This window comes from Lucilia sericata, unplaced genomic scaffold (assembly GCF_015586225.1).
Source record: "Lucilia sericata isolate MDLA Ls3-8-SP2 unplaced genomic scaffold, ASM1558622v1 Contig001153F_arrow, whole genome shotgun sequence".
NCBI classification, from domain to species: Eukaryota; Metazoa; Arthropoda; class Insecta; order Diptera; family Calliphoridae; genus Lucilia; species Lucilia sericata.
In genome coordinates, this window is record NW_023995124.1 from 1 (window position 1) to 72,089 (window position 72,089).

At 30.9% G+C, this 72,089-nt stretch overlaps 1 pseudogene; it reads right to left on the minus strand.

Annotated features, from left to right (window-relative positions):
• Positions 1–12,720: 12,720 nt before the first annotated feature.
• LOC119610323 lies at positions 12,721–38,316 on the minus strand (annotated as a pseudogene).
• Between the last annotated feature and the right edge of the window lie 33,773 nt (positions 38,317–72,089).

Here is a 72,089-nt window from a genome sequence, read left to right on the forward strand (position 1 = left end):
AACATTGTAAAATTTTGTACATAAAAATAAAATTAGTCAATTTTTTAGAGAAAATTTTAAATATCGTAAATTTCTATAGATAACTAGATAATAAAGATAATAATAACTAAATAACTACTAACTAACTAACTAACTAACTAACTACTAACTAACTAACTAACTAACTAACTACTAACTAACTAACTAACTAACTAACTAACTAACTAACTAACTAACTAACTACTAACTAACTACTAACTAACTAACTAACTAACTAACTACTAACTAACTAACTAACTAACTAACTAACTAACTAACTAACTAACTAACTAACTAACTAACTAACTAACTAACTAACACTACTAACTAACTAACTAACTAACTAACACTAACTAACTAACTAACTACTAACTAACTAACTAACTAACTAACTAACTAACTAACTAACTAACTACTACTACTAACTAACTAACTAACTAACTAACTAACTACTAACTAACTAACTAACTAACTAACTAACTAACTAACTACTACTAACTAACTAACTAACTAACTAAACTAACTAACTAACTAACGAACTAACTAACTAACTAACTAACTAACTAACTAACTACTAACTAACTACTAACTAACTAACTACTAACTAACTAACTACTAACTAACTAACTAACTAACTAACTAACTAACTAACTAACTAACTACTAACTACTAACTAACTACTAACTAACTAACTAACTAACTAATAACTACTAACTAACTACTAACTAACTAACTAACTACTAACTACTAACTACTACTAACTAACTAAGTAACTAACTAACTAACTACTAACTAACTAACTAAATAACTAACTAACTACTAACTAACTACTACTAACTAACTAACTACTAACTAACTAACTCTAAACTAACACTAACTAACTACTAACTAATACTAACTAACTAACTACTAACTAACTAACTAACTAACTACTACTAACTAACTACTAACTAACTAACTACTAACTAAACTAACTAACTAACTAACTACTAACTAACTAACTACTAACTAACTAACTAACTAACTAACTACTACTAACTAACTACTAACTAACTAACTAACTAACTAACTAACTAAATAACTAACTAACTAACTAACTAACTAACTAACTAAATAACTAACTCACTTACTGATTAACTAACGATAATCTGAATTTTAGTTATTAAGGTCTCCTTTATGTGGAATTTCGAACATAAATTTTATGGTTATTTTGAAATTTATATTGGACATCTTAGAATATTTAGAATAGATATTGAAATAAAACTTTTTGACGCAGCGAGTTTTAAAGATTCCTATTTAAATACAAAATCAAAAGAGAAATACCTTTTGATAGCAAACATTACTCCGACGCTTCTTATTTTCCAGACTTCGTTAGCGTAAACGAAACACGCGACGTAAAACGAACGACACTTAATTTATGACACTTTTTTGGGGAATTTTTTTTTTATAAAAATAAATTTTTTCTTAAATATGATAACATAATTTAGAAACTAACTTTAATAAAAACTATTTTTTTTTATTATTATAACCTCACTTTTCATAACAACCTTTAGGTTGGAATTTTCTAAAAATATTACTTTTTTACTTCACAATTTCAGCAAACAATAAACAACTTTTTAACCTTTAATTTAACAAACTTTTTAACAAATTATAATTATTATTAAAACACACACACTTTTTTAAATAACATTTTTAATTATTTCTTTAATATTTAAAACATAAAAACACTTTAAATTACTTCAAAAAACTTCCACAATTTCTTTTACCGAACCGTTTTCAACAAAAACTCCCGTCATACTATTGATAAATGCAAAAGAAAATTGAATAAAACAAAAAAAAAATGCGATGAGCTTTTGCTAATTGAGTGTAATTACAATAACAAAACAATGCATATTTAATGTAAACAACGACGCGACAAACACATGTACTTGAACGAAACTGTGCATGTAAGAAAGGAATGTGGAAGAAACGGGATTTTTATTAATGCGAGTAAATTGTTTTTGTAAAATGCATAAAAGGAGAATGAAGTGGAAGAGTGACTAAAATAAGTGAGAAAGGAACAAGAGTTTTTTTCTCAAAGATGTTGTTGGTGTAATTGTTTTTAATTAAAAAGTGTGGTAAATAAAGCGTTTTTTTCGCATAAGAATTTAAATGTTAATGGAATGCCGTTGCTTTACTGCAAAAGTAGATTATTTTTCAATTTTTTCGAAATAATTATTTGAATGCGATTAATAGTGTAAATACTTACACACATACATATGTATGTAATTTATATAAAAATTTAATAAAATATATTTATTTACTTACATTTCAATTACTGGTTTATAATTATGCATTTTAGAAAATTTATAATTAAACTATTGTAAGCGAAAACTGTCGAGTGTGTGCTTTTTGTATAAATACACATGTATGTAATATTTGTGTAAAATTAAAATTATCCTAAACCTCCCATAATTACAAGTTGAACATTAATAAAAGTGCTACTTCAATGATTTTAAACAAATTTTAAATGGTTTTGTAATGTTATTTATTCCATTTAATATAGTATTTATCTAGTCTAGTCTATATTCGAGACTATAGTCAAGTCTATATTCGAGACTATAGTCTAGTCAATAGTCTAGTCTATAGTCTAGTCTATAGTCTAGTCTATAGTCTAGTCTATAGTCTAGTCTATAGTCTAGTCTATAGTCTAGTCTATAGTCTAGTCTATAGTCTAGTCTATAGTCTAGTCTATAGTCTAGTCTATATTCTAGTCTATAGTCTAGTCTATAGTCTAGTCTATGGTCTAGTCTATAGTCTAGTCTATAGTCTGGACTAGTCTATAGTCTAGACTAGTCTATAGTCTAGACTAGTCTATAGTCTAGACTAGTCTATAGTCTAGACTAGTCTATAGTCTAGACTAGTCTATAGTCTAGTCTAGTCTATAGTCTAGTCTAGTCTATAGTCTGTCTATAGTCTAGTCTATAGTCTAGTCTATAGTCTAGTCTATAGTTAGTCTATAGTCTAGTCTATAGTTAGTCTCTATAGTCTAGTCTATAGTCTAGGTCTATAGTCTAGTCTATATAGTCTATAGTTAGTCTATAGTCTAGTCTATAGTCTAGTCTATAGTCTAGTCTATAGTCTAGTCTATAGTCTAGTCTATAGTCCTAGTCTATAGTCTATTCTATAGTCTAGTCTATAGTCTAGTCTATAGTCTAGTCTATAGTCTAGTCTATAGTCAGTCTATCGTCTAGTCATAGTCTAGTCTATAGTCTAGTCTATAGTCTAGTCTATAGTCCTAGTCTAAGTTAGTCTATCTATAGTCTAGTCTATAGTCTAGTCCTATAGTCTAGTCTATAGTCTAGTCTATAGTCTAGTCTATAGTCTAGTCTATAGTCTAGTCTATAGTCTAGTCTATAGTCTAGTCTATAGTCTAGTCTATAGTCTAGTCTATAGTCTAGTCTCTAGTCTAGTCTATAGTCTAGTCTCTAGTCTAGTCTATAGTTTAGTCTATAGTTAGCCTATAGTCTAGTCTCTAGTCTAGTCTATAGTTTAGTCTATAGTTAGCCTATAGTCTAGTCTATAGTCTAGTCTTAACACGAAATTAAATAAAATGTGCAAACAAAATTACAAGGCTGAAAATAAAGAACATACTTCTATATCATATTATAAGAAAGTCAATACAAGAGTAGTTCTAAGTAATGCAGACGGTAAGTAATAGTTATTGAAAAGTAAGTGGTTATGGAAGTACAACCCATTACTGAGTTTTTGCTGGGTATATAGAAAAATTTTTAAGCAAAATTTATAATTTCGTAAAAATTTATATCAAAAATTCAAAACATCGTAAAAAATTCTAAAAAAAAAAATTATTTTCGTAAAATTTTCGAAGGAAAATTTAAAATATCGTAAATAATTTTACGAAAAAACAAAAACTCAAAATATCGTAAAATTTTCTATAGAAAATTCTACTAGTCTATAGTCTAGTCTCTAGTCTAGTCTATAGTCTAGTCTCTAGTCTAGTCTATAGTTTAGTCTATAGTTAGCCTATAGTCTAGTCTCTAGTCTAGTCTATAGTTTAGTCTATAGTTAGCCTATAGTCTAGTCTATAGTCTAGTCTTAACACGAAATTAAATAAAATGTGCAAACAAAATTACAAGGCTGAAAATAAAGAACATACTTCTATATCATATTATAAGAAAGTCAATACAAGAGTAGTTCTAAGTAATGCAGACGGTAAGTAATAGTTATTGAAAAGTAAGTGGTTATGGAAGTACAACCCATTACTGAGTTTTTGCTGGGTATATAGAAAAATTTTTAAGCAAAATTTATAATTTCGTAAAAATTTATATCAAAAATTCAAAACATCGTAAAAAATTCTAAAAAAAAAAATTATTTTCGTAAAATTTTCGAAGGAAAATTTAAAATATCGTAAATAATTTTACGAAAAAACAAAAACTCAAAATATCGTAAAATTTTCTATAGAAAATTCAAAATATCGTAAAATTTTCTATAGAAAATTCAAAATATCGTAAAATTTTCTATAGAAAATTCAAAATATCGTAAAATTTTCTATAGAAAATCCAAAATATCGTAAAATTTTGTATAGAAAATTCAAATATTGAAAAATTTTGTACAGAAAATTAAAAATCTCATAAAATTTTCTGTAGAAAATTTAAAATATCGTAAAAAATCCAAAATATAGTAAATTTTTCTAAAGAAAATAAAAAATATCGTAAAAGTTTTTATAGAAATTTCATCAAAATTTTATAGAAATTCAAAACATTGTAAAATTTTGTATATAAAATAAAATTAGTCAAATTTTTAGAGAAAATCTTAAATATCGTAAAATTTCTATAGATAATAACTAGATTAATAAATAACTAACTAAGTAACGAACTAACTGAATAACTGACTAACTAACTAACTAGAGTCTAGTGTAGTCTATAGTCTAGTCTATAGTCTAGTCTATAGTCTAGTCTATAGTCTAGTCTATAGTCTAGTCTATGGTCTAGTCTAGTCTAGTCTATTAGTCTAGTCTAGTCTAGTCTATAGTCTAGTCTATAGTCTAGTCTATAGTCTAGTCTATAGTCTAGTCTATAGTCTAGTCTAGTCTATAGTCTAGTCTATAGTCTAGTCTATAGTCTAGTCTATAGTCTAGTCTATAGTCTAGTCTATAGTCTAGTCTATAGTCTAGTCTATAGTCTAGTCTATAGTCTAGTCTATAGTCTAGTCTATAGTCTAGTCTATAGTCTAGTCTATAGTCTAGTCTATAGTCTAGTCTATAGTCTAGTCTATAGTCTAGTCTATAGTCTAGTCTATAGTCTAGTCTATAGTCTAGTCTATAGTCTAGTCTATAGTCTAGTCTATGGTCTAGTCTAGTCTATAGTCTAGTCTATAGTCTAGTCTATAGTCTAGTCTATAGTCTAGTCTATAGTCTAGTCTATAGTCTAGTCTATAGTCTAGTCTATAGTCTAGTCTATAGTCTAGTCTATAGTCTAGTCTATAGTCTAGTCTATAGTCTAGTCTATAGTCTAGTTTATACTGTAGTCTACATTGTAGTCTATAGTCTATATAGCTATTGTGAGTTTATATATATATATATAGACTAGTCTATAGTCTAGTCTATATTCTAGTCTATAGTCTAGTCTATAGTCTAGTCCATAGTCCAGTCCATGGTCTAGTCCATAGTCTAGTCCACAGTCTAGTCTATATTCTAGGCTATAGTCTAGTCTGTAGCCTAGTCTAGTCTATAGTCTAGTCTATGGTCTAGTCTATAGTCTAGTCTATAGTCTAGTCTATAGTCTAGTCTATAGTCTAGTCTATAGTCTAGTCTATAGTCTAGTCTATAGTCTAGTCTATAGTCTAGTCTATAGTCTAGTCTATAGTCTAGTCTATAGTCTAGTCTATAGTCTAGTCTATAGTCTAGTCTATAGTCTAGTCTATAGTCTAGTCTATAGTCTAGTCTATAGTCTAGTCTATAGTTAGTCTATAGTCTAGTCTATAGTCTAGTCTATAGTCAAGTCTATAGTCTAGTCTATAGTCTAGTCTATAGTCTAGTCTATAGTCTAGTCTATAGTCTAGTCTATAGTCTAGTCTATAGTCTAGTCTATAGTCTAGTCTATAGTCTAGTCTATAGTCTAGTCTATAGTCTAGTCTATAGTCCTAGTCTATAGTCTAGTCTATAGTCTAGTCTATAGTCTAGTCTATAGTCTAGTCTATAGTCTGATCAGTAGTCTACTCTATAGTCTAGGCTATAGTCTAGTCTATAGTCTAGTCTAAGGTCTAGTCTATAGTCTATTCTATAGTCTAGTCTATAGTCCTAGTTTATAGTTTAGACTATAGTCTAGTCTATTCTATAGTATAGTCTACAGTCTTACATTACTAGTTGTCTCGTTCAATACAAAATGCTCTTTTAGAAGTGCTAATCGGAATTTAGCATGATTTATTATTGACCTTAAGTAAGGATCAATTATTTTAGCACAGACTTCCTACGCTGCTAAGTAGATGGGTCATATGTTGGGTTTAAAATTCAATATTTATCAAAATTTGAACATTGACCGATTTTAAATTTTGCAACAAACATACATTATTAAAAACACTTTCATTTGCTTACACATTAATTGGACAATATTTATGTATGAGATAAACTCACAATAGCTATATATGTATGTACATATGTACATATTTGTTAAAATTTTAACATATAGAAGTATATATGCTTACTTAATAATCAGATATTTATACACATTCAAATACATACATATAAAAATATAATTTTTAAAGGAACGCTTCCTAAAATTATGACCAACTCAAAACTATCTGATAAATTATATGAATATTACATTATCCAACGTATAATTATCCAACTATATTTTAAATTGCCTAAATTCTCTGATAAGTTACTGTTTCCATTAAGAATTCCAACACTTTTACACTGGAAAAAAAAAACTTTTTATTTGCTATTTTATCTTGGCATTGATATTTTGGTATCATATACTATTAAGGCTAATGAGAAATTGTTTAATTGAAAATGTGGTTTCTTTACTGATAGATCTACTCTATATGTGTTTAAATATTTGAGTGCTTGTACATCGGGGTTGATTTCTGATGTTGGCCAATACTTAGTTTTTGGTCTAAATACACATATATTAATAAATGATTGAATTGTACGAAATGTACAGTTTAGTTTTCATGCAATATTAGCTTTTTCTATTTGTTTAATACTTTCACACATTTAGTTTGTAAATTGAACAAGTGTATGAATACATACATAAGTACATACATATTTATAATTGGACATTAGAAGAGCACTTAATTGGGAATTTTTAATTATAAGAGGTCGACCACACAATACACAAAAATAGGTTGCACAAGAAAAGCATACTTAAGCATGATTTTAAAATGTTTGGTTTCGAAGTTTTTTTTTAGCAAAAATAATTTAGTTATATTTAAATTTAATGTAGAAGATGAAGCAAAACTAATTCTCAAAGAACTTGAACTAGTTTCGTTTGTTTAAAAAAAATTATATAATATAGATATGAAAACAGGAGGACAGCAATTGAAATATTAAGAAAGTTAGTCAGGACTATATGTATATCAGAGTATAGACTAGACTATAGACCAGACTATAGAATAGACTAGACTATAGAACAGACTAGACCGTGGACTGGACTGTAGACTGGAATATATACTGAACTGTAGACTGTACTACCCTATAGACTAGACTAAAGACTCGACTACAGACCAAACTAGATTAGACAATAGACTAGACAATAGCCCAGACTATAGACTAGACTATAGACTAGACTATAAACTGGACTATACACTAGACTATAGACTAAACTATATACTAGACTATAAACTCGAATTTAAACTAGACACATGAGGGATTTACACCTGCCTAATAAAAAAAAGACTAGACTACAGACTAGACTATAGACTAGACTACAAACCAGACTAGAAACTGGACTATATACTCGACTATAGACTAAACTATAGACTAGACTATAGACTAGACTATAGACTAGACTATAGACTAGACTATAGACTAGAGTATAGACTAGACTATAGACTACCTAGACTAGACTATAGACTACCTAGACTAGACTATAGACTAGACTAGACTAGACTATAGACTAGACTATGGACTAGACTATAGACTAGACTATAGACTAGACTATAGACTAGACTATAGACTAGACTATAGACTAGACTATAGACTAGACTATAGACTAGACTATAGACTAGACTATAGACTAGACTATAGACTAGACTATAGACTAGACTACAGACTAGACTATAGACTAGACTATAGACTAGACTATAGACTAGACTATAGACTAGACTATAGACTAGACTATAGACTAGACTATAGACTAGACTATAGACTAGACTATAGACTAGACTATAGACTAGACTATAGACTAGACTATAGACTAGACTATAGACTAGACTATAGACTAGACTATAGACTAGACTATAGACTAGACTAAACACTAGACTATAGACAAGACTATAGACTAGACTATAGACTAGACTATAGACTAGACTATAGACTAGACTAAACACTAGACTATAGACAAGACTATAGACTATACTATAGACTAGACTATAACTAGACTATAGACTAGACTAAACACTAGACTATAGACAAGACTATAGACTATACTATAGACTAGACTATAGACTAGACTATAGACTAGACTAAACACTAGACTATAGACAAGACTATAGAATAGACTATAAACTAGACTATGACTAAACTATAGACTAGACTATAGACTAGACTAGAGACTAGACTATAGACTAGACTATAGACTAGACTATAGACTAGACTATAGACTAGACTATAGACTAGACTATAGACTAGACTATAGACTAGACTATAGACTAGACTATATACTAGACTATAGACTAGACTATAGACCTAGACATAGATTAGACTATAGACTAGACTATAGACTAGACTATAGACTAGACTATAGACTAGACTATAGACTAGACTTAGACTAGACTATAGACTAGACTATAGACTAGACTATAGACTAGACCTATAGACTAGACTATAGACTAGACTATAGACTAGACTATAGACTAGACTACTAGACTATAGACTAGACTATAGACTAGACTATAGACTAGACTATAGACTAGACTATAGACTAGACTATAGACTAGACTATAGACTAGACTATAGACAGACTATAGACTAGAACTATAGACTTAGACTATAGACTAGACTATAGACTAGACTATAGACTAGACTATAGACTAGACTATAGACTAGACTATAGACTAGACTATAGACTAACTATAGACTAGACTATAGACTAGACTATAGACTAGACTATAGACTAGACTATAGACTAGACTATAGACTAGACTATAGACTAGACTATAGACTAGACTATAGACTAGACTATAGACTAGACTATAGACTAGACTATAGACTACTATAGACTAGACTATAGACTAGACTATAGAGACTAGACTATGACTAGACTATAGACTAGACTATAGACTAGACTATAGATCTAGACTATAGACTAGACTATAGACTAGACTATAGACTAGACTATAGACTAGACTATAGACTAGACTATAGACTAGACTAGACTATAGACTAGACTATAGACTAGACTATAGACTAGACTATAGACTAGACTATAGACTAGATTATAGACTAGACTATAGACTAGAATAAAGACTAGACTAGACTATAGACTAGACTACAGACTAGACTGTAGACTAGACTATAGACTAGACTATAGACTAGACTATAGACTAGACTATAGACTAGACTATAGACTAGACTATAGACTAGACTATAGACTAGACTATAGACTAGACTATAGACTAGACTATAGACTCGACTATAGACTCGACTATAGACTCGACTATAGACTAGGCTAGACTATACACTAGACTAGACTATAGACTACAGACTAGACTAGACTATAGACTAGACTATAGACTAGACTATAGACACAGGGGTCGGTGTTAGGTCCCCTCCTATGGAATATAATGTATAACGGTGTGCTAGAACTGAACATTCCCGAAGAAGCTAGTATCATCGGTTTTGCTGACGATATCGCTATAGTAGTTAGGGCACGTTTCCTAGACGAAGGCAACAACAGTAAATAATGCATTAAGCAGGATCATGCCAAACGTGGGAGGCCCAAGGCAAAGCCGAAGGATACTACTATCCAGAGTAACGATGTCGGTCCTATTATATGGCGCATCTATATGGGCGAAATCAATAAGAAGCACATCTCGGAAAGACCAAATGTCTTTATTTCGACAATGCTGTCTTAGAGTATGTAGCGGTTACAGGACTACATCCCTCGAGGCAATAAGCGTAATTGCTGGAATCATACCAATTGATATGGCAGCCGAAGAGCTACACAGATTGTATGCGGCGAAAGAACATAACGACACGGAGAATACTCGCATGCGAAAAATATTGGAGCGTAACGAAACAATGCGAAATTGGCAAGAGAGGTGGGAAAATAGTCAAAAGGGGAGATGGACATACAGGCTCATACCTGTAATCAAGAAATGGGTAGAGCGTAAGCATGGAGAGGTAAACTACCACCTTACTCAGTTTTTGACAGGCCATGGAGGCTATAGGTGTTATCTATATAAATTTGGGCACGATGATTCACCATATTGTCCAACTTGTGAAGAGCCGGAGGACGCAGAACATGTAGTCTTTAAATGTCGTAGATTCGATGGTCATAGACGCGAAGTAGAGGTTGGTGTAGGACATGATATTAACCCTGGAAATATAATTGATATCATGATTACTTCACCGGAAAAGTGGGAACTAATATCGAACTATATAACCGATATAAACCTGCTGTTACAACTGGAGGAAAAAAGTCGAAAAGAGCAAAGGAGAAATGCGTTAAATGTGGAGATAGCATAGATGCTTACCATCCCCGCGACGTAATACCTAAAGGCAGTTCCGCGGGGTTTTGCGGTTGACGATGGGAAGGCGGTTTAGTGAGTACGTGGCGCAAAACATAGCTGAATCTCACATAATGGATTATAATTCATATCTATGAAGATTCCGCACCCCATTATAAAAAAAAAAAAAAGACTATAGACTAGACTATAGACTAGACTATAGACTAGACTATAGACTAGACTATAGACTAGACTATAGACTAGACTATAGACTAGACTATAGACTAGACTATAGACTAGACTATAGACTAGACTATAGACTAGACTATAGACTAGACTATAGACTAGACTATAGACTAACTATAGACTAGACTATAGACTAGACTATAGACTAGACTATAGACTAGACTATAGACTAGACTATAGACTAGACTATAGACTACTAGACTATAGACTAGACTATAGACTAGACTATAGACTAGACTATAGACTAGACTATAGACTAGACTATAGACGAGACTATAGACTAGACTATAGACTAACTATAGACTAGACTATAGACTAGACTATAGACTAGACTATAGACTAGACTATAGACTAGACTATAGACTAGACTATAGACTAGACTATAGACTAGACTATAGACTAGACTATAGACTAGACTATAGACTAGACTAGACTATAGAATAGACTAGACTATAGACTAGACTAGATCTAGACTAGACTAGACTATAGACTAGACTAGATAGACTAGACTAGATAGACTAGACTATAGACTAGACTATAGACTAGACTAGACTAGAGACTAGACTAGACTATAGACTAGACTAGACTATAGACTAGACTAGACTAGACTAGACTATAGACTAGACTATAGACTAGACTATACTATAGACTAGACTAGACTATAGACTAGACTAGACTATAGACTAGACTATAGCTAGACTATAGACTAGACTATAGACTAGACTATAGACTAGACTATAGACTAGACTATAGACTAGACTATAGACTAGACTATAGACTAGACTATAGACTAGACTATAGACTAGACTAAAGACTAGACTATAGACTAGACTATAGACTAGACTATAGACTAGACTATAGACTGACTATAGACAGACTATAGACTAGACTATAGACTAGACTATAGACTAGACTATAGACTAGACTATAGACTAGACATAGACTAGACTATAGACTAGACTATAGACTAGACTATAGACTAGACTATAGACTAGACTATAGACTAGACTATAGACTAGACTATAGACTAGACTATAGACTAGACTATAGACTAGACTATAGACTAGACTATAGACTAGACTATAGACTAGACTATAGACTAGACTATAGACTAGACTATAGACTAGACTATAGACTAGACTATAGACTAGACTATAGACTAGACTATAGACTAGACTATAGACTAGACTATAGACTAGACTATAGACTAGACTATAGACTAGACTATAGACTAGACTATAGACTAGACTATAGACTAGACTATAGACTAGACTATAGACTAGACTATAGACTAGACTATAGACTAGACTATAGACTAGACTATGACTAGACTATAGACTAGACTATAGACTAGACTATAGACTAGACTATAGACTAGACTATAGACTAGACTATAGACTAGACTATAGACTAGACTATAGACTAGATTATAGACTAATCTTCTTAGATTGATTTAATAAATTGAAAACAAAAAATCATGAAATTGTTTTGTTCCCATTTTGTTTTCGTCATTTCATTTTACAATTGAACTCAAAACATGTGCAAATAGTTAAAAATCATTAATAAAAAGTCATAAACCTTAATGATTATTGCAAAAAATCATTAAAAAAGTACTAAGAGAAACGAGATAAATGATGGTTAGTTGATGATATCGGAACTAATGGGGCAAAAAAGAAAAATAAATAAATATTAAATGGGTTAATGAGCTCAAGGCGCAGCAGCACAATAGAGAAAAACAGAAAAATTCATAGAGTTGAAAAATAAATTAAAATTTACAAAAAAAAAAAAAAATGTTTAATGTAATAACAATAAAAGCCATTTGAATAGTAATGTTTTAAAGAAAATAAGTATGACAAACAATTAAGAAGAAAATTTGTAACTTAAAGTCTAGACGTCAAGCTAATGTACTCATGTCCGCGGCAGGAATGAGATGATAAGTGCCCGAAATTAATTGTTAAATGAGAGACTAGCACCGTTTGAATAATATACAGCTATCCAAAAAGCTTTACCGCTTGTTAAGAATTAATCCAATGTTCACTTTTATAATTCTCGAAGTATTCTTCTAAAACCAATATTAAATTCCTATTTACTCTTTTGTTGTTGTTGTCGTTACAACAATGCTTTTAAGAAGTTAGAATTTGACTGATACTCCTTACAAGTTTAACATCATTTGAGATTCATTCACATAGAAAATATTAAATTACTAATTAGTATTTGTAAAACACCGTAGGTATCTGAAGATAATTTTACTTAGATATTAATAGCATTTATACGTACGTCAAATAAATTGATTAACTGAAATACATACCTGTAATGAAATAGAAAGAAAATAAATGATTTAGTTAGGATAATTGAAATTTAATAATAATATTAAAATAATTTAACTATTTAAGAAATCTTAAGATTTTTAGTTTATTTAGTAGCTTAGATTAAAGACCTTACAATAGTAGAGTCTATGAACTAACATGCAGAATCGGATCGGATCCTATAGTAGAGACAATAGACTAAACTGCAGTCCAAACTGCGGATTAGATTATGATCACGATTGTGAACTAAATTACATTCCAGACTATAGATTAATCTATAGTCGATACTATAGACTAGACTATTGGACAAACTGTAGACTAAATTAAAATCCATACTAAAGGCTAAGCTATATTCCAGACAATAGTTTAGACTATAACCCAGACACAAATTAGACAATAGACTATACTATAGTGTAGATCATTCAGTAGACTATAGACTGGACTATAGATTAGAATATAGATTAGTCTATAGACTGGACTATAGACTATAGACTAGAATATAGATTAGTCTATAGACTGGATTATAGACTATAGACTATACTAGACTATAGACTAAAATTTAGACTAGACTAGACTAAAGACTAGACTAGACTATAGACTAGACTATAGACTAGACTACAGACTAGACTACAGACTAGACTATAGACTAGACTATAGACTAGACTATAGACTAGACTATAGACTAGACTAGACTAGACTATAGACTAGACTATAGACTAGACTATAGACTAGACTATAGATGAGACTATAGACTAGACTATAGACTAGACTATAGACTAGACTATAGACTAGACTATAGACTAGACTATAGACTAGACTATAGACTAGACTATAGACTAGACTATAGACTAGACTTTAGATGAGACTATAGACTAGACTATAGACTAGACTATAGACTAGACTATAGACTAGACTATAGACTAGACTATAGACTAGACTATAGACTAGACTATAGACTAGACTAAAGACTAGACTATAGACTAGACTATAGATGAGACTATAGACTAGACTATAGACTAGACTATAGACTAGACTATAGACTAGACTATAGACTAGACTATAGACTAGACTATAGACTAGACTATAGACTAGACTATAGACTAGACTATAGGCTAGACTATAGATTAGACTATAGACTAGACTATAGACTAGACTATAGGCTAGACTATAGATTAGACTATAGACTAGACTATAGACTAGACTATAGACTAGACTATAGACTAGACTATAGACTAGACTATAGACTAGACTATAGACTGGACTATAGACTGGAATATAGACTAGACTATAGACTAAACTATAGACTAGAATATAAACCAGACTATAGACCAGACTATAGACTAGACTATAGACTAGACTATAGACTAGACTATAGACTAGACTATAGACTAGACTATAGACTAGACTATAGACTAGACTATAGACTAGACTATAGACTAGACTATAGACTAGACTATAGACTAGACTATAGACTAGACTATAGACTAGACTATAGACTAGACTATAGACTAGACTATAGACTAGACAATAGACTAGACAATAGACTAGACAATAGACTAGACTATAGACTAAACTATAGACTAGACTATAGACTAGTCTAAACTATAGACTGGACTATAGACTAGAGTATAAGCTAGACTATAGACTAGACTATAGACTGGACTATAGACTAGACCATAGACTAGACTACAAACTAGACTATAGACTAGACTGTAGACCAGACTATAGGCTAGACTATAGACTAGGCTATAGACCAGACTATAGACTAGACTATAGACTAGGCTATATACTATGCTATAGACTACACTATAGTATAGACTAGTATAGACATAATTATATGTATTAGGAGTTGGTTCAGGAAATCGAAATTATTTCTGATTCCTTTTCGATATTGTTGTTTTATTTAAAATTTACATACTATTGTATTTTGTAATGTATAATGTCAATCTTAAGAAAAATTTTAACAAATATTGAATAATTGTATTACAGATTTTTTGCAACCCCCCCTTTTTATGTAACAACCAAACTCTTTTCAATATTTTTCAACTTTTTTAAAAACAAAAGAGAAAGAAAACTTTTGTTTTTTGCCATGTCAGGGTGACAGTGTTGATTTTTCTTATATTAAGAATAAAAAATTTCCAAAAAAAAAAAAAAAAAAAAACAAGAACTTTTCATTCAGTGTCAAGTATTTTTCCTGTTCATATTTTTCAAATGTATTTTATTTTATTTCTACTTCATCTTAGTTTTGTGCGTTTTTTTCCTTCTTGAAAACCACCACCAAAAATTTGAGAAGTTGGTCTAGTGAGTTGGTTATAGAATTTGCTAAAGATTTAATAAGAGGTTATAGGGTCGAAAGTTTAAGACTTTAGGGGTTAGCATATTAGTTTTGAAGTTTTAGGGAAATTATCAAAATGATAACAAAAACGTGTCCGTCCATCCGTCTGTCCGTCAGTATGATATGATGGAGCAGATGTGGCAGTGTCAGCTTTTAGTGGCTGGAATAGTGTAGAACCTAAATGATTCGTTATAACTGAATATAACAAATCGTATTTGAGTTTTTTTTTTTTTTTTTTTGCTAAAAAAATTTGTTAACAGTTTTTGTTTTTATTTTACTTTTATATTTATACAAGTCATTGTTAGCATTTGGTTGTAGATATTTTTTTCTTCCTTTTTTTCTGGCCAATGTCTTGTAACTTGCAACAAAGAAAATAAAGACGCTGAATAGTAATAAAAAAAATGACAAAAAATAACACTCAAGTCAGTTACTTGGTTTGTTACTTTTGGTTGTTGCTGCTACTTTGGCTACAAGACAACAATAAAACGAAACGAGGACTTGACTTGACTCGAGTTGAGTTGACAATGTTGTTTGTCAATTTGTCAAATGATTTGGATAAAATTATTAATGAAGTTTTCCGTTTCTGTGTTACTACTTTTCTTGGGATTCCTTTTCTTTCTTTTGGTTTGCATGGAGGGTTTCTCTAGAGGATTTTCGTATTTAAGAAAAACATTTTATTTTCAGCAACAAAAAAATGTTTAAGTAACAAAAAAATATATTTGCATTATTGTCCTTTGGAGAGAAACTAAAACAATGAGTTCAAGGATATTTTTTATAAAAAGACATATAATTTTTTTTAAAGGATGATTTTAAGAGGATAAAAATGGTTACAGATTTGTATAAAAAAAACGATTTTGATCATTTTAAGAAAGAAAATTTTTCTTCAATTTTGAATTTAGATTTTCTTGAAAATACGTTCTAAAATAAATTGCAAAAATTTATTAGAACTTTTTTTTTTAATTTTTCCTTTTTAACCTTGAACCTCCATTTTCTACTTATACTTCTTAAAACCCTTCCTTAATATTATTCTAAGCTTTTTTTTGTAATTCTTAAAAACTTTGTTAAAATTATACCAAAAATGATGTCATTCGTTCAAAATTATGGTAATAACGAACAAAAAGCGACACATGTGTGAATAATTTTTTAGTGTTTTTTTTTTTTTTTCATTTCATTCTTAAACTATTTGGTTTATTTTATACATAAATGCATAAAAATAATAGATATTCTTTAAGAACAAAAAAGACTTTAATGTCTCATTTAATGAGTCTCATATACTAATACACAAAACGCAAAAAAAAAAACTATTAAATACAAATTTATGGTTGGCATAAGTAAACAAGGGTTCAGCCATATGTATATGGGACACTATGGGTACAGAACACTAAAATTTCAAATAATATTAATTTTAATTTTCAAAAAAAATATGTTTAATATTTGAGAATTAATGAAATTTAAAAGAAATTTTTAACAAATAATCTTCAATGGGAAGCTTTTAAACACAAACATTTGCTAGCAACATGTTGCCAAGAACAAAAGTTTCATTAGTTTTCTAACACTTTATAAGAAATCAAGAAATTTATTAAAAATGTTCTTAAATACAGAAATTGTTACATAAACAATGTTATTTATAAGAACCTGTCTGCAAAAGATAAAATCAATAACAATTCTATTTTAGCAACATGTTGCTAAAGGTAATAATTTAAAAAATTTCTTTAAAAGGCAAATATTGTATATATATGTATGTAAGTATATGTTCAAAAGTTTATAACATTAACAATCCTAATGAAATTACAAGAATTTAAAAGTATAGCGTTTGCCGCAACATGTTGCAGATACATATAACTAATACTAATAGGCTGAGGCCTCAGTTTTCAAAATTTTGGTTTAAAAAAATCGTTTCTTTTTCAAAATTGTCGTAAAATTGTTCACCTCCCTTAGAGAAAAGACCAGTAAGGGATAACCCAGTAAAAACATAAGCCCGATGAAAATGAAAACAACAATAAATAAGATTACTACGTTCGCTTGAGACGAATCTTAGGTACACTTCATTTAGCAGAAAGTTAGAAATAGACAAATGTTAAAAATCGGGAGCTAGTATGTTAGTTAGTTCACGTTGCAGTTTACTGCACGCAAGTTATCCAGAAGAGTTGTAAGGACACCGTTTTGACAAGACTGCACTCGTCAGATGTTTCGAGTTTGTACCTAGATAGCAGAAATAACTAACTAACTAACTAACTAACTAACTAACTAACTAACTAACTAACTAACTAACTAACTAACTAACTAACTAACTAACTAACTAACTAACTAACTAACTAACTAACTAACAACTAACTAACTAACTAACTAACTAACTAACTAACTAACTAACTAACTAACTAATTAACTAACTAACTAACTAACTAACTAACTAACTAACTAACTAACTAACTAACTAACTAACTAACTAACTAACTAACTAACTAACTAACTAACTAACTAACTAACTAACTAACTAACTAACTAACTAACTAACTAACTAACTAACTAACTAACTAACTAACTAACTAACTAACTAACTAACTAACTAACTAACTAACTAACTAACTAACTAGCTAACTAACTAACTAACTAACTAACTAACTAACTAACTAACTAACTAACTAACTAACTAACTAACTAACTAACTAACTAACTAACTAACTAACTAACTAACTAACTAACTAACTAACTAACTAACTACTAACTAACTAACTAACTAACTAACTAACTAACTAACTTACTAACTAACTAACTAACTAACTAACTAACTAACTAACTAACTAACTAACTAACTTACTAACTAACTAACTAACTAACTAACTAACTAACTAACTAACTAACTAACTAACTAACTATCTAACTACTACTAACTACTGACTAACTGACTAACTAACTAACTAACTAACTCTATCTATCTATCTATCTATCTATCTATCTATCTATCTATCTATCTATCTATCTATCTATCTATCTATCTATCTATCTATCTATCTATCTATCTATCTATCTATCTATCTATCTATCTATCTATCTATCTATCTATCTATCTATCTATCTATCTATCTATCTATCTATCTATCTATCTATCTATCTATCTATCTATCTATCTATCTATCTATCTATCTATCTATCTATCTATCTATCTATGTAATTTGTATGTATTTGTATTATCTCTTTGCAATATTATAAAATTCAAATCAGCCTGGAGTTGTCTATAAGTTTACAAGCATTAGGACTCATTTATTTGCCATTCTTAGCGTAGGGCATAATAAATAAATTTTTCATAATACCACTTTATATTGCTACTTTTACACAAAGTAACGTCGCAAAAAATAAGCAGCAAAACGGCGAATAGAAACTTAATGCATGTTAAGTTTATGCAAAATCTTATTTAAACAAAAATAGCAATATTAAAAAAAGAAATGTGTACGAAAAGAACAGAACCAAAAAAGGAGATACTAATAATAAATAAAGATAGTAATAATAACAATAACACTTCAAAAAAAGTGTTATGGTTGGATTGAAGTAAATATTACAGAGAAAATTGTTTTCAAAATAGATTTTTAAAATAAAATTAAATCTGCAGAGATAAATAAAAAAACAAAAACAACTCGAAAAACACTAGAATTTTCACACTTTGTTAAGAAAAACAAGTGTTGATGAAACATGTTGTGAAAAGGTAGAAAACTTAATGATGCTAAAACATGTTGATTCACAAAAGTTTAAAAGAATGTTTCATACAACAACGCACAGTGGGGCAGAATGGAAATTTTTTGGAAATAAATCTGGCATTTCTAAACGGCTGATCCGATCGGGATAAAATTTGGCGTGAGCGTAGCCAAGGAGTATTCGAGTTTAAGTTTTGAAGATGAACCCTGCAGATGCCCCAGGGACGGCGCTGTGGTGGCTCAAAGTGGGGTACCTACGACATGTAAAATTTTTAAACTCGTGCCATTTTTTTGTTTTTCACCCAAATACAAAGATTTTTATATTTTGTGAAAGCGCTCGACGAGATCTTGAAAAAACTTGCTTGGACATACTACTTATCTCTTATAATATCCGAGTTATAGGCATTTAAAAATTTAGTGATACAAAATTTACCATACCTTGGTCCGCCTTTTTTAGAATACCGGGCGTAATTTTGGACCAAATGAACTCAGTTTTTTCCTGTTGTTAGACAACAAAATTTCCAATAATATACAAAAAATTTCAGATCAATATCGTTTACAGATCCAAAAATATACGTTTTTTAATTTAAAAATTCAAAAAATTTTAGATTTTTGGCGTTTTTTTGCCAAAAATGTGTCTTAACTCTTTTATTAATAAAATAAAATTTTCTTTAAGAACATATAACAATTTTATAGTTTTCTAAAAGGTATCTTTACGCAGAACGCTTTGGCGTAAAAAACTTGTCCTATTTTTTGAAAATGTTGCCACTGCGTCCTTCCGAATATGACCTATTTTTTATCAAAACTTCAACTTTGGGCGACATGTTCTAAAATCCCAAAGCTGGGATCAGAAAACTGAAAGCAGTTTCGGAAACCTCAATATGTTTTCTATTTACTCCAAAAGTATTTTCCCAGCCCTGAAAGAAATGTGGACCCTATGGGCAAAAAAGTAAAAAATCCCATTTTTGGGATTTTCATTCCTATTTTTGGGAATTGCGGGATGCCCTTTGACCTTTTCAATTTTTTTTTTGCATTTTCTTATTTGAAATGACAAATTTAACAAGCGTTGAAAATTTCATTGAGTTTTGTTCATAAATAAAGATTTTGTCATATATTACATATTTGTTTAATTTCTAAAACTATGATTTATATCAAAATTTTAATAGGATCGCAGATAGCTACAACAATTTAGTCCATATTTATCCCTTAATATCATTTTTTAGTTAGATATGGAAATTCTCGACCCTTTACAAAAAATTTCAGGCCAATATCTCAATTACATTCAAAAATATGTTCATTTAAACCTGTGTCCTTTAATTTCATCTTTTTCATATTTTAGTATTAAGTATGACAGAACATACATTTGGTGTTGAATAAAATATTTGGACAATTTTTAAAAATTATTTAGTTAATTATTTTATTATAATATTGTATATACAATAAAAAAAAATTTATTTTTATTATGAGCCACGCACAACAACACTTAAATCACCCCACACAAATTACCTTTCCCGCCCACCGAAATATAAAACACAATTTAATACAATATCATCAGTTAGTATAATAGCTTTTTTTATTTGAACTGTTTATCTTAAACATAATACAATTAATTCTTACAACCTACTTATATAGTTAATTCCTAACACTACTTATTTTCTATAAAATAATCTGTCATATCGGTATACATATCCAGAAGGTAATATAAGTCCTTTAAATTTTCCTCGTTTTGAGATGATAGAGTTTCATAACAAATCCATCTTTTTCGTATAGTTGAAAGAACAGGATCAGAAGATAGAAGTAAACTATTAAAAATATCTTCATTCTGTGATTGCCTGGAGCATTTTCTTGAGCTGAAAAGTTGAACATGCTTAAAATCTCGATTCCTCGCTTCCTGGGCTTCTTCTGTTAACTCTCCAAGTGGAAGAATATTCGATTCAATTATTATTTGACCATGACACAATACTTTGTGTACAGTTGGTGTTAGTTCCCTCCATGGATACAGAGATACAAGTAATTTAGAAATTTCAGATGTGTATTCCCCAAATCGATTTCCATTAATTTTATGTTTACTATTCAGTGCCATTAAAATAGTGTTAACTCTTCGAAGCAACTCCTTGTCGATTCCAGTTATTTTTGAAGTAATTTCAAAATCACGAAAAAATCTTCTCGCCGTATTACCGTCATTTGTACTACCGCAACTTGAAAGTGGTTTGTCGATGTTTAATCCCATCTGAACTTTAAATTCTTCTTGGATTCTGCTTTTTTCCGCAGCTCTCAGTTCTTTCAATTCTTCATTATTTTTTGTTGATTTAGTAGGATAGTTTGTTTTTTGTCCTGGATCGCCTTGTATGATGGTAATATATTGTGTCCTTTTTCATGCAGAGCTTTCCTTAATATTTAGTACTTATTTCGACTGAGACCCAGTTCCAACATAAGCGCTATTGCTTCCTCTTCAGTAAAATTTGATTATGATGTTGGAGTTGGTATACTTTCCACAATTCGCTTAAGTCGTTTTGGTGATGCATTAGGAAGAATAGTTGCAATATGTACGACATCCATAGGTTGGTTCTCCTTTTTCAGCATTTCGTTAAATGTATCAGCAATATCCTCACTTGAGATTCAAAAAAGTTTTTGTGTGACCCTCTTTTTTTTTTGACCTTGAACATAAGTCTTCGTATGACTTGTAAGGCGCTCCTGTTGATGTGTTGTAAGTTGAGATTTCCGTAGTAGTTTCCATCCAACTACAAAATTTTAATCGAAATTTCTCTTGATTTCCATCCACAGACTTACTTTTTACATCAAAAAGTTTTCAATTTTTGATATGCCTGTTTTGTCTACTTTTCTACTATATGTAGTTTTTATATAATTTGAAATGTCTTCAATTCTTTCTGGCCCTTTTGAAGATATACTCCATAAAACGGAACACAACTCTTCGTACTTTAATGTAATCTTCATTGTAGATTTATTAAATATGGTACTTAAAATCTGAGAAGTTTACTTATATACCAATTCTTGTCATTTCCGATACAGGTATTCCAAAGTAAAAAATTACGAATTGTCTACCTATTAACATTTAGGACTATATTACTATAACCTGTAATTCAGTCATTGATATTTCTTATTAGTGAATGAATCGAAATTATCATTACCTGTATATTTTTACCTACATGATCATAAACGAAACAGAACGAAATGATCTGTCGAAAAAATTTAGGTAAAAAATAGTTATAAATTTTTTAAAATTTAAGCATAATAGACCCTTTCAATTATAAGGATAAGCAAACAAATAGAAAATAGGTAAATATAAGATTTAAATATGTTCTGTCATACTTAATACTAAAATATGAAAAAGATGAAATTAAAGGACACAGGTTTAAATGAACATATTTTTGAATGTAATTGAGATATTGGCCTGAAATTTTTTGTAAAGGGTCAAGAATTTCCATATCTAACTAAAAAATGATATTAAGGGATAAATATGGACTAAATTGTTGTAGCTATCTGCGATCCTATTAAAATTTTGATATAAATCATAGTTTTAGAAATTAAACAAATATGTAATATATGACAAAATCTTTATTTATGAACAAAACTCAATGAAATTTTCAACGCTTGTTAAATTTGTCATTTCAAATAAGAAAATGCAAAAAAAAAAATTGAAAAGGTCAAAGGGCATCCCGCAATTCCCAAAAATAGGAATGAAAATCCCAAAAATGGGATTTTTTACTTTTTTGCCCATAGGGTCCACATTTCTTTCAGGGCTGCGAAAATACTTTTGGAGTAAATAGAAAACATATTGAGGTTTCCGAAACTGCTTTCAGTTTTCTGATCCCAGCTTTGGGATTTTAGAACATGTCGCCCAAAGTTGAAGTTTTGATAAAAAATAGGTCATATTCGGAAGGACGCAGTGGCAACATTTTCAAAAAATAGGACAAGTTTTTTACGCCAAAGCGTTCTGCGTAAAGATACCTTTTAGAAAACTATAAAATTGTTATATGTTCTTAAAGAAAATTTTATTTTATTAATAAAAGAGTTAAGACACATTTTTGGCAAAAAAACGCCAAAATCTAAAATTTTTTGAATTTTTAAATTAAAAAACGTATATTTTTGGATCTGTAAACAATATTGATCTTAAATTTCTTGTATATTATTGAAAATTTTGTTGTCTAACTAACAAGAAAAAATTGAGTCCATTTGGTCCAAAATTACGCCCGGTATTCAAAAAAAGGCGGACCAAGGTATGGTAAATTTTGTATCACTAAATTTTTAAATGCCTATAACTCGGATATTATAAGAGATAAGTAGTATGTCCAAGCATGTTTTTTCAAGATCTCGTCGAGCGCTTTCACAAAGTATAAAAATCTTTGTATTTGGGTGAAAAACAAAAAAATGGCACGAGTTTAAAAATTTTACATGTCGTAGGTACCCTACTTTGAGCCGCCACAGCGCCGTCCCTGGGGCATCTGCAGGGTTCATCTTCAAAACTTAAACTCGAATACTCCTTGGCTACGCTCACGCCAAATTTTATCCCGATCGGATCAGCCGTTTAGAAATGCCAGATTTATTTCCAAAAAATTTCCATTCTGCCCCACTGTGCAACGATGGATTAATGTGTAATAATTATATTATTCTTAGCAACATGTTGCTAATACAAGCTATACTCTTCATTTGTTAAAAATGTTTAAAAAAGTTCTTCTACAATAAAGTGATTTTATATAAACTATGTTGCTAGATACATGTTACAATGTTTAAACCATAAACAAGTCCATTTTCTTATTTAAAATAAAACTTAATTTCTGAAGTGTTATTTTAAACAGTTTCCATGTAAATTTCCCCTTTTAGCATTTCTCCAATTAAACACTCTAAAAATTTATAGATGTTTGAAACTTAATTTACTTTCAAAATTTATTGTTTAGTTTTTATTAAGGCGGAAGTTAAGTATTAAAAGTACTTAAATAAATTGATAAAAAAAGCGAAGAAAACACACACAAAGTGAGAGGGAGTTTAAGAAAAAAAAAAGCGACAATAAAATCTCTAATCTACATACAAACTTTTGAAATTGTTTTCTTTTTATACGATTTTTTTTATTAAAGAAACAATACAAAAAAGTGCAAAAATTACAAAGACTAAAATCATGCTATATATGGACTGATGGACTTGACTGTTGCTAGTTTTAAAACGGAAGGACCAGTACAAAAGACAAATGAATGCAGAGAAAGACAGATGGACGGACAAAATTAAATGAATAGACACTACAGTTAGACATCATTAATAAAAGAAGTGGACAAAAGAAATTGTAATAGACAAATCCATATTAAACATTTGAATTTTGTTATTGTTTGCTGACTGTTTGTTTTCTTTTACTTGTTCTTGTTGTTCTTCTAAACCTTTAAGACTAATGACAAATTAACTAAACCATTAATCAAGTAACTGACAATGTTTTGTTGTTGTTGCTAATGTTGTTGCATTAAAGTGTCCACACTGTGGAAAAAAATTACTAAACTATAGTCTAGTCTATACTCTAGTCTATAGTCTGGTCCATAGTCAAGTCTATAGTTTTGACTATAGTATAGTCTATAGTCTTGACTATAGTCTAGCCTATATTATAGTCTGTAGTCTTGACTATAGTCTAGTCTATAGTCTGGTCTATAGTATAGTCTATATTCTAGTCTATAGTCTAGTCTATAGTCTTGTCTACAGTCTTGTCTATAGTCTAATCTATAGTCTGGTTTATAGTCTGGTCTATAGTCTAGTCTATAGTCTGGTCTATAGTCTGGTCTATAGTCTAGTCTATAGTCTGGTCTATAGTCTAGTCTATAGTCTGGTCTATAGTCTAGTCTATAGTCTGGTCTATAGTCTAGTCTAGTCTATAGTATATTCTATATTCTAGTCTACAGTCTTGTCTATAGTCTAATCTATAGTCTGGTCTATAGTCTGGTCTATAGTCTAGTCTATAGCCTAGTCTATAGTCTGGTCTATAGTCTGGTCTATAGTCTGGTCTATAGTCTAGTCTATAGTCTAGTCCATATTCTAGTCTATAGTCTAACCTATAGTCTTGTCTATAGTCTAATCTATAGTCTGGTCTATAGTCTAGTCTATAGTACATATAGTGACTAGACTATAGACTAGACTCTAGTCTATAGTCTACTCTATAGTCTAGTCTATAGTCTACTCTATAGTCTAGTCTATAGTCTGTCTATAGTCTAGTCTATAGTCTAGTCTATAGTCTAGTCTATTAGTCTAGTCTATAGTCTAGTCTATAGTCTAGTCTATAGTCTAGTCTATAGTCTAGTCTATAGTCTAGTCTATAGTCTAGTCTATAGTCTAGTCTATAGTCTAGTTTATAGTCTAGTCTATAGTCTAGTCTATAGTCTAGTCTATAGTCTAGTCTATAGTCTAGTCTATAGTCTAGTCTATAGTCTAGTCTATAGTCTAGTCTATAGTCTAGTCTATAGTCTAGTCTATAGTCTAGTCTATAGTCTAGTCTATAGTCTAGTCTAGTCTATAGTCTAGTCTATAGTCTAGTCTATAGTCTAGTCTATAGTCTAGTCTATAGTCTAGTCTATAGTCTAGTCTATAGTCTAGTCTAGTCTATAGTCTAGTCTAGTCTATAGTCTAGTCTATAGTCTAGTCTATAGTCTAGTCTATAGTCTAGTCTATAGTCTAGTCTATAGTCTAGTCTATAGTCTAGTCTATAGTCTAGTCTATAGTCTAGTCTATAGTCTAGTCTATAGTCTAGTCTATAGTCTAGTCTATAGTCTAGTCTATAGTCTAGTCTATAGTCTAGTCTATAGTCTAGTCTATAGTCTAGTCTATAGTCTAGTCTATAGTCTAGTCTATAGTCTAGTCTATAGTCTAGTCTATAGTCTAGTCTATAGTCTAGTCTATAGTCTAGTCTATAGTCTAGTCTATAGTCTAGTCTATAGTCTAGTCTATAGTCTAGTCTATAGTCTAGTCTATAGTCTAGTCTATAGTCTAGTCTATAGTCCTAGTCTATAGTCTAGTCTATAGTCTAGTCTATAGTCTAGTCTATAGTCTAGTCTATAGTCTAGTCTATAGTCCTAGTCTTATAGTCTAGTCTATAGTCTAGTCTATAGTCTAGTCTATAGTCTAGTCTATAGTCTAGTCTATAGTCTAGTCTATAGTCTAGTCTATAGTCTAGTCTATAGTCTAGTCTATAGTCTAGTCTATAGTCTAGTCTATAGTCTAGTCTATAGTCTAGTCTATAGTCTAGTCTACTAGTCTATAGTTAGTCTATAGTCTAGTCTATAGTCTAGTCTATAGTCTAGTCTATAGTCTAGTCTATAGTCTAGTCTATAGTCCTATCTATAGTCTAGTCTATAGTCTAGTCTATAGTCCTAGTCTATAGTCTAGTCTATAGTCCACTCTATAGTCTAGTCTATAGTCCACTCTATGTCTAGTCTATAGTCCACTCTATAGTCTAGTCTATAGTCTACTCTATAGTCTAGTCTATAGTCTAGTCTATAGTCTAGTCTATAGTCTAGTCTATAGTCTAGTCTATAGTCTAGTCTATAGTCTAGTCTATAGTCTAGTCTATATCTAGTCTATAGTCTAGTCTATAGTCTAGTCCTATAGTCTAGTCTATAGTCTAGTCTATAGTCTAGTCTATAGTCTAGTCTATAGTCTAGTCTATAGTCTAGTCTATAGTCTAGTCTATAGTCCACTCTATAGTCTAGCTATAGTCCACTCTATAGTCTAGTCTATAGTCCACTCTATAGTCCTAGTCTATAGTCTAGTCTAGTCTATAGTCTAGTCTATAGTCTAGTCTATAGCTAGTCCATAGTCTAGTCTATAGTCTAGTCTATAGTCTAGTCTATAGTCCAGTCTATAATCTAGTCTATAGTCTAGTCTATAGTCTAGTCTATAGTCTAGTCTATAGTCTAGTCTATAGTCTAGTCTATAGTCTAGTCTATAGTCTAGTCTATAGTCTAGTCTATAGTCTAGTCTATAGTCTAGTCTATAGTCTAGTCTATAGTCTAGTCTATAGTCTAGTCTATAGTCTAGTCTATAGTCTAGTCTATAGTCTAGTCTATAGTCTAGTCTATAGTCTAGTCAATAGTCTAGTCTATAGTCTAGTCAATAGTCTAGTCTATAGTCTAGTCTATAGTCTGGTCTATAGTCTAGTCTATAGTCTAGTCTATAGTCTAGTCTACACTCTAGACTATAGTGTAGTCTATAGGCTAGCATATAGTCTAGTCTATAGTCTAGCATATAGTCTATTCTATAATCTAGCTTACAGTCTAGTTTATTGCCTTGTCTATGCTATAGTCAGTTGTCTAATATGCAGTTTTGTCTATAGTCCAGTCCATAGTCTAGTCAATAATCTAGTCTATAGTCTAGACTATATTCTATTATATAGTGTAGTCTGTATTCTATAATATAGTCTAGTCTACAGTCTAGTTTATATTCTAGGCTATAATGTAGTCAAATCTATAGTCTAGTCTTCTCTATTGAAATTTAACTATGATATGGTCAGTGTGATTAAATTTAGTAGTCGCAAGCATATTATATTAAATTCGTTTGGTATTTAACTTCTGCTGTTGAAAAATACGACTACAGTGAACAATTATAAGTTTGTTGCAATTGATGTTTAATTTTGTTGTGATCTTATATTGTATTTCGGCTACTAATTAAATAATGTACTCAACATAATATGGTTGCAACAACTAAAATACAATCGTGTTGGAATAAATTAGAATTTCTTAACTATTTTTCTGTGTGTAATTTTAAAATTGTTAGAGGCATTTCAGATGTTTAGACTTCTGTGTTCAGCTGTAAGTGTTTAAGAAAAAAATTACACTAATGAATTTTATTTTTTTCCTAATACTTACTTCTTGCTGCTGGTCTTTTTTTTTTTTCTTAAATATTTTAATGTACAATTATAGTTGAGACAAGAAAGAAAGAAGGAAGGAAGACCTTAGAGTGAGTATAAAATATTGTCTTTGTTGTTGGGTCTCTGGTCAGTTATTAGACATGTAGTCGGGCTAAACAGACCAGACAATCTATGATGTTATTCATCATCATGCTGACGATGAGTAAAATGGAGAAAATTGTACAATTACTTTTAATGCTGCTGTTGGCTTTTAATGATAAATTTCACAAAATTAAAATAGCTTAAACAATGTTCTTTTTTTGTTAAAACTAAACGAAAACAACAAACATAAAAGTTTTGTTGTTTTTGCTTGTTGTATTGGAATGGCGTACTTAGTATTATTAATGAGCATCAAATTACAAATCCTTAAATCGTATTAATTTAGTTTTGTAGTTTTATTTTTCCACTTGTCTCGACATTTATGCAAACAAATGAACACTAAACACTAAATACAACAACAACAGAATTGCAAACAAATTTTAAATTGAAAAAATAAAACAACAACTTCATAAACAACAGCCATTCATTCACACATGAGATGTTTGGAAAATCGTTGCAAATCCCTCATGTTAAGTATCAACTTTAACAAATGAAGCAAAAATGAAATTTTCACACTTTTTCCACTAAAAAAAGTAAAGATCTCTTACCCTCATTTATATTTAAAAATACTCACACCCCGTCTATTTTCTATTCTGTTATAACCAGCCATAGAGAGCTGCAACATTATCATAATGTTGGCGTCGATGTTATTGATGGCGTTGCTGATAAGAACACAACAGTCGAGTGAAATATGCATTAAAAAATAAAGTATTAAGAAAAAAAAAACTTTTTCCATTTTTTGTTGAACTCAGTTGATAGGTTGGAATAGACTGATGAAGCCAGATTGTTTGGAATTTATATTATTGGTTAGGAATTTGAGAACAAAACATGTGTAGAGAATTTTTTTTGAAACCATAGTCGTCTGGTACAATGTAGTCTAATTCTAGTCCATAGTCCAGCATGTAGTCTGATCTATTATTTAGTCTGTAGTCTGGTATATAGCATAGTCTATAGTCTAATCTACAATCTAGTTTAATGTATAGTCTCTACTCTATAGTCTAGTCTAAAGTCTAGTCTATAGTATAGTCTATAGTCTATTCTAAAGTCTATAGTTTAGTCTATAGTCTAGTCTAAACTATAGTTTAGTCTATAGTCTAGTCTAAACTATAATTTAGTCTATAGCCTAGTGTATAGTCTAGTCTACAACCTAGTCTATAGTTTAGTATATAGTCTAGTCTATAGTCTAGTATAATCTGGAATAGTCTATAGTCTAGTCTAGTCTATAGCCTAGTCTATAGTCTAGTCTATAGTCTAGTCTAAAGTCTACTCTATAGTCTACTCTATAGTCTACTCTTTAGTCTAGTCTATAGTCTAAACTATAGTCCTAGTCTATTGTATAGTCAATAGTCTAGTCTATAGTCTAGTCTATAGTCTAGTCTATAGTCTAGTCTATAGTCTAGTCTATAGTCTAGTCTATAGTCTAGTCTATAGTCTAGTCTATAGTCTAGTCTATAGTCTAGTCTATAGTCTAGTCTATAGTCTAGTCTATAGTCTAGTCTATAGTCTAGTCTATAGTCTAGTCTATAGTCTAGTCTATAGTCTAGGTCTATAGTCTAGTCTATAGTCTAGTCTATAGTCTAGTCTATAGTCTAGTCTATAGTCTAGTCTATAGTCTAGTCTATCGTCTAGTCTATAGTCTAGTCTATAGTCTAGTCTATCGTCTAGTCTATAGTCTAGTCTATAGTCTAGTCTATAGTCTAGTCTATAGTCTAGGTCTATAGTCTAGTCTATAGTCTAGTCTATAGTCTAGTCTATAGTCTAGTGTAGTCTAGTATATAGTCTAGTCTATAGTCTAGTCTATAGTCTAGTCTATAGTCTAGTCTATAGTCTAGTCTATAGTCTAGTCTATAGTCTAGTCTATAGTCTAGTCTATAGTCTAGTCTATAGTCTAGTCTATAGTCTAGTCTATAGTCTAGTCTATAGTCTAGTCTATAGTCCTAGTCTATAGTCTAGTCTATAGTCGTATAGTCTAGTCTATAGTCTAGTCTATAGTCTAGTCTATAGTCTAGTCTATAGTCTAGTCTATAGTCTAGTCTATAGTCTAGTCTATAGTCTAGTCTATAGTCTAGTCTATAGTCTAGTCTATAGTCTAGTCTATAGTCTAGTCTATAGTCTAGTCTATAGTCTAGTCTATAGTCTAGTCTATAGTCTAGTCTATAGTCTAGTCTATAGTCTAGTCTATAGTCTAGTCTATAGTCTAGTCTATAGTCTAGTCTATAGTCTAGTCTATAGTCTAGTCTATAGTCTTGTCTATAGTCTAGTCTATAGTCTAGTCTATAGTCTAGTCTATAGTCTAGTCTATAGTCTAGTCTATAGTCTAGTCTATAGTCGAGTCTATAGTCTAGTCTTTAGTCTAGTCTATAGTCTAGTCTATAGTCTAGTCTATAGTGTAGTCTATTGTCTAGTCTATACTCTAGTCTATAGTCTAGTCTATAGTCTAGTCTATAGTCTAGTCTAGTCTATAGTCTAGTCTATAGTCTAGTCTATAGTCTAGTCTATAGTCTAGTCTATAGTCTAGTCTATAGTCTAGCCTATAGTCTAGCCCATAGTCTAGTCTATAGTCTGGTCTATAGTCTAGTCTATAGTCTAGGCTATAGTCTAGTCTATAGTCTAGGCTATAGTCTAGTCTATAGTCTAGTCTATAGTCTAGGCTATAATCTAGTGTATAGTCTATAGTCTAGGCTATAATCTATTGTGTAGTCAAGTCTAGTCTATAGTCCAGTCTATAATGTAGTCTAGTCTATAGTATAGTCTATAATCTAGTCCATAGTCTCTTCCATAGTTTATTCTATAGTTCTCGTTGTAGTCCATTTAAATCCCTTGTTTCCTGCTTTACTGATAAATTGTTAAAAATGCCAACTTTTCGTATTCGTGGGAACAAAACAATTATATCTATAGTGGCAATACGTATGTATGTGTGTATATCAAAATTATAAAATTTTCCTAAATATTTTTCAACAAAATTAAATTACAAGCAACATGTTGCCAAAAGACAATAACTCAATTTCCTAACAATCTACATATAATCTACATTAGCGGAATTTTTAGACAAAAAAAAAAAAATCCTTTATGATTACATAAAATGCTAGGGGCTGGCAACTCTTTTGCTGCGCAATAAAACTCATTGTAAGAAGATAAATGGCAGTTTAGTAATAGAATTTGAAGTTGTTGTTTTTTTTTTTTGTGCTAAATAAATCGTAACTGTATGAGAACGTTTAGTTAAAGTTTTCTTCTTACTGCTAGAAACAAAAGCAAAACTTTTATATTTTGAAGTAAAATCATGCTATAGAACCAAAACTGATGAGTAGGGGGAGTTTTTTCCATTTCCTCAGCGTTTGAATAATGATGGCATTGATAGTTAAACGACAACAAGAAACCCATAGATTTTAGGCACAAACACACATACACACAAAGACAGACATATGAATATGTTTTAGTCCTTTTTTTTTAAATATATATATATACATACATACGTTTAGATAATGGTGTCCTTAAAACATTTGCCAAATGGAAAATGAACAGAATGTTCGGAGTGGGGGTAATAAATAAAGAGAAAACCCTATTTCCACAGTAATTTATGCATTTGAAAAACGCTTTTAAAAGCATGTTGCTGGTAACCATATTACAGCACTGATACATTCATTGAAAGTCATATTATGTGATTGTATATGTTTGGCTATGTCAGTGTATGTAACCAATATGTTTACATATACATATATATATGTATGTACATGTAATCAGACAAATACACATGTATTTGCATTTAAAGCTAATACATAAATACAAATACAACAAACAAACAAACATACATGTCCTTTAGAGACCTTGTTGTAATACATATGTATGTAGTTTTTTCCTTTCGTAAAACCCATATGATTTTTGTTTCTTTTTATTTAATTTATGTACTATTTATAGTGGGGATTATCATTAAATGGTCAGTGGAGGAAAATATTAAAATTATATACAAAATTTTTATACTAAAGATGTAAAATACTGCAAAATTCTTCGAACTTCAATTAACTTCCAATATGAGCAATACTATACCAAACTACATGCTAGACTATAGGTTAGAGTTTAGATTAGACTATAGACTAGACGATAGACTAGACTATAGGCTAGACTATAGACTAGACTGTAGACTAGACTATAGACTAGACTAGACTATAAACTAGACTATAAACTAGACTATAGACTAGACTATAGACTAGACTATAGACTAGACAATAGACTAGACTATAGACTAGACTAGACTAAGACTAGACTATAGACTAGACTACTAGACTAGACTAGACTATAGACTAGACTAGACTATAGACTATAGACTAGACTATAGACTAGACTATACACTAGACTATAGACTAGACTATAGACTAGACAATAGACTAGACTATAGACTAGACTATAGACTAGACTATAGACTAGACTATAGACTAGACTATAGACTAGAACTACTAGACTAGAGACTAGAATAGACTAGACTATGTAGACTAGACTATAGACTAGACTATAGACTAGACTATAGACTAGACTATATAGACTATAGACTAGACTATAGACTAGACTATAGACTAGACTATAGACTAGACTATAGACTAGACTATAGACTAGACTATAGACTAGACTATAGACTAGACTATAGACTAGACTATAGACTAGACTATAGACTAGACTATAGACTAGACTATAGACTAGACTATAGACTAGACTATAGACTAGACTATAGACTAGACTATAGACTAGACTATAGACTAGACTATAGACTAGACTATAGACTAGACTATAGACTAGACTATAGACTAGACTATAGACTATAGACTAGACTATAGACTAGACTATAGACTAGACTATAGACTAGACTATACTGACTATAGACTATAGACTATAGACTAGACTATAGACTAGACTATAGACTAGACTATAGACTAGACTAGACTAGACTATAGACTAGACTATAGACTAGACTATAGACTATACTATAGACTAGACTATAGTCTAGACTATAGACTAGACTACAGACTAGACTATAGACTAGACTATAGACTAGACTATAACTAGACTATAGACTAGTCTATAGACTAGTCTATAGACTAGTCTATAGACTAGTCTATAGACTAGACTATAGACCAGACTATAGACTAGCCTCTAGACTAGACTATAGACTAGACTATAGAATAGACTATAGACTAGACTATAGACTAGACTATAGACTAGACTATAGACTAGACTATAGACTAGACTATAGACTAGACTATAGAATAGACTATAGACTAGACTATACTATAGACTAGACTATAGACTAGACTATAGACTAGACTATAGACTAGACTATAGACTAGACTATAGACTAGACTATAGACTAGACTATAGACTAGACTATAGACTAGACTATAGACTAGACTATAGACTAGACTATAGACTAGACTATAGACTAGACTATAGACTAGACTATAGACTAGACTATAGACTAGACTATAGACTAGACTATAGACTAGACTATAGATAGACTATAGACTAGACTATAGACTAGACTATAGACTAGACTATAGACTAGACTATAGACTAGACTATAGACTCGACTATAGACTCGACTATAGACTCGACTATAGACTAGACTATAGACTAGACTATATACTAGACTAGACTATATACTAGACTAGACTATAGACTACACTGAAGAATAGACTATAGAATAGACTAGTCTATAGACAAGACTAAAGACTAGACAATAGACCAAATGAAAAACTAGACTACATATCATACTATATGCTGTAGTATACTTTTGCCTATTGACTAGGCTACAGATGAGATTATAAACTTGACTATAGACTGACTACACATGTACTAGATTATAGACTAGAATGAAAACATAACATTCTAAGCTAGACTATCCTAGTATTTTTAAAACTATCACACTGTTCTCTTAAATTTATTAAACACTGTAGCCTGTGAGTGTGTTTATTCTCAGCTATTTAGTAAAGGAACTTTTAGGTATTAAAACACAATAGAAAATAGCAATAGAAAAAGAGCTACTAACGTGTTGGGATTTGTTAATGCCACACACTCTACTGCTATGTGAATGACAATTTGCCCGACTTACCCAACATACTACACCACCAGTCGCCCATATATAAGCCCGACTGACAAGGTTCTGTTTATTTGTGTGTGGAATTTCCAAAAATTTTAGGTAAAAGAAATAAATCCTTTTTGATGCAGAGCTTTAGATTACTGCGATAAAACAAAGTGACAACTGACTCAATGCTAGATTACAGGTGATAGGTAAGTAATCAAGGAAATTGGTTTCAAGAAGTAGTATAAATTTTCTCTTTTTAAAATTGCTGGGTTTTTATGACTATTGATATTGGTGACCATCAAACCATCACATTGTCATCATCCTGCTTTGGCGATGTTGTTGCTGCTGTTTTTGCAAAAGCAATTTTTGCCCAAGAACTCTAATTGTCTGTTCAGTTAGTTTATTTGAGTTGAGTGGTGAAAGGGAAGGGGAGGGGGAGCTATTTATTAGTGCTTTATGTCCGTATGAGCCTAAATTTTGTGTACCATGAAATCCTATTTGGTGTTAATCTTTTGGGCTAATGTTTTTCTCGCATTTTTTTATTCTTGTTGTTGTTGCTTTTACTCCATTTGCAGTTGTATTTGTTGTATTCATAGCTGTACAACTAAATTGAAAGACATTTAAGTAATTTTTATTAGGGTCTCTCTAAAGGCAGACGAAAAAAAAACAACAGACAATACAAAATATTAGACTAGAGTTATGTTGGAAAACAAATGGTGTAATGAAAGGGAACTAGACAATTTCACCTGTATGTAAGTAAAAATTTTACCATGACATGTTTATAGGTATGTTTGGGTGTCTTTGTGTGTTATGTACGGCTGTTTACAGTTTATGTATGGGACAGGGCTTTTAATGAATTATAGCAAATTAAAATTAATTACTAAGAAGATTTATGAAGCATTATATTAAAGAAATAAAGAAATAGTGAAATAGAATCCTCGACACCCTTTTTTGCTAAATTTTCAGGGATGAGGATGGAAGTGGGGGAGGAGTAGGAAAACATATGGCAAGGAGGGTTGGAGGGGGGGGGGAAAGAGGAGGGGAGGGGGAGAAAAGGGAAGAGGGGGGGGGGAAGGGGGGAAGAAAGGGAAAAGGGAAGCCGGAAGGAAAGAGGAAGAGAGAAGGAGGAAACAGGGGAAGAAAGGGAGAAAGAAGAAAGAGGGGGGACGAGCGCGGAGGAGGGAGCGAGCGAGGCGAGGAGCGAGCGAAGCGAGCGAGCGAGCGAGCGAGCGAGCGAGCTAGCGAGCGAGCGAGCGAGCGAGCGAGAGCGAGCGAGCGAGCGAGCGAGCGAGCGAGCGAGCGAGCGAGCGAGCGAGCGAGCGAGCGAGCGAGCGAGCGAGCGAGCGAGGAGCGAGCGAGCGAGGAGCGAGCGAGGAGCGAGCGACGCGAGCGAGCGAGCGAGCGAGCGAGCGAGCGAGCGAGCGAGCGACGAGCGAGCGAGCGAGCGAGCGAGCGAGGCGAGCGAGCGAGCGAGCGAGCGAGCGAGCGATCGCGCGAGCAGCGAGCGAGCGAGCGAGCGAGCGAGGAGCGAGGCGAGCGAGCGAGCGAGCAGCGAGCGAGCGAGCGAGCGAGCGAGCGAGCGAGCGAGCGAGCGAGCGAGCGAGCGAGCGAGCGAGCGAGCGAGCGAGAACGAGCGAGCGAGCGAGCGAGCGAGCGAGCGAGCGAGCGAGCGAGGCGAGCGAGCGAGCGAGCGAGCGAGCGAGCGAGCGAGCGAGCGAGCGAGCGAGCAGCGAGCGAGCGAGCGAGCGAGCGAGCGAGAGAGCGAGCGAGCGAGCGAGCGAGCGAGGGAGCGAGCGAGCGAGCGAGCGAGCGAGCGAGCGAGCGAGCGAGCGAGCGAGCGAGAGAGCGAGAGAGCGAGCGAGCGAGGAGCGAGCGAGCGAGCGAGCGAGCGAGCGAGCGAGCGAGCGAGCGAGCGAGCGAGCGAGCGAGCGAGCGAGCGAGCGAGCGAGCGAGAGAGCGAGCGAGCGGCGAGCGAGCGAGCGAGCGAGCGAGCGAGCAGGAGCGAGCGAGCGAGCTATCTATCGATCTATCTAGCTATCTATCTAGCTATCTATCTATCGATCTATCTATCTAGCGATCGATCTATCTATCTATCATCTATCTATCGATCTATCTATCTATCTATCTATCTATCTATGCTATCTATCTATCTATCTATCTATCTATCTATCTATCTATCTATCTATCTATCTATCTATCTATCTATCTATCTAATACTGGCAACATGTTGCTCGAAACATATTAGGCATTTGGATCAATTTCTTTTTATGATTAAGCTTTAATGTTTATGATGTTTCTTTTATTTTACAACAGGTGACATCACATTTTGTATGTACAAGTCCAGAGCTTATAAGCGGCAACATGTTGCTTATGAAATAAATATTAAGAAAAAATGTATCTCTTTCTTTTTACATCCAAATATCTGAATAATTTCCTTCTACAAATCTTACCATATTCTCCCGGAATTGCACACATGGCCTGATGATGATGAGGATGCTGTGGACATATACCCTCATGCGGATGCGGCGCTATATAATATTCTGCCGGATAGAATTCACCATGATATTGTATATAAAGTGGACCGGGACCGGGCGGCGGAGGTGGTGCACCTGTGGCAGCAACAACATTACCATTAACCATATTAGAACCACCACCAGCACCAGCGGCAGTACCACTATTCGAACTAACACTGCTAGTGGTGGAGCCACTAGGCGATAAGCCACCATGACCATTTTCCATGGGCGGAGTGGGTTGTTGAGTTTGTTGAGGAGGGCCATGATTTTGTGGTGGTGGCGCATGTGGACCATGATGATGGTTGATGCATATGAGGTGGTAAAGGGCCACCACCTGTGGCAGCCATATGAGCTTGTATGGCTGCCACTATGGCCATTTGTTGTTGATGTTGCTGGGGATGATGCACCGCACAGGGTACTAGTTGAGCACCCTGAGGCGGTTGTAGGTGTTTGCTGCAAGAGTGGCGGTGAAGCTGGCAAGGGGGGATTAGAGCCAGCTTCGGCCGGTGACAGCTGCTGCTGTTGTTGTTGTTGTTGCTGTTGATGATGCAAAACATGTTGTGGTGGTGGGGCAACATGTTGCATGTGTGTATATTGTGTTGGCTGTTGATTGGGCGCTGGTGGCGCTTGTGTTTGTTGTTGCTGCTGTTGTTGTGGTTGTTGTTGCTGCTGCTGCTGTGGCACTACCATTACTATGCCACCCGAAGAGCTATTTTGCTCTAACGAAGACGATGATAAACTATTTAAAGATGATGTAGAAGATGAGGTTGAGGCCACATTATTATTATTATTGAAATTTTTATTTTGTGATTTTTGCAAAGAATTCTGTTTTTGTGATCTTTGAGATGTGTTTGTTGTTGTTGCTGCTGTTGTGGTGGTGGCGACTGTTGCTGCTGTTGTTGATTTTGAGTTTGTGTTTGTTCCGTTGAGGCCGAATTAGTCATACGCACCATGCTAATTTATTGTTTTTTTCTTTAATTAACAATTAAAAAATGTGTGCTATTTTGTTTAATTATTTAAAAGTTTTGTTTAGTTTATAGATTCGTTTTGTTTTCGTTTTTTTGTCGATTTATCGTTTATTTTAGTTATTTTGAGACTTTAAATTGTTGCGAAACATTGTTGCTTTGTTGTTTACCAAAATGTTGCTTAGTTTTTATTTTTGTGTGTTTCTTAGGCAGTTATTTGTTGGGTGTTTTTCTATGTTTATAACAAAATCTTTTATAAAAATCTGTAATTTTTTATAGGAATTTTTTGTTAAGCTGGAAAAAATATAATTTTTTTTTAATTAATTAAATGTTAAGAGTTCTTTTAAGACACAAACAAACAACTAGCTTTTGTTTGAGGGAAATTTTGTTTTGTAAACTCAACTCACGTTTTATTCGACTTCATTATTTTTCAAATGAATTTTCCAAGTACATATTTTTAATTTTCATTGTACTGTTTTTTCACAACTGATAATTTTCTAAGGTCAGGGTTATCTTTTGATGTTGTTTTAAATGTTTTTTTGTTGTTGTCTTTGTTAGTTGATTTTTCTTGTTTAATTATTTTTTTTTAGAGTTCATTTATTTTAACAAGATTTTGTTTTGATTTTATATAAATAAAATTCCCCCTTTTATAAATAATTTATTTCAGAACATTTTTTTTAATTTTGTTTTGTGTTTAATGTGGGTCATCATTATATATAATGTTATTTCTAAAAAAAAATTTTATATATTTTTTTAATGGTCTTATCTGTATTGTTATATGTAGTAGAAAAAAAATTAATTTTGTTAAAAAAAAAACTTTAGCGCATTTCCGTCTGTTTTGTAAAAAAAAGCGATAATCATTCATTCATGCTTTAAATGAATGAATGATTTGTACTAGTCCATGGTTCTAGGAATCGCTTGTGTAATTATTTGTTGTCTAAGAATGAGCAATTAGAAGTATTTTAATAAAAAAAGAAAGCTTTAAAAAGTTTTTAAGAATGTTATTTTTCTATAAATCTTACAAAATATAGCAAAAAGTGTTTTTAATTTGGAAAATTCGTTAAAATTAGGCTTTTTAAAGATAAGGGGAAAATATTGATATTATAAAATTCCTTAAGGTGTTAGGAATCGTATAAAATTTTTCTAAATTATTTCTTTCAAATTAAACAAAAGATATTTGCCAAAAACCAACTAAAGACAAAAGAAAAAAATACAAACTTTTCAATTGAAACATATTTCAAACAATGCTGGAGATAGGGTGCATGGCTAAATGAACTTAATATTCTACTAGATTTATAGCTCATAGACTGTTCTTTCAAAATTTATAAACAATATAAGTTTTGAAACCAAAGTTTATATAAAATAATAAAATAAAAGTTAGCTTAAAAAATTTTTACTTTTAGCATGGATTTTGAAAATTCGTTAAAATTAGGACTTTGAAGATAATATAAAATATTTCTATTATTGGATTCCTAACGGTCTTAGGATTCATATACATGCGTTTTCCATGATTTCTTTTATATAATACAAAAATTATTTGCAAAAAACTAAATAAAGACAAAGTCAAAAAATTACAACTTTTAAGTTGAAAATTATTTCAAACAACACTGGAGGTAGGGTGCATGGCTAAATCAACTTAATATTCTACTGGAATAATAATTCAAAGTCTTTTCTTTCAAAATACATCCTAAACGATACACGTTTAGAATTCAAATTATACATAAAAGCTTAAAGTTAAAAGCTCGCCTAAAAATAGCCAATTTCAGCATAGATTTTGATACCCAAAGATTATTAAAAACTATTTTTATTATAATATTCCTCAAGGTGTTAGGAATCATAGAAAATTTTTTAAAATTATTTCCTTAAAATAATACAAAAGTTATTTCAAAAAATCTAACAAAAGTCAAGCATAATATTGGACATTTTTAGTTTAAAACAAATGTTTCAAACAATACTGGAGGTAGGGTGCCTGGCTAAATGAACTTAAAATTCTATTATAATTATATTTCAAAGTCTTTTCTTTTAAAATATATCAAAAAATATATGTTTGGAATCCAAATTATACATAAAAGCTTAAAGTTAAAAGCTCGCCTAAAAATAACCAATTTCAGCATAGATTTCGAAACTCAAATTTTGAAAATTCTTTAAAAATAGGCGTTTGCAGATAATTGAAAACTATTTGTATTATAACATTCCTCAAGGTGTTAGGAATCTTAGAGAATTTTAAAAATTTTTTTCTTTAAATAATACAAAAGTTATTTCAAAAAATCTAACAAAAGTCAAGCCTAATTTTGTAAATTTTTGGATTAAAAAAATATTTCAAACAATGCTGGAGGTAGGGGTGCATAACTAAATGAACTTAAAATTCTATTATAATTATAGTTCAAATTCTTTTCTTTTAAAATATATCAAAAAATATACGTTTAGAATTCAAATTATACATATAAGCTTAAAGTTAAAAGCTCGCCTAAAAATTAACACTTGCACCATAGATTTTAATACACAATGTTGGAAAATTCGTTAAAAATAGGCGTTTGCAGATAATTGAAAACTATTTGTATTATAACATTCCTCAAGGTGTTAGGAATCTTAGAGAATTTAAAAAAAAAATTTTTTTAAATAATACAAAGTTATTTCAAAAAATCTAACAAAAGTCAAGCATAATATTGTAAACTTTTAGTTTAAAAAAATATTTCAAAAAATGCTGGAGGTAGGGTGCATAACTAAATGAACTTAATATTATACTACAATTATATTGAAATATATTTTCTTTCAAAATATATCAAAAAGTATGAGTTTAGAATCCAAATTTTATATAAAAGCATAAAGTTAAAAGCTTGCCTAAAAATAAACACTTTCAGCATAGATATTGAAACCCAAATTTTGAAAATTCGTTAAAAATGGGAGTTTGAAGATAATTGTAAAAAACTTATATTATTGGATTCCTCAAGGTTTTAGGATTGATACAGATTTTTTCTATATGATTTCTTTAATATAATACAAAAGTTATTTGCTAAAAACTAAATAAAGTCAAAAGTAAAAATGTCAAATTTCAAATTGAAAACTTGTGATTAGATATATAATTTCTTCATATATTATTTTTCAGCAAAATCAGAAAAGCTATTAAAATTATAACCGAGGATCAAGCTACCATTAAACCTGAACCTTATTATCTATTCAAGCTCTTTTGTTACAATTTCTCCACTCGTGGGCTTTCAAATTTCTTTGTATTTTTTTCTAAATTTTCATTTCAAATAAATCACAGTTGCTTTGAAAATATGTATTTATTTTGTAAAAAAATAAGCAAACTTTGTTTTTAAATATAAAAATTAAAACTAGTGGGTATGTGTTAAATAAATACACATTATACAAACATGGTTTTAAATAAAATTCTGTTTTTTTTTTCATTTCTTATTTATTTTAATATTATGACAAAACACACATATATTTGTAAAAAAAATAAACACAGAAACGATATCGTGTTGCCGCAAATAATCTGTTTCCGCAATAATAAAAAAAAGCATGACAAAAAATACTGTTTATAGTACAAAAGCTGTGTTTTTTTTTTGGTTTAATAAATAAACAAAAAAATGTGAAATATCTAAACAGAAATTATTAAACAAATAAAAAACGTGTACAACATATATTGTTTTTTTTTTTTTCACTGTAAATTAACTAGATTGTTTTTTGCAGAAAAAATTAAAAAATAACAAAAATTTTAACAAAAACAGCAGCGCATAAAATATCTTCTACAAAACGCCTTGAAAAATCAACTACAACTAAAAAACTAATTTCTTTTCATTTAACAAACGGTTTAAATATGATTAAAATCACCAAAATTCAAATGTTTGCTCATATGTATTTTATAATGTTTCATACGATTTCTCCCAGTATAAGTTTATATTTTCGAATGATTTTTCTTAAATTATCCACTTTTATTTTCCACTGTAAAATATTTGATAACTTCAAAATCTGTGTGATAAATTTTTCCTGTTGTATGTATTGTAGTAGATTGAATTGACAAAAATTAATTTGTTAGAAACTGATATGTCAAAGTTGTCAACTTACTTACGCTCTCACACTACGAAACTCTCATATATACAGATATCTTCGTAATAATGGAAGGAATTGAATGAAAATATGAACAAGTGTTGAATGTGTATGTAAATGATTGTTACAAAAAGTGAAAATAATATTCAAACAATCCAGACGAATTTATTGATGTATTAGAACTGAACTAGAACTGAACTAGAACTTAACTAGAACTTAACTAGAACCGAACTAGAACTGAACTAGAACTGAACTAGAACTGAACTAGGACTGAACTAGAACTGAACTAGAACTGAACTAGAACTCAACTAGAACTGAACTAGAACTGAATTAGAACTGAACTAGAACTGAACTAGAACTGAACTAGAACTGAACTAGAAATGAACTAGAACTGAACTAGAACTGAACTAGAACTGAACTAGAACTGAACTAGAACTGAACTAGAACTGAACTAGAACTGAACTAGAACTGAACTAGAACTGAACTAGAACTGAACTAGAACTGAACTAGAACTGAACTAGAACTGAACTAGAACTGAACTAGAACTGAACTAGAACTGAACTAGAACTGAACTAGAACTGAACTAGAACTGAACTAGAACTGAACTAGAACTGAACTAGAACTGAACTAGAACTGAACTAGAACTGAACTAGATGAACTACTAAAACTGAAGAACTGACTAGAACTGAACTAGAACTGAACTAGAACTGAACTAGAACTGAACTAGAACTGAACTAGAACTGAACTAGAACTGAACTAGAACTGAACTGAACTAGAACTGAACTAGAACTGAACTAGAACTGAGCTAGAACTGAACTAGAACTGAACTAGAACTGAACTAGAACTGAACTAGAACTGAACTAGAACTGAACTAGAACTGAACTAGAACTGAACTAAAACTGAACTAGAACTGAACTAGAGCTGAACTAGAAATGAACTAGAACTGAACTAGAACTGAACTAGAAAAACTAGAACTGAACTAGAACTGAGCTAGAACTAACTAGAATTGAGCTGGAACAGAACTAGAACTGACTAGAACTGAACTAGACCTGAACTAGAACTGAACTAGAACTGAACTAGAACTGAACTAGAACTGAACTAGAACTGAACTAGAACTGAACTAGAACTGAACTAGAACTGAACTAGAACTGAACTAGAACTGACTAGAACTGAACTAGAACTGAACTAGAACTGAACTAGAACTGAACTAGAACTGAACTAGAACTGAACTAGAACTGAACTAGAACTGAACTAGAACTGAACTAGAACTGAACTAGAACTGAACTACAACTGAACTAGAACTGAACTACAACTGAACTAGAACTGAACTAGAACTGAACTAGAACTGAACTAGAACTGAACTAGAACTGAACTAGAACTGAACTAGAACTGAACTAGAACTGAACTAGAACTGAACTAGAACTGAACTAGAACTGAACTAGAACTGAACTAGAACTGAACTAGAACTGAACTAGAACTGAACTAGAACTGAACTAGAACTGAACTAGAACTGAACTAGAACTGAACTAGAAACTGAACTAGAACTGAACTAGAACTGAACTAGAACTGAACTAGAACTGAACTAGAACTGAACTAGAACTGAACTAGAACTGAACTAGAACTGAACTAGAACTGAACTATAACTAGAACTAACTGAACTATAACTAGAACTGAACTATAACTAGAACTGAACTATAACTAGAACTGAACTATAACTAGAACTGAACTATAACTAGAACTGAACTATAACTAGAACTGAACTATAACTAGAACTGAACTAGAACTAGAACTGAACTAGAACTGAATTAGACCTGAACTAGAACTGAACTAGAACTGAACTAGAACTGAACTAGAACTGAACTAGAACTGAACTAGAACTGAACTAGAACTGAACTAGAACTGAACTAGAGCTGAACTAGAACTGAACTAGAACTGAACTAGAACTGAACTAGAACTGAACTAGAACTGAACTAGAACTGAACTAGAACTGAACTAGAACAGAACTAGAACTGAACTAGAACAGAACTAGAACTGAACTAGAGCTGAACTAGAACTGAACTAGAACTGAACTAGAACTGAACTAGAACTGAACTAGAACTGAACTAGAGCTGAACTAGAAGTGTTACCAACATCACCTTGTTCCCTATATGGCGGTGGTAGGGGTCCAAAGAAACACCAAAGGAAATACTATTCAGAAACAATATAACAAAAAAACCAAAAGACAAAATTATGACAAGTCATTAATGAAAAACAAAAACAAATTGAAAAGCAAGAATAAACAAAAGGAAATGAAGAAGAAAACAATAGATGAAGAGCATACTTACAAAAAGCAACAACTATGTACATGAGACATGTAACCACTTGTGACAAATAATTAAAAAGTTGTAGAGGATTTTCACATTCTTATAGACTTTATACTTCTGTTCTTGTAGAATAGGAGGGTTATAACACAAAATTTTAAAAGAAACTTCTGCGAAATTTCCATTAAATATGAGATATTTATAATTTCAAATATTATTATCATTTTTCTATTCCTGATTCAAAAATCCGGAAGTTTCAAGCAAAGCTTAGAGACAGACCTGAAAGTATGCAGTATTTCTTAATTTGCGAAGTTTTTCTCACAACCCTCGCACTTTTCAGCTACAGAGGAAAGAACAAAAAAAAACCATGCAAAAAGTATAAAACTAAATAATACTCGTAGTTTGGGGTTGATTACTTTTAGTGAATCCCCTCAAATTAACACTTCGAACAAGGTGTTAATACCTCAATACATCTATGTACCTACACACATATGTACATACATATGTATGTATGTGTTTGTATTTCTTTAGTCTTTCATTTCATTACGGTTTTCTACTTTTTTCTTGCTGTGGCTATGTGTATAAACAAATTTATTTTTGATTGCTACTTCCCAGCCCTGGGTGTTATTACATTACAACAAATAGATAAAGCAACAAAAAAATTGCAAAAAAAACGGAAATTTGATGCTTTTTAAGCAAAAGTGACAAGTTTTTTACAAAATTACTTTTATGTGTTTTTTTTTGTTGCTTCTTTGTTTTAAATATTGTCATCGGACGTCTGCAGACGACTGACTATCACTTTGTTTTCTGTTTTATTCTTTTACTTTCCATTATCTTGTTTTTAGTTTCTGTTGTTGTTGTGGTAATTGTATTTGAAATCTAACAACCGTACTAATCTCTATAGTAGACGTAGAGTATTTTGTCGATTTAGTCTAGTAGCTATTGCTCTATTGCAATAATAATACCTTGGGATATAGTTAAATGTCTCGCTATTTAATGCTCCATGTAGTATTTTACGACGTAGTCAATCATACGTTAAATCATCTTGTAGTATAACGTAATAATTGCTTCTATTTATTGTTGTTGTCTCTGTTAATATTACAAGAGTTTTATTAACTAAAATACCTACAAATCTCCATAAGCTATTTACAGCATTATTTTCGTCTTCTTGAGTTTTTGCCTATTTGCGAAATGTTTTGCAACAATGTTGTGAATTTTTAAGGCTTGTTTGAAGTGGAATTTAGTTAATTGACAACTTTTTCTATGAAAGTGTCTGAAATGCTGAAATATGAGTTATATTTTTTTTGGAGAAAATTGAATTTTGTTAATATTCTAGACATTTCTGTAGATTGGATGCAAATTCTGAGTGCTAAACTGAGCTTAAGCTCAAGACTTAACAATACTAACTAACTAACTAACAACTAACTACCAACTAACTAACTAACCAACTAACTAACTAACTAAACTAACTAACTACTAACTAACTAACTAACTAACTAACTAACTAACTAACTAACTAACTAACTAACGAACTACTAACTAACGAACTAACTAACTAACTAACTAACTACTAACTAACTAACTAACTAACTAACTAACTAACTAACTAACTAACTAACTAACTAACTAACTAACTAACTACTAACTAACTAACTAACTAACTAACTAACTAACTAACTACTAACTACTAACTAACTAACTAACTAACTAACTAACTAACTAACTAACTACACTAACTAACTAACTAACTAACTAACTAACTAACTAACTAACTAACTAACTAACTAACTAACTAACTAACTAACTAACTAACTAACTACTAACTAACTAACTAACTAACTAACTAACTAACTAACTAACTAACTAACTAACTAACTAACTAACCTAACTAACTAACTAAACTAACTACTAACTAACTAACTAACTAACTAACTAACTACTAACTACTAACTAACTAACTAACTAACTAACTAACTAACTAACTAACTAACTAACTACAACTAAACTAACTACTAACTAACTAACTAACTCTAACTAACTAACTAACTAACTAACTAACTAACTAACTAACTAACTAACTAACTACTAACTAACTAACTAAACTAACTAACTAACTAACTAACTAACTAACTAACTACTAACTAACTAACTAACTAACTAACTAACTACTAACTAACTAACTAACTAACTAACTAACTAACTACTAACTAACTAACTAACTATAACTAACTAACCTAACTAACTAACTAACTAACTAACTAACTAACTAACTAACTAACTAACTAACTAACTACAGTCAAGTCTATAAGCTGGACTATAATCTAGAGTATAGTCTATATTATAGTTTAGTCTATAGTCTGGCCTATAGTTTATTCCATAGTCTAGTTTATAGTATGGACTAGAGTCAGTCCATTGTATAGACTAGAGTCAGTCTATAGTCTGGACTATAATAGTCTGGATAAAAAATAAGCCATTTTTGGGATGCACCTGGTCCCCGCGGTATCAAAAGTTTCGACATTTCTTTTCAATATTTTAAATGAAAAGAAATGTCAAAACTTTTGCTACCAAGGGGGCCAGGCGTATCCCAAGAATGACTACTTTTTATCTATCCAAACTATAGTCCAAACTATAGACTAGACTATAGGCCAGACCATCGACTTGACTATAGTCCAGACTATAGACTAGACTATAGTCCAGACTATAGACTAGACTATAGTCCAGACTATAGACTAGACTATAGTCCAGACTATAGACTAGACTATTGTTCAAACTATAGACTAGATATAGTTCAGACTATCGACTAGACTACAGTCCAGACTATAGACTAGACTAAAGTCCAGACTATAGACTAGAATATAGTTCAGACCTTTTTGTATTTTTTGAATTGAAATTAATATAAATTTGGACTCAGACATGATTCTTAACAGTTCTCTCACGGTTCCATACATAAATTTGTTGTTTAAATAATTGGTGTTTTTAGGAAAACTGAAGTAGGGTCGGTAAAAATTTTGAAAATTTAAGTTTAAAAGAGATAATTGATAAATTTTTAAAGATTGGAACACAAACTAAAAAATAATATCGTTATAAAAATTGAACATACCCGAGGTGATCCAAGTTGCGGATCTCTTACTACGCCCCTGGTAGACCATTCAGAAGTTACAGAATTATATCCCTCTTGTTTTTATTTCTATATCACTGTGTGACGGCAGCATGGACCATTTTGCATCCGCATTAGGAATTATCATTCAAGCAATGAATAACTTCTAAATTTTTGCAAGTAATGGACATATATTCTCAATTTAAATATAGTTTTCTTTAATTAAATACTTTCTATTTTTCTATTCTTACGAAGTCATTTTCCTACATAATACGATTATTTTCAACATAAAATGTTGCTAAGTAAGTCTGGCGCTACAACCGCAACATTTATATAATTTGAAATATTTCAAATGTATTTTCTTAACAGAAACATCTCTTATTACCGCCTGCCGACGTTATTTATTACCACAAAGAAACCTAGAGACAATTTTCTTGATAATGAAGTATAGTCTTATTTATTTCCTAAAGTAATATTACGCCAACTATATAATTAACAAAAAAAAACATGTTAAATTTTAAATACTATTAGGGTTTCAGTTTACTCTACAAATTTTACACTATCTCCTAAAGAATCCTTTTGAACATATGTGAACATAAATTTTCTTTAATATTTGGTCTAAAATTGAAAATTTACACTTGATGTGTTCGAGGTTGTAAGAATATATTCGCTATGAAATCATGTCTATCTTATTATTTTACAGTTTGTGTAAGAAAAAGTTTCTTACGTGATTTCTTGGTTTTTTATTTATTTGATATTGAAATTTGAATATTTTATTTGGTAACATATTTTCAACAAAATTTATGTCAATTATTAGACAATTGATAAATTTAAGGGTAAAACGGGGAGAGAAATAGCAACATGTTTTGATGTAACTACGTTTTATGACTACGTGTTTAACATGCTTACGTTATGGAGAAATTTTACATAGCTTAAGTAGAATATTATTTAAAAACCTTATTGGCCCATAAAACCCACAAGGCCCTCCAACAGTAACACTTTAAAGTTCTAAATTTCCATTACGTAATGACAACAGCAGCTGATATTTTCCTTTAGCCATTTAAAAATTTAATACCATTGAACATTAAAGATGCATTTAATTAGCTTCCACTAATTAGAATTTAATTTAAAAACATTCCTCCCATGTTAAGCATATGTTTTCCTAGAGGAAACAAAAAAACTCTTACTACAACTATGATTACGTCTATATGTGTATGTACATACATAGACAAAGTTAACTGTAAGACAAACTATGTATGTATTACTTCTATGTGTATTATGCAAAATTTTATGGTTTAAACTATAAAAATAAAATTAAAAGAATTTAATTCCACTAAAAGTTTTATAGTATTCTCATAAATTTTCTCATTTTATACCTTTTTTTCTTCATTGTAGTAGTTCGTCATCATCATCATCGTCGTCGTCAACAACAAGACTAAAAACTAGTGCAGAGTTAGTAGCAGTAGCAACCTTTTATTCTTTGTAAGGAAAGTTTTTATTTTTGGTATTTTTGTGTTGTTCAATTTTTTACCATCCTTTATTGCATACGTTGAGGTTATTTTATGCATAGTTGCAATACATTTTATACTACTTGAGTTTTGTTGTAACAAAAAAAATTCTTATGTCATTTAGTTGTAGTTGTTTTAGTAGTTTTCATGTCATTTTGCTACTGCTGGCTGAAGTAAAGGTATTTTAAATTTCAACTAGAGTTTGTATAATGAACATTTTGAAAAGTTTCTGCTATAGATTTCCAGAAATTATTCTAAATTCTTGGAAAATAATGTTTTCGAAAATGGTTTGTAACTGAACTAAAGTAGAACTGAACTAAAACTAAACTAGAACTGAACTAGAAATGAACTAGAACTGAACAAGAACTGAACTAGAACTAAACTAGAACTGAACTAGAACTGAACTAGAACTGAACTAGAACTGAACTAGAACTGAACTAGAACTGAACTAGAACTGAACTAGAACTGAACTAGAACTGAACTAGAACTGAACTAGAACTGAACTAGAACTGAACTAGAACTGAACTAGAACTGAACTAGAACTGAACTAGAACTGAACTAGAACTGAACTAGAACTGAACTAGAACTGAACTAGAACTGAACTAGAACTGAACTAGAACTGAACTAGAACTGAACTAGAACTGAACTAGAACTGAACTAGAACTGAACTAGAACTGAACTAGAACTGAACTAGAACTGAACTAGAACTGAACTAGAACTGAACTGAACTAGAACTGAACTAGAACTAAACTAGAACTGAACTAGAATTGAACTAGAACTGAACTAGAACTGAACTAGAGCTGAACTAGAACTGAACTAGAACTAAACTGGAACTGAACTAGAACTGAACTAGAACTAGAACTGAACTAGAACTGAACTAAAACCGAACTAGAACTGAAGTAGAACTTAACTAGAACTAAACTAGAACTGAACTAGAACTGAACTAGAACTGAACTAGAACTGAACTAGAACTGAACTAGAACTGAACTAGAACTGAACTAGAACTGAACTAGAACTGAACTAGAACTGAACTAGAACTGAACTAGAACTGAACTAGAACTGAACTAGAACTGAACTAGAACTGAACTAGAACTGAACTAGAACTGAACTAGAACTGAACTAGAACTGAACTAGAACTGAACTAGAACTGAACTAGAACTGAACTAGAACTGAACTAGAACTGAACTAAAACTGAACTAAACTGAACTAGAACTGAACTAGAACTGAACTAGAACTGAACTAGAACTGAACTAGAACTGAACTAGAACTGAACTAGAACTGAACTAGAACTGAACTAGACTGAACTAGAACTGAACTAGAACCGAACTAGAACTAGAACTGAACTAGAACTGAACTAGAACTGAACTAGAACTAAACTAGAACTGGACTAGAACTGAATTAGAACTAAACTAAAGCTGAACTAGAACTACCTAAGAACTGAACAAGAATTGAACTAGGACTAAACAAGAGCTGAACTAAAACTACCTTAGTACAGAGCTAGACCAAAACTAGAACAGTTACTTCTAAGCGATCTTAACGAGTATAATCTTGCTTTAACTTAATGAACCAATCCTTTACTTAAACTTCTTATAGTAGCATTTAACGTTCTACTTAATCGTTTCTTTATTATAACATAAACTAACTTGCATTTAAACTAACTTAATTTTAACCAGCTTATTCATTGTCTTTTACACTCTCAAACCCAGGATATTAAGAGCATGTGTATGAAATTTAAAAAATCATAAAAATTCCTTATAGAAAAAAAAAAACGAGAAAAAAAAGAACAAACTACATGAAACTTATTTTTTCCATCGTAATATAATGAAAGTTTGTAGAATTTTTATGTCACGTTTTGTTATTTTATGTTTTAATTGTAGTATCTGTCTGTCCGTCCGTCCTTTCATATGTCTGTCTGTCTGCTTGTCTTTCATGTCTGTCTATCTCAGAAGTTGTTATATAATACTAAAATATACTTTGTAAAATGTAAAATGAAAGTCTACGACCAAAACAGAGAAAAGGAGTAAAAACCAATTTTAACATTAAAAAAAAGGATATTTTTTTTTTTTCATTTAGCAGCTCAAGAACATTTTTAAATTTTATTGATAATTAAAAAACCTTATTTTGTCTAAAGAACACTCGTAGTTAAACTCAATAATTTTCAAAGAGAAAAAATGTGGTAGTTTTGAAAAATTTTCTTTGTTTTTCATAGCAAATAGAACAATTAAAGTCATTATGAACACATCAATTAAATTGAAACAAGATTTTAAAATATACTAATTTTAATCAAAGAAAGAAATCATTAAATTTTAAAGTTGCTATTATGAGAAATGAATGCGAATTTTATTAAGGGAACATATAACTGAAGTAGAATTGCACTCTAACTACAACTGAACTAAAACTGAATTAGAACTGAAGTAGAACTGAACTAGAACTTAACTAGAACTGAACAAGAACTGAACTAGAACTGAATTAGAATTGCATTAGAACTGAACAGAACTGAACTAGAACTAAAGTAGAACTGAACTAGAACTGAACTAGAACTGAACTAGAACTGAACTAGAACTGAACTAGAACTGAACTAGAACTGAACTAGAACTGAACTAGAACTGAACTAGAACTGAACTAGAACTGAACTAGAACTGAACTAGAACTGAACTAGAACTGAACTAGAACTGAACTAGAACTGAACTAGAACTGAACTAGAACTGAACTAGAACTGAACTAGAACTGAACTAGAACTGAACTAGAACTGAACTAGAACTGAACTAGAACTGAACTAGAACTGAACTAGAACTGAACTAGAACTGAACTAGAACTGAACTAGAACTGAACTAGAACTGAACTAGAACTGAACTAGAACTGACTAGAACTGAACTAGAACTGAACTAGAACTGAACTAGAACTGAACTAGAACTGAACTAGAACTGAACTAGAACTGAACTAGAACTGAACTAGAACTGAACTAGAACTGAACTAGAACTGAACTAGAACTGAACTAGAACTGAACTAGAACTAGAACTGAACTTGAACTGAACTAGAATTAACTAGAACTGAACTAGAACTGACAGAACTACTAGAACTGAACTAGAACTGAACTAGAACTGAACTTGAACTGAACTAGAACTGAACTAGAACTGAACTAGAACTGAACTTGAACTGAACTAGAACTGAACTAGAATTTAACTAGAACTGAACTAGAACTGAACTAGAACTGAACTAGAACTGAACTAGAACTGAACTAGAACTGAACTAGAACTGAACTAGAACTGAACTAGAACTGAACTAGAACTGAACTAGAACTGAACTAGAACTGAACTAGAACTGAACTAGAATTGAACTAGAACGAACTAGAACTGAACTAGAACTGAACTAGAACTGAACGAGAACTGAACTGAACTGAACTAGAACTGAACTAGAACTGAACTAGAACTGAACTAGAACTGAACTAGAACTGAACTAGAACTGAACTAGAACTGAACTAGAACTGAACTAGAACTGAACTAGAACTGAACTAGAACTGAACTAGAACTGAACTAGAACTGAACTAGAACTGAACTAGAACTGAACTAGAACTGAACTAGAACTGAACTAGAACTGAACTAGAACTGAACTAGAACTGAACTAGAACTGAACTAGAACTGAACTAGAACTGAACTAGAACTGAACTAGAACTGAACTAGAACTGAACTAGAACTGAACTAGAACTGAACTAGAACTGAACTAGAACTGAACTAGAACTCAACTAGAACTGAACTAGAACTGAACTTGAACTGACTAGAATTTAACTAGAACTGAACTAGAACTGAACTAGAACTGAACTAGAACTGAACTAGAACTGAACTTGAACTGAACTAGAACTGAACTAGAATTTAACTAGAACTGAACTAGAACTGAACTAGAACTGAACTAGAACTGAACTAGAACTGAACTAGAACTGAACTAGAATTGAACTAGAACTGAACTAGAACTGAACTAGAACTGAACTAGAACTGAACGAGAACTGAACTAGAACTGAACTAGAACTGAACTAGAACTGAACTAGAACTGAACTAGAACTGAACTAGAACTGAACTAGAACTGAACTAGAACTGAACTAGAACTGAACTAGAACTGAACTAGAACTGAACTAGAACTGAACTAGAACTGAACTAGAACTGAACTAGAACTGAACTAGAACTGAACTAGAACTGAACTAGAACTGAACTAGAACTGAACTAGAACTCAACTAGAACTGAACTAGAACTGAACTAGAACTAGAACTGAACTAGAACTGAACTAGAACTGAACTAGAATTGAACTAAAACTGAACTAGAACTGAACTAGTACTAAACTAGAACTGAACTAGTACTAAACTAGAACTGAACTAGAGAAAAACTAGAACTAAACTGAGCTATCACATCTAAATTAATTAATTTTTATATTACAAAATTCATGTTCTTAAGAACAAAAGATAATATTTGCAAAAAATTAAACATTTTTGAGATTGATATGAAATTTAATTTTATTTTTAATTAATTTTTTACGAAAGACTTTCAAATGCATCTTACAACTTTTATATTTTTTTCTCAACTTTGAACTTTAGTTTTGGTTACCTGTGTTTCACATACATATTTCTTTTATATTCTTTATAATTGTAAAAAATATTCTTAATTAAATTGTTTTACAAAATCCAACACCTTGTTTAATTTAATATTTGTTCAAGTGCTTTTACTTGGTAATATCACCATAATACAAAAAATACAAACAAAAACCTCTTGCCAACATATAATTTGCTTTTTTTCAATTTTGTACTATATTTTTAATAATATCTTATACACTCATATAATAGTAAAAATACAAATATATTTTATTTATTCCTCTATATATCCTCTGAAAAAAACTGCAAAGGGTAAGAAAAGTTTTATATCTTTCTTGTACATACATTTATATCTCAATTTTTTTATCTTAAGCTCAAGAGGAGCTCACAGAAATATGTATGAACATATAAAATTCAAAACAGTATGCGATTTATATACTGCAATTCCGTTGGTAAAAATTATTATCAAATATACAGTTAGCAAAAGAAAAATATTGTTAAACCATCAAATCCTTTTTTTTAATCCTACGGTGTTAAGAAAAATATATAAAATAAATAATATTATGTTTTACAAGATAAAATAAATTTAATTTTTATATTATTTTTTCTTATAAAAATTTTTTATTTATATTTTATTGTATTTTTAAGCAACACCTTAAGAATTTGAAAATTAAATTTATATTTTATAGGCCGTAAAAAATGTTGTCAAATAGACTTCCAACATTTTACTGCTTATTTGTACAAACCTAAAAATAGGCTATGTAAACTTATACACTTGTTTTTATATAACATATTTTGAATTTTATTAATTATTTATGAATTAGAACTGAACTAGAACTGTACTAGAACTGAACTAGAACTGAACTAGAACTGAACTAGAACTGAACTAGAACTGAACTAGAACTGAACTAGAACTGAACTAGAACTGAACTAGAACTGAACTAGAACTAAATTAGAACTGAACTAGAACTGAACTAGAACTGAACTAGAACTGAACTAGAACTGAACTAGAACTGAACTAGAACTGAACTAGAACTGAACTAGAACTGAACTAGAACTGAACTAGAACTGAACTAGAACTGAACAAGAACTGACTAGAACTAAACTAGAACCGAACTAGATCTGAACTAGAACTGACTAGAACTGAACTAGAACTGAACTAGAACTGAACTAGAACTGAACTAGAACTGAACTAGAACTGAACTAGAACTGAACTAGAACTGAACTAGAACTGAACTAGAACTGAACTAGAACTGAACTAGAACTGAACTAGAACTGAACTAGAACTGAACTAGAACTGAACTAGAACTGAACTAGAACTGAACTAGAACTGAACTAGAACTGAACTAGAACTGAACTAGAACTGAACTAGAACTGAACTAGAACTGAACTAGAACTGAACTAGAACTGAACTAGAACTGAACTAGAACTGAACTAGAACTGAACTAGAACTGAACTAGAACTGAACTAGAACTGAACTAGAACTGAACTAGAACTGAACTAGAACTGAACTAGAACTGAACTAGAACTGAACTAGAACTGAACTAGAACTGAACTAGAACTGAACTAGAACTGAACTAGAACTGAACTAGAATTGAACTAGAACTGAACTGGAACTGAACTGGAACTGAACTAGAACTGAACTAGAACTGAAATAGAACTGAACTAGAACTGAACTAGAACTGAACTAGAACTGAACTAGAACTGAACTAGAACTGAACTAGAACTGAACTAGGACTGAACTAGAACTGAACTAGAACTGAACTAGAACTGAACTGGAACTGAACTGGAACTGAACTAGAACTGAACTAGAACTGAACTAGAATGAACTAGAACTAAATTAGAACTGAACTAGAACTGAACTAGAACTGAACTAGAACTGAACTAGAACTGAACTAGAACTGAACTAGAATTGAAGTAGCACCGAACTAGCATTGAATTAGAATTAAATTAAAACTGATCTAGAATGGTTCTTTTTTCATTTGTCACCCACTGTGTATGCAGCTCTAAGGACCCCAACAAAACAAAATAAGTATGCCTTAAAAAATATTTTACATACATATTTTTTTCAGCAAACAATAAAAAATTCTTGTGTTTATATATATTATTTTTTCGGTTCTATCTAGGGATCTATAATGGGTTTTGTATCTCTACTTTTACTTTATGTCATCATACGTAAAACATACTCTAGTTGTAACTTTTAGTTTAAACTTTTCATACTTTAGTTTTATATTTTTTGCCAGCTCCTTCTCTTATGCAGTAATAAGTGAGTGCAAAATGTTTTCAAGTATTTGAATTTTTTTTCTCCTAACATACTTTTGTGCGAACAAAAAGCAATTCCTTTTTTTTCATAAAAGTGTCAGGACATGTTTTTTGTTTTAAGAAAAAAAAAAAAAAATAAGAGAAATTTGTGTTTTGGTGTTGGCAATAAAATCTGAACTTGTATTTTATATTTGCAACATTTGTAGTTATGGTGTTTTTTTTTGTTGTCTATTTGTTTTCTGGTGGCCCAAATCTATGTACACAGTAGTAATACTAGAGTAGCTGAAACAGCATTAGTAGTTTCAACACAACTGTAGCAAAAAGTATAGCAAGTATGTAGTAGTCATGTAAATATGAACATAATAATATGCTAAAATATATATTTTTTTTGTTTATGTATTGTTTGAAAATATGATTGTTTGTATTATAGTATTAATGTAAATTGTCTGTTTATTTTCAAAAGTTTACATACCATGTCACAGAAATGGTAGTTTTGTTATTTGCCGAAATGGATTTTTTAGAGAATATTTGTTAAGGCAAATAATGGTTTTATAAGTGCTGATATATGTTAGGCTTATAAAGGAAATTTACAAAAAGGTCATAAGTTATATTTGCATCAGGTAAGGGACAATATATTAAACATATAAAAACAAGCAGCACAACATTTGCTAATTAAAAAAATTTACGAAATTCTTGGGGTTTTAATTAAATATTTTGTTAAACAAATTAAAGTTTTAGTTATCTCTCAAACCCTCATAGTGGGAGGCAAAATATTACTATTTATACAATACTAGGTTATATTTATTGTTTTTAGGAAAAAATTTAAATTTAATCGATTATTCGAATAATTTTAATCGATTAATCGAATAGAATTAGTTTCGGATTTGTTGTATTGTTTAGTTGTATAATTGCACCATTTATTTATATATTTTCTTTTTAGTTCTGGCTAATTTTAATCGATTAATCGTATATATTTTATATTAGTGTCAATCGATTATTCGTTTATTTTAAATCGTTTAATCAGGTAATATTAATGAATTATTTGTATTAAGTTTTCTAATAAATGTTTGGAATATTTTCAATCACTTATAAATTATTCGAATATTTTTTTAATCGATTAAACGTCTAATTTTATTCAATTCTAATTTTTATTTAATTATAAAAACTTTTTTTTCTAAAGTTTGAAATTAAATTATTTTGATCCTGCCAATATTTGTAATAGAAAATACGGATAATTTCAGAATTTAATCGGTTATTCGAATATTTTTAATCGCTTAATTTTAATAATATTTTTAATTGTTTAATAGTTATTTATCCATTTAAATATTAATCGACTCAATTAATATTCAAATTGAGTCGATTATTCGAATAATTAGTTAAATTTAATCGATTATTCGAAAAATTTCAATTGATTAATTGTTAAATTTAAAATGAGGCTTAATTTTAAAGCAATTTGCTTTAACTGAATTTTTAAATTTTTTATTCGAATATTAATAAACTTAAATTTAATCGATTATTCGAATAATTTTAATTATTAATCAAAACTGTTAAATTGAAAATGAAGTTGTATATTTTTCATTAAACAAATTTTAAAGCTATTCTTTAAGTTACAATAACCGGTTTTTATTCGAATGATCGATTAACCGGTTAATTGATTAAATTAATTAATCGTTTAAATCTTTCAATTATTTCAATTAGTTTTAGAAATACTAATTGAAATTTATAATTTTAAATTATTTTTTTTAAATTAATCGAATAATTTTAATCGATTAAAGAAAAGTTTTATTGGTTTTTCGTCTATACATTTCAATTATTTTATTTTATGTTTGACATATTACACACCAATTAATTCACTAAATTACATTATATCAGTTCGTTAATTTGATTATTTTTAATCGATTATTCGCCTAAGTGATTAAAGACAAAAAACTATTTTAAATTATATTGAAATTAATAAATACATTTATTTACTTTTTTGGTGATTTTAATTGCAAATTTAAAAGATTATTCGAATATTTGTAATCGATTAACCGATTACATTTAATCGATTATTTATAAATATTTTTGATTATTTTTATTTGATTTATTTGATTTATTTTTATCCCTTTATTTTCACAATTTAATCACATATTCGAATATTTTTAATCGATTAACTCAATAACTTTAATCGATTATTCGTTTACATTATATTGCTATTTTATGGGATAATTTCAATCGATTAACCGTTTAATTAGCCCGATAATTAAAAGTTAGTATTTATATAAATTTTCACAATTAAATCGCATATTCGAATAATTTTAATCGATTAACTCGATAACTTTAATCGATTATTCGTTTACATTATATTGCTATTTTATGGGATAATTTTAATCGATTAACCGTTTAATTAACCCGATAATATAAAGCGATTATTTATATAAATTTTCAGCTATTTTTTAGATTAATTGTTGTCGACTAATTAGCAATTTTATTCGTATAATTTTAATCGATTATCCGGCTAGTTTTTTTTTTTAAACAAATTTAAAGAACTTTATGTTTTTCTTTTAATTTCAAAAACAATTATTACTTTTGTGTCCATTTAATTTCGAAATTTTATTCGATTATTCGGATCTTTCTCATCGATTAACTGTATAAATTTAATTTAATCGACTTTATATTCGAATATTTTTTTAGCTCATATTCGTACCAAATTCTCAGAGATTAAAGTAACGTTTACAACAGAATAGTTACCATTTTTATTCGATTAATTTTAATCGATTAACCGGTTAATTTTATTTTTTCTTTTCTATTATAATTTTTACAATTTCAAAAATCTAATTTGTTTATGAAACCTTCTCAACCGATATGGACCGATTATGCTGAGCTTATTATAATGTACAAATTTTTCATAATTTTTTTTATTAAACCAATTAGTGTTAAAAATTTTATTATAAACAAAATACTAACGAATTAAATAAGATCTTTAGCGATAGCGTATAATTGAGCTTGTGTATAAAAGCGCAATAGTGTAGTAATGTATAACGTAAATTGTTTACGTTTTTATCATTGTACTACATACACACTAAGTACATGCACACATACAAACATATATAGTTTTTAACCATAACGTATACGTATTCATGTAATTATAACAAAATGTTATTTTATACAAAATTGGAATGTAGATATTTATAATAATGTTACAGTTACAGCCAGCCAGCAGCATGTTTGGCATGTTATAATTTCAAATTATATTGTAACACATACACATACATACATACTATATCGAAAACAATCCAAACTATTAAGATATAAATACCAAAAGTACACATGAACATACAATTTTATGTATATTAAACGAAAATTTTAGTGGAAAAAAAATCTACAATATTTACTACATAAAATAGAAACCTGTAGTTCGGTAAGGAGTTAATGTATCCCTTTTTTTAACAGAAAATTTACCAATTCTCTTACACCCAAAAATCTATTTTTCGATAATTTGTCTTGCTCTCTTCGCTATAGAGAGAATAGTGTAACTTCACTTAAGTGGCCCCCTATCGATGTGCTCTATCGGTATAACCACCCCGAACTGCTGGGTGGCAGTAAGAAGAAACAAAAAAATCAAAGAGATGAAATACAAATAAAAAAAACTAGTACGGAAATTGTTCATTAGATGAACAATTTGCGCGTGCAAAACTACTAAACTGTTGACGATGATGACGGTGGTAGTGGTGATGGGGTATTTAATAGAAGAATCAAACAAAAACAGTCAGTCCTCCATATACATATCGTGAAAATGTATAAAATATAAACATACAAAACTAGTGATGTCAGGGGCGTAGCGCTATAAAAGGGAGGGTCTACTGCGCTAGATCATTGTGATTGAATAAGTTAAAGGATGACATACATAATGAGAAACTGCCGCAGAGAAACTATGGACTAGACTATAATCTGGACTACAGTCTAGACTCTAGAGTAAAGACTAAACTATATTCTATACTGTAGTCTAAACTATACTCTGGACTATAGTCTGAACAATAGTCTATACTATAGTCTGAACTATAGTCTAAATTGTAGTCTAGGCTATTGTCTAAACTATAGTCTGAACCATAGTTTGAACTATAGTCTAAGCTATAGTTTGAACTATAGTCTAAGCTATAGTTTGAACTATAGTCTGAACTATAGCCTGAACTGCAGTGTAAACTATTGTCTGGACTATAGTCTAAACTATAGTCTAGGCTATAGCCTAAACTATAATCTGGACTATAGTCTGGACTGTAGACTAAACTATTGTCTGGACTATAGGCTAAACTATAGTCTGGATGTAGTCTAAACTAAAAACTGGACTATAGCCTAAACTTTAGTCTAGACTATAGTCAAACGTATAGTCTAGACTATAGTCAAACGTATAGTCTAGACTATAGTCTTAACTACAGTGTGGATTATAGTGTAAACTATTCCGGACTATTGCCTGGACTATATTCTGAATTATAGTCTGAACTACAGCTTGAACTATAGTCTATAGTCTAAACTATAGTCCGGACTATAGTCTAAACCATAGTCCAGGCTATAGTCTAAACTATAATCTGGACTATAGTCTAAACTATAGTCTGGACTATAGTCTAAACTATAGTCTGGACTATAGTCTAAACTGTAGTCTTTACTATAGTCTGAACTAAAAACTGGACTATAGCCTAAACTTTAGTCTAGACTATAGTCAAACGTATAGTATGGACTATACTGTGGATTATAGTATAAACTACTTTGGACTATAGCCTGGACTATAGTCTGAACTATAGTCTATATTATAAACTATAGTATAAACAATAGTCTCGATTATAGTCTAAGCTATAGTCTGGACTATAGTCTAAGCTATAGTCTTAACTATAGTCTAAGCTATAATCTGGACTATAGTCTAAGCTATAGTCTGGACTATAGTCTAGGCTATAGTCTGGACTATAGTCTAAGCAATAGTCTGGACTATCGTCTAATCTATAGTCTAAACTATAGTCTAAACTATAGTCTAAACTATAGTATAAGCTATAGTCCTGACTATAGTCTAAGCTATAATCTGGACTATAGTCTAGACTATAGTCTAGGCTATTCTCTGGACTATAGTCTAAGCTATAGTCTGGACTATAGTCTAAACTACAGTCTGGACTATAGTCTTAACTATAGCATGAAATATTGTCTGGACTATATAGTCTAAGCTATATCCTATAGTCTAAACTATGGTCAAAATTATAGTCTGGACTATAGACTAAACCATAGTCTGGCCTATATCCTAAACTATAATCTCGACTTGGAATAACTATATGGAAACTATATTCTAAACAAGAGCATCGACTGAAGTCTAAACTATAGTCTGGACTATATTCTATGCTACGGTCTTCACTATAGTCTAAACTGTGTACTTAAGACTCTGCCTAAACTGTAGTCTTAACTATAACCTGTCTAGACTCTTGTCTATTATTATGGATTATATTCAAAACTATAAACTGGACTATAGTCTAAACTAGATTCTGGATTATAGTGTAAGTAGTGTGGATTATATTCTGTACTATAGTCTGCACTATAGTCTGGATAATATTCTTGGCTATAGTCTTAACTGTAGTCTGGACTATAGTTTAAACTATAGTTTTTACTATTAACTAAACTATGGTCTATAGAATAGTCTACTTCTACACTTCCGACTATAATCTAAACTATACACTGATCTATACGTGCTTAAAGGCTTTTTAAAGTAAACATTTAGTAATTGTGGCGTAGGACTCCTACAGTTGCCCACCACTGGCATACATTTTTATACACAGATTTTCTATCAGCATTTAAATGTTTTTTTATTTGAATTTTTAAAATTATTTTTATTATATTATTAGTTTTTTTGCAGAAAAAAAAAAAACGCTAGATTGCACAAAAAAATTGCGATAAAAAACAGAGTAGATTAATATTTAACAAAAATACATGAACATGAACGCCTGAAAAATGAAATACATACTACAAATAGGAACAAAAACAAAAATAACTATGAAACCAATTTTATAAAAATGTTAAACAACAATACATTGTTGTATATATCGCCGTTATACTATAGATAGTAGAGTTATTTTACACCCTATGAATGTTGATGACAATTAAACCAGAAAATTGCCCAAATAAAAATTTACAAATCAAAAAAGAAACAACAATTTTAACTGGATTTTATTTAAATGAATTACAAATTGCAATGTAAAATATAATTCCCAGTGTAATGTATAGAATTTGTTATTGAAATATATTTTTGCAAAAATTTTAAACAAGTTCATTTTAACGATTAAGTCATTTGAGAGTTAGTGACAGTTTTAGGAGGCAAGTTAAGGAGTCTCTAATTATCCTAAAATTGAATTGAAATTTAACCCCCATTTGGTGTAGGGTCTAATCTGTTCAGCTGTTTTCAATTGTTTATGTTTCCATTACTGTTTCTTTTTAATTAAAACTATTTTATCTCTATTATTTGTATTGTAGTTTCACTTACAAGTTCAACAAATGAAAGTGTTTCAATTTATTTGTCTGCCTTTTGATTCTGGGTATTTTTCTAGTTTGTTTTCCAAGAAAAATATTGAATCTGTTCGTTGGTATTTTTATTTTTTTTCTGTTATCCATAAATTTGCTATCTATTGTCAAACAATAATAAAAATAATAGCAATAGAAATTGAAATTGTAATAATATTGCGCAGTTTTAGATTTTTGCAAGAAAATAACAAAAAAAAAAACAATAATGAAAATAAAATACGTATATGATTTCTATTGTTATTATAATAATTTTTGTCATAAATACGTGGAATTTATTTAAAACCAAAACCAATTGTAAATTTTGTAATGAAAAATAAGCATAAACAGCGCTTACCACAAACAAGTAATCATTAAGTCACAGGTAAAGTAAGCAAACTTAAAGCCATAGCAGTCACTTGTCAGCGGCCAGTAAGCAAATAGCATGATATATTTTTTTAACAAATGTTTAAGAAAATTTTCCTATTCCTCTTACTTATATGCAATTGTTAATAGTTTTATTATAAAACAATATTTAAAAGTGTATTTATAGCATATACAAAGAATTTTCTTCTACTGAATTTTAATGCATAAACTCGAGCAGTATTAAGATTATATATGAGATTTTGTTTTTTGTTTCGAAAATGTTAAAGCAAAAATTTTGTATTCAAGTCACAAAATTCGTGTTCAACGCGCTACATACATAAAAACATTAATATTAATAGTTTTATTTGTTAAAACAAAACTAAAGTATTTATGTCAATGCTACACATATAGTATGTTAAATGCAAAATAACCAAGAATTCCATTACGTTGACTAAATTCTAACACTTAAAATCTAAATCTTAGATAATAAAGCAAAAAATTAAAAGTTTTAAAATCAGAACAGAACTAGAACAAAACAAGAACAGAACTAGAACAGAACTAGAGCAGAACTAGAACAGAACTAAAACAGAACTAAAACAGAACTAGAACAGAACTAAAACAGAACTAGAACAGAAGTAGAACAGAACAAGAACAGCACTAGAACAGAACTAGAACTAGAACAGAACTAGAACTAGAACTAGAACAGAACTAGAACAGAACTAGAACAGAACTAGAGTAGAACTAGAACAGAACTAGAACAGAACTAGAACAGAACTAGAACAGAACTAGAACAGAACTAGAACTGAACTAGAAGAGCACTAGAACAGAACTAGAACAGAACTAGAACAGAACTAGAACAGAACTAGAACAGAACTAGAACAGAACTAGAACAGAACTAGAACAGAACTAGAACAGAACTAGAACAGAACTAGAACAGAACAGAACTAGAACAGAACTAGAACAGAACTAGAACAGAACTAGAACAGAACAGAACTAGAACAGAACTAGAACAGAACTAGAACAGAACTAGAACAGAACTAGAACAGAACTAGAACAGAACTAGAACAGACCTAGAACAGAACTAGAACAGAACTAGAACAGAACTAGAACAGAACTAGAACAGAACTAGAACAGAACTAGAACAGAACTAGAACAGAACTAGAACAGAACTAGAACAGAACAGAACTAGAACAGAACTAGAACAGACTAGAACAGAACTAGAACAGAACTAGAACAGAACTAGAACAGAACTAGAACAGAACTAGGACAGAACTAGAACAGAACAGAACTAGAATAGAATTATAACATAACTATAAGAGAACTATAAGAGAACTATAAGAGAACTAGAACAGAACTAGAACAGAACTAGAACAGAACTAGAACAGGACTAGAACAGAACTAGAACAGAACTAGAACAGAACTAGAACAGAACTAGAACAGAACTAGAACAGAACTAGAACAGAACTAGAACAGAACTAGAACAGAACTAGAACAGAACTAGAACAGAACTAGAACAGAACTAGAACAGAACTAGAACAGAACTAGAACAGAACTGGAACAGAACTAGAACAGAACTAGAACAGAACTAGAACAGAACTAGAACAGAACTAGAACAGAACTAGAACAGAACTAGAACAGAACTAGAACAGAACTAGAACAGAACTAGAACAGAACTAGACAGAACTAGAACAGAACTAGAACAACTAGAACAGAACTAGAACAGAACTAGAACAGAACTAGAACAGAACTAGAACAGAACTAGAACAGAACTGGAGCTAAAAACAAAACTAAACTATAAACTGCAGAACGAACAATATGTAGTCTGGACTATAGTCTAAACCAGAGTGCAAACTAAGGCCTGGACAACAGTTTAGACTATAGTGAGGCCTAGAGTATAAATTATTATATAAATCAGACTTACGTTTCGACTGTATTCTAAAGTCTAAATAAAGTTCGGAATATAGGGTAATATCTAGGTAATATCTGCACTAAGACCTCAACTAAAGTCTATTTACTAGCATTTATAAGGTACATATACTTTTATTGCGTTGTTGTTTCTACCTATTGCTGGTAGACAGATATCATCTGGATATAAACTATAACTAGCAACACTTTCCCTTAGTATTCCCTAAGTGTAAGCGCGGTACTTATTTATACAATTTGTAACTTTTTGTTATTGCATTTGAAATGTGGCAAAATTTTTAGACTTTTAGTAAACATTTATACAATTTATACAATTTTCTATTGCTTTATTTTCAACAAACTTTTTATTTATATATTTTATTTCCCCTCTGCTTGTATTTCTTTTTTTTTTATTATTTGCACGCTTTTTCTGGCTCCTGTTTTATTTTATTGTGGCCTTATTTCTGTTGTATTTTTGGCTTAAATTCGACCAAAAACTACTCAGCTGGCTAAGAAGTTTTAATACTCTAACTTTAAAACCAACAGTAACAAACTACTGCTGCTGCTGCTGCTGTTTGTTTTATGCTGGTAGATTGCTGAAAGATGTTAGTTCTTAGAGCATCTTGTCGGGAGGCTTAAGGAAAACACAACCGAAAAAAAATGTCCAGGGAATGAAATACAAATGGTTTCGATTTAACTTTATAATCCTTAGACTTAGATGTTAAATAACAAAAATATGGCTTAAAATGGTAAAAAGGAAGTGGTGGCGATTCGTGTTATTGTTTTTCTTGTTGGTATTAAACAAACACCAACTGATAACGATATAACAACTTATTATTAAAGTAGTAGTAGCATTTCGTAAAATATTGTTGTTTGTTTAACGGTTTTAATAAGATTAAAAAAAGAGATGTTTTTCATGGCAGAAAATTTAATTTTTTTTTCGAAATTTTTAAAATTTCACACTGAATTATTTTAGAATTTAATAAAAAATTAACTAAAACTGAACTAGAAATGAACTAGAGCTGAACTAGAACTGAACTAGAACTGAACTAGAACTGAACTAGAACTGAACTAGAACTGAACTAGAACTGAACTAGAACTGAACTAGAACTGAACTAGAACTGAACTAGAACTGAACTAGAACTGAGCTAGAACTGAACTAGAACTGAACTAGAACTAAACTAGAACAGAACTAGAACAGAACTAGAACAGAACTAGAACAGAACTAGAACAGAACTGGAACAGAACTAGAACAGAACTAGAACAGAACTAGAACAGAACCAGAACAGAACTAGAACAGAACTAAAACAGAACTAGAACTGAACTAGAACAGAACTAGAACAGAACTAGAACAGAACTAGAACAGAACTAGAACAGAACTAGAACAGAACTAGAACAGAACTAGAACAGAACTAGAACAGAACTAGAACAGAACTAGAACAGAACTGGAACAGAACTAGAACAGAACTAGAACAGAACCAGAACAGAACTAGAACAGAACTAGAACAGAACTAGAACAGAACTAGAACAGAACTAGAACAGAACTAGAACAGAACTAGAACAGAACTGGAACAGAACTAGAACAGAACTAGAACAGAACTAGAACAGAACTAGAACAGAACCAGAACAGAACTAGAACAGAACTAGAACAGAACTAGAACAGAACTAGAACAGAACTAGAACAGAACCAGAACAGAACTAGAACAACTAGAACAGAACTAGAACAGAACTAGAACAGAACTAGAACAGAACTAGAACAGAACTAGAACAGAACTAAGAACCAGAACTAGAACAGAACTAGAACAGAACTAGAACAACTAGAAGAACTAGACAGAAATAGAAGACTGAACTAGAACTAGAACAGAAAACAGAACTAGAACGAACCAGAACAGAACTAGAACAGAACGAAAACAGAACTAGAACTGAACTAGAACAGAACTAGAACAGAACTAGAACAGAACTAGAACAGAACTGGAACAGAACTAGAACAGAACTAGAACAGAACTAGAACAGACCTAGAACAGAACCAGAACAGAACTAGAACAGCACTAGAACAGAACTAGAACTGAACTAGAACTGGAACTAGAAATGAACTAGAAAACTGAACTAGAACTGAACTAGAACTGAACTAGACTGAACTAGAACTGAACTTAGAACTGAACTAGAACTGAACTAGAACTGACTACTAGAACTGAACTAGAACTGAACTAGACTGAACTAGAACTGAACTAGAACTGAACTAGAACTGAACTAGAACTGAACTAGAACTGAACTAGAACTGAACTAGAACTGAACTAGAACTGAACTAGAACTGAACTAGAACTGAACTAGAACTGAACTAGAGAACTGAACTAGAACTGAACTAGAACTGAACTAGAACTGAACTAGAACTGAACTAGAACTGAACTAGAACTGAACTAGAACTGAACTAGAACTGAACTAGAACTGAACTAGAACTGAACTAGAACTGAACTAGAACCTGAACTATAACTGAACCTAGAACTGAACGAGAACTGAACTAGAACTAACTAGAACTGAACTGAACTGAACTAGAACTAGAACTGAACTAGAACTGAACTAGAACGGAACTAAGAACTAGAACTAGAACTGAACTAGAACTGAACTAGAACTGAACTAGAACTGAACTAGAACTGAACTAGAACTGAACTAGAACTGAACTAGAACTGACTAGAACTGAACTAGAACTGAACTAGAACTGAACTAGAACTGAACTAGAACTGAACTAGAACTGAACTAGAACTGAACTAGAACTGAACTAGAACTGAACTAGAACTGAACTAGAACTGAACTAGAACTGAACTAGAACTGAACTAGAACTGAACTAGAACTGAACTAGAACTGAACTAGAATGAACTGAACTAGAACTGAACTAGAACTGAACTAGAACTGAACTAGAACTGAACTAGAACTGAACTAGAACTGAACTAGAACTGAACTAGAACTGAACTAGAACTGAACTAGAACTGAACTAGAACTAGAACTGAACTAGAACTGAACTAGAACTGAACTAGAACTGAACTAGAACTGAACTAGAACTGAACTAGAACTGAACTAGAACTGAACTAGAACTGAACTAGAACTGAACTAAACTGAACTAGAACTGAACTAGAACTGAACTAGAACTGAACTAGAACTGAACTAGAACTGAACTAGAACTGAACTAGAACTGAACTAGAACTGAACTAGAACTGAACTAACGAACTAGAACTGAACTAGAACTGAACTAGAACTGAACTAGAACTGAACTAGAACTGAACTAGAACTGCGCTAGAACTATACTAGAACTATACTAGAACTGAAGTAGAACTGAACTAGAAATAAAGTAAAATTAAAAAGGGCAATAGTGTTGAATTCTGCTTTCTTTGCTAGACGTTTGATAAAAATTTTTAACGAAATCAATTTGGTGGAAGAACCATAAATTAAAATATTATTTCTTGTTAAAAAAATTAATAAAATCTTGCGTATTTCAGTAAAACTAAACCAGAATATGCAAAACTAATAAATTTTTAAACAAAACAAAAATCTACCCTGTGGTTTTCTTTCATTTATAATGAAATTTTGTTTGATAAATAAAAAGAAATATTCAATGATTGATACACCAATCGGATTCACAGCTACAGACCCTTAAAAGTATTATATTCTACCAAAAAAATACTATATCGTTCTATAGTTTTAAACGTTTAACAGTAACAAAATGAATTGATACATTTTAGTGCAAAATGTAACTAAACTCTCATCTATTGGAGTGCAAAATGTATTCGGGTTAAAAAATTCTATTTAGTGGAACAAATTGTAATAGAATCAAACTCATAAATTAACAGTTTATGGAGGGTATTCATCACTGGAGTATTTGTAGATTTTTCTATAGATAAATACAAAAATTTGCAGCATGTGGCATGCAGTTGAAGTTTTGAAATATGATTCAGAACAAATGATATTAAATATTTATACAAAATTTGTTTGCTAGCGCATACTATTTGATACGTTTTTAGTTTTTTTTTTTTTTTTTGCAAATATAATATTTTTTTCCATAGCTCTAAGCTTGTTTTTATTCCTTTAGTTTTCAAAATAAAATTTGCTATTGTATTTTTGAAACCCCTGCATTTCCTTTCTGTGTATTTTAGGGACTATGTATTTGAATTGGGGTGTTTGAACATGTTTTGCTTTTAAATGGATTTATAAGAGACTACAACATGTAAATGGTCATCAAATAGAAAAATAGGGATTTTAGTATTTTTGTTGAATATCATATAAAACATTTTTATTTCTTTGTTGAACAAGTAAGTAAAATGGATTCTATTTTGCTTTATTTGCAGAAAAATATGAATTTTTAATAAAGTACGAAGTAATTCTCATAAGGGGAACAATTGCTAAATATTTAGAATTTAAAGGAAATTGTTGGAAATTGAAACAACTTTGGGCAACTTTCGAAACGTCTAATATAATGCTTATATGTACCTACTTTATTTGTGCCCCCTGCAGACCAACCATATTTTTTCATAATGAGTTTGAATTAAGCGGTTTCTAAAAATTTCACAATTATTTTTGGTATTTTCTTCTTACCAAATTTTTAATATGATTTTAATGTTGTTGTTGTTGCCAGTGGTTTTCTAATATTTACAACATATTTTCCAATTAAAACCACACTCCGAACAATATAACATTTTTAAATATTTAAGCACTACGCATAACAACAGCGAAGAGCAAAACTAATTATAGTTTGCGTAATTTTTTATTGAGAGAGAGAACAAAAACTGAACTAGAACAGAATAGAACTAGAACAGAACCAGAACAGAACTCGAAAAGAACTAGAACAGAACCCGAACAGAACAAGAACAGAATAGAACTAGAACCGAACTAGAATAGAACTAGAACAGAACTAGAACTGAACTAGAACTGAACTGGAACTGAACTAGAACTGAACTAGAACAGAACTAGAATAGAACTAGAACAGAACTAGAACAGAACTAGAACAGAACTAGAACAGAACTAGAACAGAACTAGAACAGAACTAGAACAGAACAGAACTAGAACTGAACTAGAACAGAACTAGAACAGAACTAGAACAGAACTAGAACAGAACTAGAACAGAACTAGAACAGAACTAGAACAGAACTAGAACAGAACTAGAACAGAACTAGAACAGAACTAGAACAGAACTAGAACAGAACTAGAACAGAACTAGAACAGAACTAGAACAGAACTAGAACAGAACTAGAACTAGAACAGAACTAGAACATAACTAGAACAGAACTAGAACAGAACTAGAACAGAAATAGAACAGAAATAGAACAGAAATAGAACAGAACTAGACAGAACTAGAACAGAACTAGAACAGAACTGAACAGAACTAGAACAGAACTAGAAGAGAACTAGAACAGAACTATAATAAAACTAAAACATAACTAGAACAGAACTAGAACAGAACTAGAACAGAACTAGAAAAGAACTAGAACAGAACTAGAACAGAACTAGAACAGAACTAGAACAGAACTAGAACAGAACTAGAACAGAACTAGAACAGAACTAGAACAGAACTAGAACAGAACTAGAACAGAACTAGAACAGAACTAGAACAGAACTAGAACAAAACTAGAACAGAACTAGAACAGAACTAGAACAGAACTATAATAAAACTAAAACAGAACTAGAACAGAACCACAATAGAACTAGAACAGAACTAGAACTGAACTAGAACTGAACTGAACTAGAACTAAACTAGAACTGAACTAGAACTGAACTAGAACTGAATTAGAACTAAACTAGAACTGACTAGAACTGAAACTAGAACTGAACTAGAACTGAACTAGAACTGAACTAGAACTGAACTAGAACTGAACTAGAACTGAACTAGAACTGAACTAGAACTGAACTAGAACTGAACTAGAACTGAACTAGAACTGAACTAGAACTGAACTAGAACTGAACTAGAACTGAACTAGAACTGAACTAGAACTGAACTAGAACTGAACTAGAACTGAACTAGAACTGAACTAGAACTGAACTAGAACTGAACTAGAACTGAACTAACTGAACTAGAACTGAACTAGAACTGAACTAGAACTGAACTAGAACTGAACTAGAACTGAACTAGAACTGAACTAGAACTGAACTAGAACTGAACTAGAACTGAACTAGAACTGAACTAGAACTGAACTAGAACTGAACTAGAACTGAACTAGAACTGAACTAGAACTGAACTAGAACTGAACTAGAACTGAACTAGAACTGAACTAGAACTGAACTAGAACTGAACTAGAACTGAACTAGAACTGAACTAGAACTGAACTAGAACTGAACTAGAACTGAACTAGAACTGAACTAGAACTGAACTAGAACTGAACTAGAACTGAACTAGAACTGAACTAGAACTGAACTAGAACTGAACTAGAACTGAACTAGAACTGAACTAGAACTGAACTAGAACTGAACTAGAACTGAACTAGAACTGAACTAGAACTGAACTAGAACTGAACTAGAACTGAACTAGAACTGAACTAGAACTGAACTAGAACTGAACTAGAACTGAACTAGAACTGAACTAGAACTGAACTAGAACTACTACTTGAACTGAACTAGAACTGAACTAGAACTGAAGTAGAACTGAACTAGAACTGAACTAGAACTGAACTAGAACTGAACTAGAACTGATCTTGAACTGAACTAGAACTGACAAGCACTTAAGTGAAAACAAATTATCACCTACATATTAAACAAATCCGTGTACAAAATTATCTTTATTCTATAATTTTTCCTTTAACACTTTATTTATTTTACTTGTCACGTTATACTAAATTAAGGACTTTCTTCCAAACCCATTTTATAACCATAATTAGATTTAATATGCATTTTACTACTAGACCATGAACTCCAGCCGTCATTGAGCCAGTCAACCAACCAACTAACCAGCCAAAGAGTGCTAACCAAATGCGTGCACTGCAATCATTAACAACATTGGAACGCACTTGGAACAGTTTATTTAAATTAATATTGTTAACGAGTAAAATCTACAATGGAAAATTAAACAATTTACCAATATTTATCACATTTAGACTCAATTTTTAAGCCACAAAAATATGTATGCAAATAATACAACAAAAAGAAAAAAACAAAATCAACTAAAACTATTGTAAAAGCTAACAATGTGTGCAGCAGAGCATCCTCCATCCAATTCAGTTGACCATTTTGGCCGTTAATACTTTAGGCCAAAACAGAATGTGTTGTGTTAGAAACTAAATACCCGTTAAATGCCTGAATGTAAAAGCAAATAACAATTCATTCATGCCACCAGAGTGTCTATGTTGCATTCGTATGTACTAGTGGTGTTAGTTAGTAGTGTTTTGACCACGTTTACATGCTGTTGCAAGCAACAAAACATTACATTACAAATATGGCATAAATTACACTGGACCCACCCATTTAAATCTGAAGTGGAATATCGAGAGGGGGAAGGAAGTACAAATTATGCATATGCACGTT